Raw genomic sequence first — 72,089 nt, 5'->3', positions numbered from 1 at the left:
TTAAAATGTGTTTGGATCAGATTTTTAAAATGATTCATGATCATGCAGGAGGGATAGGTTCACAACAAATCCATTTTAAACAAGAAGCAGGCTATTTGCAGTTAGGAAAGTGACAGGAAAATGCATTGAAAAGCGTGGGGTGAACGAATGACTAACAGGAAGATGTTTCACCACCCCAAAAGAAAATCTGAATGAATGTGGGATGGATGTTCATTGTTATACAACAGTCCCACAAATAAATCAGAATAAATGCTCAATAAAACCAGGTGTAATCTAACCTCAATATAAACATTGTGCAAACCAATCAGGATGAATGCCCAAAGGCTTCATTTAAATATGAGATAAAACCAAGGGGCTAAGCCCAGTGGTCACCAACCTTTTGAGTCTGGGGGCACATTTGGATTTTTGAGAAAGCGCTAAAGAAAAAGTTATCATTTCCTAACACTGTTAATTCTTGGCTGTTGTATTTCCTGTTGCTGGTGAGCTGTTATAGATGCCAACAATTTCAATGATGAAGGGCCAAAGCAAATAACTTTAGGATCCTTATTCAATCTAACCTGGGAGAAATTCCTTCCTGGCCCCAAGTAAGGGAAAGAGTCAGGACTTTTTACACTAACAATACCTATCCAATTGGGTTTTCTTCACGGCACAAAATGGAGGCCATCTTGTGAATGATACCAGGGCTAGAGATTCAATTGTCTGTCTCTCTTTGTCAATTCTTTTCAGCAATTTCATCCAACCTAAGGATACATCTTTTCTACCCCAAGCTTGCTCTGTCTTCGATTTCTTATAAAATTATAGGTGAATGGCAGTGGAAAGGCACAGATGTTATTTAATAGGTATATATAATAATAGGGAAATAACAGGGGGGGAATAGGAGATGAAATATTTTGCACTTCACAGGCAAAGAGTCTTCAATTCTGAATATCTGACAATGTGAATAGCAAAGCCTTAGATTGTGTGATCAGATGAGAGTGGTTTTTTCCCTGTGCTTCAAAAAAGATAAAGATTTTCATTTTTTAACCAGCTTTTCTTTCTCCCAGTGATTTTTGCAACATGAAACGATGATGATTGGTAGTCATAAAAGCTCTAGAAAAGGTTAAACGTGGCAAGTGGGGGTGATTGACAAGTCCCTCTTATTCAGTTATTAGCTATCTATATGAATGTTGGAGGCTCAGGCAGAAGAGTTGTGGTCTTAGGTAGCTGGTACTACAGAAAGGTTAAAAGCATCTCACTGAGGGCATCTCACACAAGAATATTGAATTTCCTTTTGCATCCTATTTATGTTAGACAAAAAGTATTTATAATGTTAATGAGAACTGTTGACCTATTGTAGACCACACCAACCTAGGACTCAGCTACACAGCTGCAAATAAAACGTTTTAAATGTGTTGTAAAGTGCAACATACAAATGCGACACTAGATGGCGAAAGTTATGCAAAATTCAGTGTATTTTTCAAAACTTTTTCTAAAAAGCATTTTCACAGCATTTTTTTTGTGTGTGTGTAGATTCCAGCCTAGTATCCAGCTATACATTTTTTAACTGACTGACAACCCAAGTATTGAGTTACTTGACTTTATTATTTGAGCTACTTTTTTAATTATTTGAAGTAAAGAGTTATTTGACCAAGACCATTATTTGACCAAGCAGAGCACGTAAAGGCGGGAGGCATGTATTGTACCAATGGTTAACTTTAACCTTGTAATACATTGGCAAGGCTGCTCTTACTCTCTAGGTGCTCCTTTCTCACACACCCCACAACTTCCTTCCACCTTGGGTGGATCTATACACAGGGGGGAAACACTATAAATAAGTCAGAAATTAAAGTATTATAACCAAAGGGGGGGGGTGTTTGTAAAATACTAGAAAGGTTTTGTGCTCTCAGGCACCATCTGGTGTTGCCTGTTTACAACACATTCAAATTGCTATTTTTTGACTAATGCAGACTAATGTTTTCTGCCATGTCCCTACCTCTCTCTGATTCACCACTTTCACTGCAGCTATTTCAAATTCTCCTTTAGACTGTACTTTCACAGCTATCTTTTTTTTTTTTTTTTTTTTTTTTTTTTTTTTTTTTTTTTTTGGTGCCAGAGGCTTGCTCTTTGGAAAACTCTGGATATCCAGAAGTCTGTGCTTCTCTTTATGACAGGGTTGGTTATCCTGTGGTCCTCCGGACATAGCTGTACTACCATTCCATTACCCTTAACCACTGGCCATGTTGGCTGGGGTGATGGAGTCCAACGACATCTGGAGGACCACAGGTTTGTCACACCTGCTCTATAAACATTATTTTTTTTAGCTTACTGTGGATATTGAGACCTCTGGTGACCAAACTAAACTTATCAAAGAAATATGCATAACACAGAAAATATAAAATATTCAAATATTTCTGAGCTTGGGAGGACTCTTGTCTATCTCTTATGCAGTATTTGAACCTCAATGGCAGCTGTTATGCAAGTATTTGAGAAGTAAAATATTTACTTATATTTTAAAATATAGCATCTGCTTTTTTTGAAATATGCTCCTTACCTCTGCCTTTCCCTAACTTTTGTTTCCAGAAAGTGGCAATGTTATATTATATATGAACTTGCAGAGGCTGTGGCATCCCTGAATTGCAGATACCAGCATAAATAAACTACTTAAACTCCCTAACGCACCCCAGTGGACTTCAGTAGGGTAACTTCTATAAGTAAATGGGGTGTAGGTTGCAAATTGGCAAGCACCACACTTCCAGTGGGCTGATATTGACTTGTACAGGATAATAAATTGAGGAATTAAGAGAGTCTCAATAGATCATTCCCACTCCTTCATGCTTAATCTAAATCTGCTTCCTCACATTTGAGCTCTATTGCTTCATAGGAAACTGCCTTATACCGAGTCAGACCCATTCATTTACCTAACTCAATGTTATCTACATAACAGGTTGTTGTAACTCTCCAGAATTTCAGGCAGGGGCCATTTCCAGCCCTGTCGGAACTAAACCTGGTACCTTTTGCATGCCCAAACATGTCTGCCCTGAGCTTTCCTCCTTCTTTCCCCAGCCCTGGAAGAGAAGCTGAATATTGGTTCCCACTCGTCTTTCTACAATACTTTAAAACTGGGTGGTCCACAGGGACATTCTGAATGAGAAATTCACATCTTTGAACTTCAGTGATGCAATGAAAGGATGCACTCAACCTCTGCAAACAGTTCAAAGGCTGTCATGGGTTCATTTCTAAAGAGGACATCAACTCAAACAAATTGGCAGATCTTCCAATGCCACCAGCAGGCATGTCAACAGGTCAAACCAAGCAGAAGATTCGTTTTTGGATAATGCCCTCATCGCTGCTCACTCAGCTAGGGATCCGTTACCAACTTGTCAAGTTCTTTTGGAGGACACCAGCCCCTCCCCACCAATAAACATGTAACTCTGAAAGATGAATAGGGGCCACTGGTTGAAAGCATTTAGACAGCCGTTGCTTCCAATAGCTTTTTAAGCTATGCGGTAAGGTAAATGGAAAGTGTCCTCTGCAAAACAGTTCAGCCTTGAGAGGAGACAAACATTTATGCTTTTTATATCCCCAATCTTTCTTTCCCCTCATTTGCTTCTCCAATTCCAGACTTGGCAACAACAGCTTTACAAGGACTCACTCGTCATGCTTGGGTCAATGTTTTCGGAACTGACATTTTCCTTGCAAATTCAAACCAGGCACTTTCTCATGTTTGGCTGTGTGGCTCCGTACTGTAATAACAATTTTAACAAACGCCTCCCAAGGTCTTCGTTCTTCAGGAAGATGTTTTTCAGTGGATATTTGCTCAGTGCTTTTGAACAAGTCCACGACTGAAAAAATGGTGGCAAATGCTTAAATCCCTGTGAAATTTATTATTAAAACCTAGAGGGGGAAATCTGGCAGCAAGGGATCTGGGGGATCCCTGTCCCTCCACTAACCCATAGCAGTATATTAACATGAGCCTTGAATCTGGCCTGGTAGCACATGGGCAGCCAATGTAGCATTTAGGCCTTTAAAAGTTAAAACCAGCACCTTAGATTAAGCGTGGAAGCAAATGAGTAACCAAAGTAAATCAAACTTGGTCAGAGTAACATGGTATGCTACCATGATATCATGACGGTAAATGCAAAAGCAAGCCATGTTGCTTTTGACATCACCACAAATGAGTTGAGAGGAACGGGTCAGGGCCATTTGCATGCTTAGTCTTCAAGAGTCCTTTTGCATATAGATGGACACAATGTGATTTCATGAAAGCAAATACAGTGGTACCTCGGAAGTCAAACAGAATCCATTCCGGAAGTCCATTCGACTTCCAAAACATTCGGAAACCCCGTCAGACGTTCGGGTTCCAAAGACCGTTCGCAAACCAGAACACTCACTTCTGGGTTTGCGGCATTCGGGAGCCAAAATGTTCAACTTGGAAGGTGTTCAGGATCCAAGGTACGACTGTACCTTGATGGAACAGGTGAGTAGTACTGTTTGTTAATCAAGAGTGAAATCTGCAATTTGAAAAGATCAAGGGGCCCACTGCAGAAACAAAACAAAAAAATGGACTCGTTGGCAGGATTTAAAAAGACATTTACAACTTTATTTACAGAAAACAAGAAATGTAACAGGTGACAACAGAACATTATGTATAAACAGCAGAATTTAACATTTGGTGTAACAAACCAGAAATGGAAGTTGGGGGAAGTCAACAGGGAGGGGGGAAACTAGAAAATAAATGTTAAGTGATGATATTGAATATTTGTTATGAGAAAAGAAAAACAATACAAATTATTTTGAAAAGAAAAGAAAAACAATACAAATTATTTTGAAAAGAAAAGAAAAGAAAAGATCCAGGGGCCCTAATGGATCACAAACCATCCTTTCCAAGGACTGTGAACTCAAGAGAGGCAATTGACCAAATGTGTAAAAAAAAAAAAAAAACAAGAAGTAGGATGTGAATGTGCTTGTGTGTTTTTTTTTTCCCTTGGACTTCTGCTTTATGCACCTCACCCATTCTGCCTCTCAACCGTTACAAGTGCCTGATCGGAACTTTGCTTCCTGACCTTTCCAGTAATTACCCAACACTCTTGCAGAACATATCAGAAAAGCCAGCCTTGCTTTGAAGCCATGATCTTTATCGGAAGAAAGAGAAAGAGAATAAAACACAACAAGCTAAGAAACATCTTGCTTTGGAGAATGAAAAGATGTTCTGGATTAAAAATTCATTAATCAACATTGCCCTGGCACTTTACAAATGTCTGTGCCAGCTCAGCCTGCCAGCCAGCATATACCTTAAAGGGCAGAGAAGATCAAAGGCACAGCAGGCTCCGGCTCGGCTGCAACCTCCTGAAAAATGAACTCAGCTTAACTTTTATGGCGTTCATAATTATGTAACTCATTTCTAGGTGTAAATAATTCAGCGCGAATGAAAGGCGCAACGCGGGAGTGGGGTAGCTGTCCCCTTGCTCATCCTAACGATAAGATATGAGTCCATTAACCTTTGCAAACAATTTTAGAGGGGAGAAATCCCTCTCCCAGGCGAGCTAAGCTAACCCTTCATTTCCAGCTGACATTTGTTTTATTTTTAATCTAGGCGTTTGTCTAATTAAGGAGATAGATTGGCAGCTTAATTTTCATATAAACTCTTTAACATCAATGGGGTTGCGTTCTGCAAACCAAACTAGGATTTATTAAGGCAATAAAGGAGGCACTTCATAAAAATTTAAATGCCCGCTTCGTGGTATCTTTTACATGGTGCGGGGGGGGGGGTGTGAAAAGCAGCGAAGGAAATCTCTTAAACTGAAGAAAGGTATCTGTAGGACACTTAAAGCCTTTGCAAGCTTTGCATCTTTGTGAGTGTGCGTTTGTGCGCGTGTTTCCACATTTAACTGAGTTTCCCCTCTTTCCCCTGAGAACTCAGCAAGAGTCTGGATATCTGCCGGCTTTGCACCTTTTCATGCAAAAGGGTGCACTGGTTCAAATTAATTGACTCATTTGCAACAGCCTCGAAGATGACGATGGGAAGAAAGCAGATTAGATTCTCTCTCTTGTGCTGCATCATCTGTTTACAGCAATATAGTAAATCAAAACAAGAGGAGCCGAGGCACATTTTCTGCCTGTGCCGCAGGAAGCGATGGGGGAAACTTTAATTGACCCCTCAGGAGACAGAAGCAAAAGACTCTCCGGGGAAGGCTGCATCTTTAACACAGGGATATGGCTTTTCCCTTCAAACCGGAGGAAAGGATTAAAGCAGCACTCTGCAGGATGGTGCTAGGTGTCCTGGAAACAGAATCCTCACCTGAATGGTTCGAGGGAAGCCATTTGTGAGTATTATTCTACCTGGCTGATGACACCAATCCTTGCAGTCCCAGATGTTTCATTGCCACCAACAGCTTCTGTGTCCAAGAAAGCTTTCATGAGATCACACTGATTTATTCCAGGTTCCTTTGTTTAGGTTAAATACCATCTGCTGGTTATGACCTTACAACCACAAAAAAAACGTATTAACCATTGCCCTTTCACATTGTGAAAAGCATTCTTAAAACCCCTTATATAATTTGGCATCCCTTAATGCATTTTGTCCATCGTTTTATGCATATCATACGATTAGGAGCGCTAGAGATTGAGCAAAGAGCGGGTTTCAACACACATTCTCCTGTAGGAATTAGTAGACAGGTTTCATTTTGAATGAACCTGGGATGTTATCTTATAACCACCAACAAAAATTCTGTCACCATTCCAGACAGGAGGGATTAACTTATCCTTGTGCCACTGTGCCATATACCTGCATTCCAAACCCATTGGAGAGATGGAGGATTGAGAGACAGAAGCAGGAGGGCTCAGGAGGGATTTAGCATTCCAGTACATTCAAGAAAGGGAATGCTGGATATTTACCGCAGAAAGGGTACTCTAGAATCTCCATGCTCACCTGTACAACCATGCAGTCTATTGGGGGAGCCTTCAATGAAGCAAGTACCCCTAGCCTTATGAATATCTTCCTCCAAAAAAGGAAGCACCAGTGCAGCATTTGGCCACATGGGTAGTGATGATTACCATACCAATTTGTTGTGAGGCTGATTCTTCGGGGAATGTTTTTTCTGCAAGGGTAAGGTATTGATTATATCTAGTTAAACCCCTACAGAATTCTGAAGGATTTCTCTGCAAAGAGTTGTTCTGAATTTTCTTTTTAAAATGAAGCACTTTCCATTACATCATAATGATTTGCTATAAACGTTAAGAAAGAAAAGGTCACGGAGCTTTACTGTTTTAGGCAGAAATCCTAGAATCTTCTTCAGCTTTATGGGCGATGTGGTTTTTCCCCCTTCTTCTTCTGTGTCATGCAATTTATGCCCTTAAAAACACAGAGAATACCATTAGGTGTTCCAACAGCAGATGAATCAATTCTCCTATCCTTTAAGTTCAATCATCTTTTATCCCACAGACAGCTGTGGTTATCTCTAAAAACCCACATTTCTCCACACTTATCTCCATCAGCGCGTACCTGCCTTCAGTCAGCAAAAGACTGTAACGAAGCTATTAAAAGCCGATGCAGAATGGTGACAACGCTGCCACTAAGGTCACAGAAGATAAAAGAATAAGGGGTGCCAAGGCAACGTCAAAGGTTTGCTGAGATATAAAAACTCATAATTGTCACCCAAGAGGCAACCAAAGGAAAGCGCCAGAGCCAAGACCAGACATTGTAGCAGAGCCACACCGTGGGATTGACAGACCTCCTCAGGATTTCTTGGTTGCCTCTCAGCATATTGATTCATAAGGATGATCTGGATGTTTTTGGAACACGTGGTTCTCAAATTTAAGAGAGCGATTTACCTACAGTTGCAAAAGCTAAAGAGGGGGTCCCTTCTTCCTGATTCAGAACCCGCAGTCTGCAAGCAGGATATAGCCCCCAACCAGATTTCATCTGGCTCTTTGGATCTCTCCTTCCTATTAGCTGTTCAGCAGACAACAGCAAAGAGGCACAAGGACTTTGCTGTTGTGTCAAGTAAGCACATGTAGTTCATTTCTCTGCAGAGGGTGAAATGGCTCAGGTAGACTTGGGTTCCTTTCAGATATGCCCGAAATTCTTCATGCATTTTGCAATTGCATGCATGCAATTTTCAGGATGCAAGTGAAATTTGAAGTTTGAGGTTTTATGAGAAGTAATTCAGGGCTTGCAGTTCATCCGGGCATTGATATTGTTTGCATTCTTTCTTCTGGGATTACAGAATTCTTTGTGCCTGTATTACAGTCAGGATAGGTCAAGGTGTTGGAGAGCATCTTCATTCTTTTTTTACAGTCTGTGAAGAAAATGGAAGGAGAATGAGGTTTTTCAGGACTAAGTATCTGCCTCTGTTTTTTGTGGAAGATATGCATATGCTTGTGGGGCAGAACGGTCCAATCCCACTTTACATTGGGCTGAGTGGGGGCAGAGGTTGGATTAGGCAGAAGTGCATCCCTGCCCAGCTCTCCTGGAGGAACCAGCTTCCCATTGGCTTGTGCTGATAAAAGGACACAAGCATCACTCCAGAGCCAATGCCCTCCCCGTCGTGCCCACCAAATGTACAAGCAGGAGGGAAGCCCACTGGAGCATCTTCACTGGTGAGAGGAAATCTCCAGAACAATCCCACAGGCATTGCATGATAGCATTGGATTCTCCCCTCCCCTCCCAACACACACACACACACCTTCCACTGCAGCTGCTGTGAGCAGCAAGGTTGAAGATGCAGTGGTGGCCCCACAAAATCCCATCAGCATGGGGAAGGTTAGGATTGCACCTTAAACTGGTCCCATCCAGTTTCTAACCAATCCCAGGTCAGTTGGAGTTGGGCTTTGATGTGACTGCAGTATCATGTGATGACTGTATGAACTGGCCATCACAGACCACAAGTGACTGAAATGTAGCATTCATGTCACCTGAAACATAATACTTAAGTAGAACTAGCAGAATTTCCCCCGTTTTCTTCAAAAACTTATTACTTTCAGCTCCGTGCTGTGGTTTGAGTCTTTGGAGTGGAATTTCCCTTCCAGTGAAACTTCGTGAGGCATTTGTCATGCCTGTTTTTCAGCATGCATGTGGTGTTTTGCCGCAGATCTGACAGAAACTTAAGTTCCTAGAGAAGAAGACATAAATCAGTTCATACACATGGTCAAGCCATTAATCCGCTTTCAGAGTAAGTATAAAACCAGTTTCCCAGACAGAGTCTTCCATAGCTTCCTTTCCTGATTTGCAACAAGTTCCATTTCCTGACACTCTCTTCTGGGGGAAGCAAATGGCACATGGCACACTTGGAAAAGATAAACAGGTCTTCACAATGGGGCCAGGATGGTAGGTAAATGCCAGCAGAATATTGCTGCTCTTGATTGATATTTCTATTTATAGAACTGATTCTCATAGGATGTGAGGTATAAGTACATAGCAGAAAGGATTGATTACTCTACAGAACTTGTTCCCCTAATGTAGCCATTCCCAATCATTTTTATAAGGGCATCAGTCCACAGAAATTGTCTTTATCTGAAATGCACCAATTGATTCCCATTCCAGCAACTTCTGACCCAGAAGAAAAATCTTTCCTTTCATTTTCTCATATGACCACAACCTCTTTCCAATAGGCTACAAATTCCCCCATGAAGCTGTCTTAGTGTCTTAGCCTTCTGGTGGTTTCTGAATTTGAGAAACACTGACTTAAAAAGGTTTGAAATTACTTGAGATGGAGCTATGCATTGCATATAGTCCCAGGATTGATTTTTACATAATCCACGCGTCTTAGAAAAGGAGGCTACTGCTGCTGAAATCTGAGGAGGATTTCTCCTCATGCCAGTTTCCTACCAAAAATTGCTACCCCCAAAACTATGCATACAGGCAGAGCAGAGGACAGAGCAAACAACTGGGGAGAAGGGAGCTTCGAAAAGGAAGTTCTGCTGGTGCATATTAAGGTATTCTAGCCTTGTGTGGTCTTAGGATTTCAACTGATGGAATGGTTCCTATCAGCAGTTTTGCATCAGCTATGTGTTGTGCTGTGCATTGGGTTGTGAGTTGGATGCAAGGTGAACTTATTGCACAATTCACCTTGTGCCACATTCTGCACATTCACTCTACTCAGATCTCCAGTACGCTCATTAGTTTGTGTTAACCGAGACTCAGCTATATTGGCAAAGCAAAAGCGCTTTATACACATTGTATGTGCATTATAACACTGTGACACCAGATGGCGCTGTGGAGTTTCATTTTTGCTAACCCGGTTCCTCATACAAAGTTTACAACTGAAACGCTTCTTTGATGTGTCTAGATCCAGCCCTGGACTCCCTGGAAAAAAAAACCAACTTCTTGATCAGTCAATAAGTTTATTGGTCTAGGTGAAGGCCAGCACAAATTCATAACTATAATATCAATAAAATAATATAGAGCATGCATCCATAATACACCCAACTTCTTTCATTTAATATGCTTAAAACTCAGATATTATTTCTTATGTGCACTATAAGTTAAAAATAAGGCTTCTTTCTCCTCTTCCTTTTTCTTCTTCTTCTTTTTTTAAAGTTGCCCACCTCAGTGAAGGTAGCAGAGGCTCCAGGGTCATCCCACAAAAGTCTTCTTAGCCTCCGTCATCATTATAGGAAGTGAGCTGTTCTAGGTTGCCTGAATCATACATATTCACGGCAAACTCGAAAGAGACCTTATTGTGAAGCTTTAACATATTGTGGGGAGGAATTTGAGGTTATTCTTGACTCAATCGCTTGTGTTCTTTAAGCAGATGCACAAAGTGTCATAGCAGCCAATCCTCCGACAGACTGCAATTTTCAGTGATGTAAAATGCTGATGGGAAGTTCAAGCTGTGTCGACAAATCAAACTTTAACGTGTTTTGTAGCTGATGGAAATAGTTCAAAACACAGCTAGAAGGCAATCTGAGTGGGGAGAGCATACCTTCTTTTTTAAAGATTTCAACATGAAGGATTTGAGGGGGTTATAGTTGTTGTTGTTTTTTTGAAAGAGTTCAGCATTGCGTGAGTCATTTTATGGTTTGTTCACCCATTATATTTAGGACTCGTAATATGCGACCCACTTCTGGACAAAATGAGTGTGTAGAATTTGACAGTCAAACGTGATGGTGAACCCCCTTTTGTTCAGTACATTTTGATACCGAAGCTACCTACCTATCAATTCAAAACTGAGTCAGATAACCATGCTGGACTGGTTACATCCCTGGAAGAAGCAACAGCGCCCAGGGAGCTACCTCAGATTCATCATTCTTGTGGTTACAGTATATTTCGTTTCAGATCAATAAGGCAATATGCTTCTGAAAACCAGTTGCGTGAAACTGCAGGAGAGGAGAGAGGACACTGAACTAGATGGGCAACTGGCCGGTTCCAGCAGGTTCTTCTTATGTTGAATTAGGTGGTAGTAATTAAGAAATGCCTTGTACCTTTCAGAATTAATACACCAAATGGCAGGGCTAGCTTCAAAACTAACTTCTCCATTGGCTGGTCCTGAGTCCAGCCCTCAGGCTCTAATTGGCCAAAAGGTCCAAAATAAAATTAAACTTCCCAAAATTACTTCTGAGAAAGTGATGGTATGGGATCAGCATCGCCTAACTAGTGGCGCGGGGAAATATGTCCATGGATGTTGATTCTTACCCTTTATAGCCTTTAGGACTAGCTCAGCAAATGACCATTAACGTAGAGCCAAATGAAAACAATTTATATTTTGGCTTATTTCCTAAATTCCCCAACTTCATTGGTGTCTTACATTTTACAAGAAAAATACCTGCAGTTGGGAGTTAAAATCTCTAGACTGGTATAGCTCTGCAAATTTAAATATAACCCCATGCCCCTGAAGAGAGTGGGTCCTGAAAGATGTTGAAAGGCCGAATATGCAGAGAATGGGAGGCGAGCAAAGCAAGGGCTCCTTCCTTGGGGGAGAAATAGTCATTTAACAGTCTGGTGGTAGCTCTATCTTCTATATTTTAGTTGGAACTAACACTAGAATAAAGGAGGGGTGCTCAATCGCCATTTGAGCAGGTTCATGATGTTTTGCATATTCCCCATGTACAGAGCTGTGGAAATTTGTCTTGACAAACTATCACCATGCTAAGAGATAACAGCTTTTAAGGCATGAACGGGGTAGTTGCTATTACCATATGGGATTCAGCATGCTGTGATTTTCGTACCATATGGATAAGACATTTCTCTAGGCCCTCAGGTGGCTATATTTAAAGAATGGGAGGGTTCCTTTTTTCTTTAAGCTGAAGATAGATGGGAATTGTTAATGGCATATTTATACCAGACACTTCCATTGCTTCTTAGTTGAAATTCACCTGCTTAAATGGTTTCAAAGGGAGATGAGGCAAATTCACAGAGAACAAGGTTATCAGTGGCTTGACTGGCCATGATCAGTGGAGGGAGGTTCCTCTGCTGGACAAAGTGGGGCATAGACCTTCCAAGATTCTGAAACTTCCAAACTCTCCCCATGACCAGCTATTCTGTTGAACCAATTAAAGCATGCGAGCCAGGTTTCCTTTCATGGCATTCATGATTCCCCTCTTCCACATCTGAGCCTCATAACCTGAGACATAGGCTGACAGTGAATAGCCCACGGTGAGCCAGGGGGCTTCACAGATGAGTGCTGATATTAACCCTTGTCTCCTACATCCTAATCCATTTAATATCTCTCTGCATTCTGGAACAAAGGCAAAGAAAGAAATAACATGGGGGCTGTAATCTTTTTCCGTAGAGCTTAACAAGAAGTTTAACAAGAATCTTGTTGTCAGTTCTGTGTGGCACCTTGAAGACTAATCAGCTTAGCCTCTGGTCCTACCTGGGAGCCATTCTCATGGAATTAAGTAGGGCTTACTTCTAAGTAATGAGTGGTTATTGTGACATTAATCCACACTAGAAATTGTGACAGTAGGGACCCCATCAAAAACCAGGTTAGACACTTTTCAGTTTAGTTAAGCACAAAGCACTTGTGCAACTGCAACGTCCACACCTTTACAAAGGAGGAGGATGGGAAGAAAACCAGAACAACATGGCCTCAAATATGTGACTTCCCTTGTGACCTTATAGGCTCCACCTACATGACCTTCTTGGCTATAGGCTGTCCCACCAGGTCCAGGGGCTACCAGCCACCACTGGTCATGATGGGTATATATTACCTCCAGGATCAAGATATTACCTCTGAATATTCGCTGCTAAGGAATAACAGGAGGAGAGGATTGTTACCCTCATGACCTGCTTGTGGGCACAGCTAGAGATGCGCTTGTGCAAAGACGGCTCTAGGGAAATTAACATGGTGAGCCACCATTTTAATTTCCCTAGAGTCATCTATACATCTGTTTTAAAAAGAAAGAAAGAAAGAGAAAAGAAATGTTACTTTTTCTTTTTCCTTTTTTTAATGAGAGGGAATGGTACAAGAGAGCTTGGCACAAAAGGGAGCTCCCTGGGCTACCAACTAACAATACCTTTGTTTTCAGGCTTTCTATAGGCATCTGGTTGGCCGCTGTAAGAAACAGGATGCTGGAATACATAAACCATTGGACTGATCCTGCAGGATTCGACTTATGTTCACTTTCCCCAGGGAACTCTGGAAATTGCAGCAAGGGATTTCAAATACACCTTCACCAAGTTGCAGCAATCTTTGTGGGTAGCCATGATCGTTTAAATAGGTACTGCAAACTTTTAGCACAGGTATAGTCTAAGAATCCTGAATAGTCTTGAGATCCTGAAGTTGAGGCTCCAGTACTTTGGCCACCTCATGAGAAGGGAAGACTCCCTGGAAAAGACCCTGATGTTGGGAAAGATGGAGGGCACAAGGAGAAGGGGACGACAGAGGATGAGTTGGTTGGACAGTGTTCTCGGAGCTACTAACATGAGTTTGGCCAAACTGCGAGAGGCAGTGAAGGATAGGGGTGCCTGGCGTGCTCTGGTCCATGGGGTCATGAAGAGTCGGACAAGACTGAACAATTGAACAACAACAACAATAGTCTAAGAGGGTCAAACGTGTAACAGTGGTTCTGTTGCACTTTTGTCTCACTTTCACCTCTGTTCAAAAAGGCTTTGCATGTTTCTGAAACTTGCAAATGCCGTTTACTGGAGTCACTGGTGTGTTGAATGTACACACTTCTGGCGAGAATTCCTCATATTATGTTTAATTGTCTTGGGGGGGGCATGATTGACTGTTTCCATGATTAATAATTATGTGGAGAAGGAGTTTTAGCAGATCAGATTCTGAAGCACAACCGAGAAAAGCTGCACTTGCCAAAATTCCCTTTACAGGCATAGCTACTTGAGATTTAGTTTCTCCTTTGTTTCTGGTTAACCTTATTATAGCTTTTCATTGCATCAGTGAAACACACGGAAACCCAGTATAAACTGCTGGTATAAGATTCAGATGTAATCATGTTAGGGAGGGGAAACACATCTGCAGACTACACTCGGCAAGGCAAGTGGCAGTGAAGATAAAGTAAAAATGGTGAAACATTTTGCAGAAATGGCAAGGCTCTGCTCCAAAATTTGCTAACATAAATGGAAAACATTTCCATTGACTTGGAAGTTTGAAGTTGATGGGGAAATAATCTTCAAATTCAGTCCCATTCTCACACTTTCATGCTTATAAATCCAGTTTTGTAAGAAGTACTTGGGCAGGCAGTTTCTTGGACATGATGCCAGCTTGCTTGCCTGAGCAATTGCCTTTCTTTTCCATCTAGTAATTTATTGTTACCTTCACCAGGTAAACGTCTCAGGGTTTCTGTACAAAGCCGTTTGGATAAATTTCTAATCATCACCCGCACATACACACTGCGGGGGGTACAAGGGTGTTTTAAAGTTAGCAAGAGCATGTGCATACACAGGACCCTAACAGAGGGAGGAGGGAAGGGTGTACATGGAGCTCTGAAAAAATAGAAGCAGCCATGTCTTTTGAGATGAAGCAGCCTGCCCCACAGCTGGTGGGAGTGTTTGAATGCAGCCTCCTGCTGAGCAAGCCAGCAGATTTTGAAATATATTTGGCTGCCATTGTGTGCAATGTTGTAGGGGCAAGCACTGAGTTTAAAGCAAAGTGATGAAATGAGTGGTGAATTTTATCTTTGCTCCTGCTTTAAAGAGAGACAGAAAAGAATTATTATGGTAGCTGTTTTGTGTGTGTGTGTGTGTGTTTTCAGTGCTGTCTTTGATTAAAGCACTTTCACAGGAACCTCATTTAGCAAGAGATTTGTTACAGAAACATCAGCAAACAATTAACTTGATAAGATCTATCAAATGTAGGGATAGGCTAAATTTATTCAGGTTAAATCTAGCCAGTCTCAAACTTCGTTCTTCCTACTGAAATGACACCAGCTGTTACACATATACTTATCTTTTCTCAAGAAAGAGGAAAGAGTATACTATCAAAACTTCATTAACATTCATAATCACAATCATCATTAATGTTGTCCTGTTTTTCAAGACCTTCTGACAGCTTTGGCAGGAAGTGGCTAATAACAACAAAGGATGCTTACAGGTCATTCGATTCATTAGATCACCAGTGGCCATTTAGATGGGCACCTTAGGGTGGGCGTATGAAGGTGAGATGTAGCCTGAGGTATCTAGAGAAGAAAGCAGTTTATTTTTTGAAACCACCTGAATAGTTTCCAAGAAGATTCCTGCCAGCTTAAATTGCTTGTGGTACTTCAAAGTGTTGATGAAGTGCTTCTGCACCCACAAAATACATGCTCAACATGTAAATCTCTCTCTCACACCCCCACACACTGACCCAGTAAAGTTGCCCTGGGATCAGGGCTGTCTTTAGCATATGTGCCACCGGGATGCAAAAATCCGCCCAAAATTTTTAGGGGGGGCGAACTCAAAGTTGTTGAGCTTTTTGAGGGGAGGAAAATCGCTCACATGTTATGACGCAGCAGAAATAACTGGTAAAGTCGGCCCTGCCTAGGATTCTTGCTGCTCAGGAAAATCAGAAATGTAAGAACATGGCTATGCATGTTTCTAGGAGAAAGGGAAAAGGCAGGCGAGCAGGTTATCAGGCATCTGTGGACATCTCTTTATACAGGTGGCCCATTTTTAAGGTCATGCCTTTGTTCTCCATCTTGGAGGTGGAGCTGGAAGATTCAGTGTTGTAGTGGAAGAAGGAGTATGAAGCAAGCAGTCACCTCAGGAGGCTGATCCAGCTTTCTTTGTGCTCACCCACTTGCCATTGGGCCCATCTCCTCCACCCATGGCTATGTAGGTAGCAGTGGGTGGCAGCACAGGAGGGGACCAGGCACAGGAGGAGGCAGCTACTGCCATGGTCAGGTGCAGAGGAGGTGGCCATGAGTCCATGACTGCAGTGGGCAGTAACTTCTGGGCTTGGAAGCAGAGACGGCAGGGGAGCCATATTTTCTGTTGTGCCTGAAGCATCAAAACATCCCAGGGCAGCCCTGCTCAGTGACTTTCACCAGAGCTGGTGTAATGATGTCATCTGCTGGAGTGCCAGGGAAATTTGATATTCCTTCCTTCCTCCAGCAAGTGAATGAGGTGCTGGGGAGGCTTTCCTTTTCTGACAGACTGGCATAGAGGAAGTTAGAAAATGAGGGAATTATTCAAGCAGAGGTTGGATACTTTCTCTCTTTTTTTGGTGGGGTTCCTACTTCATCCTACCAGTTTAAACGACAACACTTCTTTCTTAAGATTCTTTGCAACTTCTAATGGAAAGCTAAAGGTTGCATTTCAGCTGACTGAAGATCTTTTGTTGAAGCTCAATATGTTTCCTTCAAGTTGAACTTATGCAGTCAGAAGTGAGCACTATTGAGTTCAATGATACTTATGCTACGTGTTGCAGTCATGCTGATCGTAACATGGAATTGTTGGGCATTATGCTTTGTACAGCTGCTTTGTGGTATATATCAGTGGATCCACACAGCTGCCTGCATTGCTGCAGGACAAGGTCATTGCTTTGCCTGGGGTCCTTTGTGCCAAATCCTGCATCTCCTGACCCTTCTTCTTCCCTTTACAGTGTGGCCAGATGCACTCCTGGCGAGGCCCAGCCACCCACATATTCATTTGCCCAGAGCCAGTGGTGCATATAAATCAGCATGTGCTTTTTTCCAGATTTGTGCCAAAGGATAAAGCAATGCCCCTGCTGCTGGGACCTGTCATGATGAGCTCCTGCACTTCATAATTTCCCACCACACCACTGGAGAGAATAAATGGATTTGGAGCAAATTGTCTGCATGTGAAAGATTGAAGGGAATAGCTCCTCTTGGAAGAGAGAAGACTGCAGGAGACAATGCTGGTGCTGGTTTTCTTTTTCTTTTAGTGAGAAAGCACATAAAAAACGTAAGGAAAGCCCTGCTGGATCAGGCCAAAGGCCCATCTGGTCTAACATCCTGTTCTCATAGTGGCTAATCAGTTGCCGATGGGAAGACTACAAAGCCTCTTCTTCATCTTCTGAAGGTGCTTCACATCTTAAGACATGAGTGAGTAAAGGCAAGGTTGGGAAATGGCCTTCAGTGCCCTCCTAAGTATGGGGGAGAGAACATTGGATAAGCTCAGCAGCTCACTAGAATTTAGGCCGTCTGCTGTTGATATAGCTTCGCTGCAAGGAGAAAGAAAACATTGCTTTTTGTCATGGTGAGCAAGAGCCATCTATATGTTTGCAATCAACGGAGTATTACCAATCCACTCTTTGGCAAATGTTACACTGGGCCACTAATAAACTGAGACTAGGTTTGCCCAGAGTAAACTATTTCAATTAATGAACACGGCAATGTTAGGTCCATTAACTTCAATAGATCTACTCTGAGCGAAAGTTAGGTGATCACTGCTCATAATCTAACCTGAGTGTAAGCTTTTTGTACAAGTGAATCAGGATGAATGCTCAATAAACAGATTGCCTGGACATATCCATAGACACTCCTAATTTTCTCTTGCTTTTTGGCCCATAAATCAACCCTTATACCTATGCATTAGGAGGAGATGGTCTCTCCAGCAAATGGCCTTTCTCATTTTCCTACCAGAATCATTTCTCAAGTATCATTCAAGCTACCAGTACTTGAAGGAATCAGGAATAGGTGGCATTCTGTTGTGCTTCACCCACAACCTTACCAGAGGTCCTTGGTGACCTTGGCTTTCAGCTCTGTTCTTTGCTTTTGCCTAGACAGGTAGCTGCTGTCTGGCATACCAGCCTACTCCAACCCTGCAAACCTCTCTGTCCTGTTCCACTTGCCCTATCACCAACTCCCACCCTTTCTGCACCCTCCATATTCTTAAGCATTGGCCTCTTTGGCACTTGTGGACATGTTTGTCCTATACACAGTAATCCTATTATATACAATTCCTGAGTACTTCCTCAAAAAGTCCCAACATTGACAGAGAACTGTAGTTGCATGTTTAGACCTTTTACCTTTCCCAAAATAAATTCACACGAGAGTCAGATATTTGGTTTGGTTTTTGGCAGAAATTTAGGCCACAACTTTATTTAGGCCACAACTTTATTGATTACAATCAAGTGAGTGGTTGCATAGGTTCTGTTTTGCATAGGTTCTCCCTGCACCCGGATGAACATCAGGGACAGCTGATGGAAGGTTCACCAAACAGCCATTCTGATGTCCCCGGGACTCGGCCACTGGCTGGACCCCTTTCGGGGGCCGACAAACCATTGAGTCCCTGGATTCCTGTACCAGAATATCCTGCATTTCCATAGGCGTGGCCACATCACGTGCCACACCTATCACCTGAACCAGAGCCTATCCGCAACTTACAAGTTGTGACTAGTTGCTACACGGCAGGCGAAACCCAAATGGCATCAGCCAAGTGGGAGAAATTCCTGCCGTGCCCCTGTCCCAATGGCAGATGACACACGACGGAATAGCAAGGTCAAGCGCAAGCCCTAAATATAGGGAGAGGTGGGCAGGTGTTCCGATGCGAAAGCCCCAAAGAGGAAGCTCAGTAACCTCGCATGGGCTTAAATAGGTCCCGCGTTGCTGCTTTTTGCGACACCCCATTGGTCAGATTGCACCCCAGCAACACGGGACCGACCTATCAAGGGTTGTGGCAGCTTCCAGATTACCCCCCCACAACTCTGGGTCAGGTGGCCAGGTCGCACCGCAACACGTGCCCTCTTTTATGGAGGACACCCTTTGGCATATGCTAAAAGTCTTGATTCTTGAGTTCCCGTCACAGCTCAAGACACACTTGCAACACTGTTTTGACAAGTCTGTTCTTTACTTGGGTGTAGACAGTGTGATAAGGGCTTGATTCATTGACATCTCTGATACTTGTATTTTTCTTCTTCGTTAGGTGGGCTAATAAATTAATATGGGGAAATAGCATGGCAAGAAAGGTGAAGCTTGCCCTATCCCAGAACAGCTGCTGCAGTTGAATTTTGGGCTACACCTTATTTCAGGGCGCAGCCAAATGTCACGTAATCTGATCACAGACCCTCCTATATGAGGTAAGGTTTGGGCCACAGTGAGAAGCATGAAGCCCTGCCTCAGCATGTTTTAAACTCAGCTGAGCAAGGAGGGAAACTCACATGAACAGAGTACTAATCAGGGCAAGCATTTGTTTTGCATGTCTGATCTTCAAAATATTTTAAAATCTATCTGGGAAAATATACACCCTTGACGTTCAAGGAGGGCAGGGAAATCTGAAAGGAGAGAGAAATATTTACATGAGATTTGTGCAACTTGGCGAGTACCGTGAACATGCTAGCCACCTTGAGCCTATGGGCAGAGGGAGCGAGGATATAAACTGAAATAAATAAATAAAACACATCCCTTATATCTTCAAGCAGCGTACACAAAGGCCACAGTTAAAAAGACTCCCATGGAATATTGATGGGCTGGAACAAGCAAGTCTCTGGTAGAAGAAGGACCCCTTGTGGTGTGAAAGAAAAACGGAATGAATTGAATACATGCTGGAAAGCAGCTTCTGGCCTGATTTGCTCATGGGGTGAAGATTAAACACTTTGAGAGGTAAATACAGCAGAACGTCCCCTCACACTGTTAACATGATGCTTATGTTGGAGGTGGCCAAGAGTACAATGTACATAGTTACTTGGAAGTCCCACTGTGCTCAGTGGTGCCGACTCTCAGGTAAGTGTAAACAGACTTGCAACCTTAGAAAGGATATGCAAGCAGGAATATGAAATGTCAGGAGGTTCACTTTGCTTACTCTACTGAGACAGCTGTCGAGCATTTGAGGCTTATTGTGTATGTGGTACAAAGTGTTTGCATGTGTCTGTATGTGTGGTAAGGCTCACTATATCTTTAAGGAGAGAGTTGAGACCTATTTACTCCTTTGCTTAATGAAACACGTGTAACTTGAATATTTGATTTCACTGACAATAATGGGTTAGATGTAAGTCTAAGGACATACACTTGGAAATCAAACTACACTGTCTAATAGCAGTTGATTGATATTTTGTGCATGCTGTATAAAATATTAATCAAGCGATGAATAGTAAATACTGTCTTATTTGCTAACAAGCAAAAAAGGAAAGCACAAACAACCATTGTAGCGTGGATAATTAATCAAAAGATGGATCTCAGTAGCCATACTCTTGAAACTCTCCCATTTACCGGTAGGATGTATGTTAGCTCAGGCCTTTCATACAACTGAGGTACATTTTGAAACAAGAGTATTTTATTTAAAACTACAATGGTACCTTGGAAGTCGGACTCCATTCCAGAAGTCCGTTCGGCTTCCAAAATGTTCAGAAACCAAGGCGAGGCTTTCGATTGGCTGCAGGAAGTTCCTGCAGCCAATCGGAAGCCACGTCTTGACGTTTGGGTTCCAAAGAACGTTTGCAAACCAGAACAGTCACTTCTGGGTTTGCAACGTTCGGGAGCCAAAACGTTTGACTTGCAAGGCATTTGTGATCCAAGGTACGACTGTAATGGCAAACAATTGATGGTCTATCATCTCCTTGATACTCAATGGGTTTTCAGCAGGGTGGTACACCAGACTGAATCCTAATCCAAACTGGTCCAAGGATCAGGGCAGGATCTGGGCCTCAGTTCAGTTGGGTTGAAACAGCCCTGGATCACTACTTGTTGAGTAGGCCTGGGTCATCCAGGGCTGTCAGAGAGCAGGGCATCAGGAAGGAATGGGAAGGCATGAGCAAGTAAAAAGGAGAAACCATGAAAAGTAGAGACCTACTGAATCAGTCTGATCCGGAGATGACGGGGTGGATCAGGGTGGCCCTAATTTTCAGGTGCCTCCATGGTGGGGAGCTAGATGCAGTATATCTATTGAATGTCCAAAAAGACGAATTCTTTCATTAGGCTTTGCACCTGTTTTGCCAGCTTTCACTGCATATTCTTTGTCTTTAAGACATATTATACAATTTCTTCACTTCTTGTAATTAAAATCTTTCTCGCTTTCTCGCACTCTCTCACACCGAGAGAAAGGTCAGAAACACTTCACTGGAGATGGGTTTTCCATTTTATTGTCTACGAGGTCGCTAGTCATGGTGTATATAAATAAAATATATACGTAGGGTCTGCTAGCTGCCTTGTTGATTTGGTTGCATTTAGGGCCTGTTTATTTCTTCCTCTCATTCTACACTGGGGAGAGAAAGAAGGGGAAGGGAAGGACTGGAACATTAAAAATAAAAAAGAAGCTGCTATTTGATACACTTCCTTTGCATTAAAACTGCATCAGGCTTCCGACTTGCTTTTAACAGTATCCACGCCCTGCTTCTGGGAGTGAGGCGTTGGCATCTCTTGTGAGCCATTAGATTTACACTTGCCGACGTTGTTCTTTGAAAATTTGAGAGTTCTGCTTGGTGAGCAGGGTCTCAGGTGGCTTGCAAGAAATAAGGCTGGCTCCCATGTTTCCATTTGGGAGTCAGTGTTCCTGTGGGGATTAGACTCCCCTGTAGATGACCAGCTTGGCATGTGCAAGCAGCAAATCACCACCAATTACTCTGTTCTTGCTGCAGAAGCGTAACAGCCTTCCACATATTGTGATGTTGATAGTCAGAGACACGCAGGTGACCACACATTTCACATTCCTGTCAGAGAAAATCTACTATAAACTATCCCTGTCACCCCCATAGGGACATGTCATTGTTATTTCCCCCCTATGACTCAAGGCACACACTTAAGATCACCTAACGCAAGCTTGTTTACTCCGCTTAATACTCTTTAATGGATTGCATTCACTGTTTTGAAAAGGTATACTTTTTCTACTCTTTTCAGGGCTCATTCACACCATGCACAGAAAGCACGGGTCTGGGCAGTTTTTTTTATTCTGCCCTGCTCCTTTCCAAGGGAAAAACCCCTCTTTAGTGACAGATCAAAACAAATGGCAATCCGGAGAAAAACTGAATTTCCGTTTGCTCGTATTAAGCACTAAAAAGCAGTTTTCCCCAGGGGAAAGTAGCGGAACAAGAGGAAGTGTAGATAAGCCCTCAGTGCACACCTAGGGACGAAAGTGGGGGGGTTCATATTCACTTTAGCAATTGCAGTGGGAAAAAGATTAGTTCTTTCAAATGAATGCATGCGAGCAGCAATAGAAGTTTGGCATAGAGAAACCTCAAGGTGTCTCCCAGTTGAATGGAATATGGAAGTGCCACAGCTTCTAGCACAACCTGGTCTGCACTCATTTTCTAGCCAGAAATCCAGTGAGAGGGACTTCCGGCGAGAACGCCATCGCGGGCGGTCGTGGGTCGCTTCAGCAGCGAAGCGACTCAGGCCGGCCCGGGGGTAGGAGCCCCGCTACCGCAAAGCGGGGATCCGTTAAACCGCGGGTCGAGCGTCCCGCGGCATGGGCTCTCCAGCGAGCCCACTATGGCTCCGAACCCTTCTCCCGTTCCCCCTGTAAAGGGGGAGTGGGGGTGAAGGGACCACGGAGCCGGGCTGTGGAGGCATGCCCCAACCGGGCCGGCGAAGCGGCGGCCGCCGCTCGCGATGAGCGAGATCGTTCTACCTGTCAGAAGGAAAACAGAAGAAGCCCGTTGGCCGTGAGTACGTTAACAATTGGACTTATTTTTGACATTTGGCGCTCCGGGAGCTACGATGGAAAGGAAGCCCGTTCTTTTCCCTTTGGTGGAGAGAAAGTAACTGCTTTGATGGCGACTGCTGTTGCAGTGATGGATATAATGTTTCGAATTTGACAAGTGAGGCTGGTTAGACCCCTTTTGGGGGACCTAAGTTGGTGGAAATATTTCTTCTTGACGTGGATAGAATGTAATCTTTTCGCCCTGACTCCAGGGAAAATGGCTGCGGAGACTGGTGTCTGAGCTGGAAAAATACTGTGACTAAGATGGAAAAATACTGAAACCTGATACCCTATGCCCACTTCTACCATGTTGGGTTTCGTTTTCAAGCTGGTTTTAGACTCTGGACTGACTCACGAACAAAGGATTATTTTTTTGAACTTAGAATTGCTGTACCAGAAATTAACTTTGCTGAATCAGGATGACAATTTATATCCCACAAGAAAGACTATTCAGAATATTGTTAAAATGGAAGAAAACCTTGGCAGGGAGCTTAAGGGAATTATTGAAGTACAAAGTACAACGCATTTGCAACTCCGAGAAGATGAAAAGTCCTGCTGGGGTGAGAGACCCAGGATCAGAAGACAATTTATATCCAATTTCTGGGGTGAGAGCCCAGGAATGATGCGGAAAAGATTTATATATCTACAATTAGAAGATGAACGGAATTTTGAAGCGGAGATGCTGGAAGGTGATGATTTGTGTACCCTGATGCTCCCTGCAAGGACTGTTATAGACTGTGTCTGGAACTGTGGACTTATAAGGTTTTGGTGTAAGATGGAGAAATGTCTGGGGGGAGACCCCGAGATGGCGAAAGAAAATGGTTAGAAAAGGGATAGGGTGAAATACATTAAGAAAAAAATAGGATGGTTTATTATGGTACCCTGAAGCCGGTGTGTTAAGATTTTAAGTTTTTGAACTAGAGAAGAGATATTTGAATTTCTTTATTAGCAGCAGTCTAAGTGAAAAAAGATGTATGATCTGATACAAAAAGTAATATGTTGTGGTATGTAGTTATATTATTAATTATTTTGAAGTTATATTTGGAACAGATTTGATTTAAGCTAAGAAGTTTTATTATTTATTATTTTGGAGCAAAAATTAGATTTTAAGAAGTATGTATAGTTTTGATTTTTGAATGATTTATTTTAGAGATGAGAAGTTACTAAAGTAAAATTAGAATTGGAACCAAAGGAGGGAAAACGGGGGAAGTCACCTAGTATTGATTCGAACAAGAAAAGTTTTTTTTTTGTGCAAACAAGAAAAAGAATTATTGGTGTGATTTGTATTTGTTTTTATTATGGTTTGATTGTTGGGTTTGTGTTTGGGTTTGGGTTGGGGTTGTGTTATGTTGTTCTTTGTGTTGCAAAAGCCAATAAATTCTTTATTAAAAAAGAAAAGAAATCCAGTGAGAGGTATTGAGCCCTTGATTGCAAAACAGTGAAACTGCCTGTTCCTTAACACGCTTGTAGACTTCATTTGGCCAGATATGTAGCAATGTGCTATTATCATGAGTGTGTGAGGTGTTCAGACATTGGTAACCACAAGTACTTTCTTAGACTGCTACCCTAACCTCTACTTTATGTACAGCAGGGAGGGGGAACATGTGGCCATGCAGATATTTGGGGCTATGCCACTGCCACCCATGATCCCCAAGCGTTGGCCATGCTGGTGGAAGTTGGAATCCAGTAAGATTTGGAGGACCGCAAGTCTCCCGTCACTGCTGTACAGAGTGCCTTACCACTGGCCACTTTGACTTGGCTTTAGTTTGTACCCAAATTTAGCCTGTCCCCTGCCTAGTTTGGCTGCAACTGCTTTCCTCAGACAGGACTCTAGACACTAGATGCAACGTGACCATGCATTTGATGATACACGTCCCAGTAATTTATATTTTCTTGTTTTGGCTCACTGACAATACTCAGAGCATCTGTTCTCGATTCCATATATAGTAGAGTACCTGATCAAAGGAAGTTGTTTTATTTCTTCCCTTCCTTAGAAAGTGCAATATTAAGACTCTTGATGATCAATGAGATCAATGAGAACAAACTCCTAAGGAAAGCCAGTGCTATAAAGTGTGGAATGGATGCTATATCAGTAGGAGAAGGTATTTTTGCAACAAAAACAAACAAACAATGTGGTGGAAAGTAGCTCCCTCATGTCAGACCTCTGAGGTATAATGGAGTCCTTATTGAAAGCAATACAAAACAGCTTTCCTGACAATTGTTGCCAAGCCAATTGCTTCTGAATGCCAACGCAGCCACTTTTAACACCAGCAATGAAACACACAGCCTTGTCAACAGGAGTGCAGCACTTAAAAACCAGACCTAAAAGACACCAATTTTCCCTCCCTTTATCAATTATGTCCACAATGGAGGGTTGAACCTGCTGCCAGTGCAAAAGGAGAGCTAATAGCTTGGTCAGGGACAGGCCAATGTTCTTCCTAGTGGAAGGAGCTGTTTGGAACTCAGTGCAGTCCTAACCGTGTTTTCTCAGAAATTAGTCTTGCTGATTACTGTGTGACTAACTTCCCTGAAAGTGGCTTTAGGATCACAGCTGTAAAGCCAGTTTGTTGTGTGGACATCAGAAAAGTCTGGCAGGTCTCAGAAGAGCAGTGCATACCCTCTAAACATTAGGCTATCCCCCAATTTAAGAAATATTAGTCAATCACATGGGTTAATCAATCTGCATAATTTGGAAGTTAATAGAAACAAGTAGTTAGCAGCACCCACAAAATTTGCCTTGTGTCTGCAATACTTGGAAGCAGCCTGATAAGGTTTTAGATCTGCTTATGTCATTCTGATTCAGTTTGTTATCCAGGACCCAAATTTGACCTGTTTAATCAGAAACTCTATTTTTCCCCATTGACAATGATGGGAAAAATAAATATGGCTCTCTTTTTTTACAGAAGCGGCTGGAATTTGCAGTTAAGAGTCCCTCCAGAATGGCTTGAACCTGCCAAATTGCAGATGTTGTACAGAGAAACTTTATTTAAAAAAAAAGTATCTGAGTTTTTAAATTTTTGCCATAAATACATGCAAATTCCAGACGTTTCCCTGTTCTGAGGCAATTAAGCCTGCCAAATTCCAGAAAGATGAGAGCAGTGTTTCTCCCGCAAGGGCATACTTTATCAGTTTTTGGTGGGGAAATGGAAATCACATTTCCTCCTAGTTCTTTGTGCGCAATCTGCTTGAAAACTCTTTGCATTACTCTTCTGTTGCTGAAGGGAATTAAAGACGGGTGTCCAATCCTGGCATCCAATGAAATGTGAGCGTGTCCAAGGGGCTGTGGTTTAACGTAGTTCAACCAATGCAAACAGGAACTGAGTTTGGATATTTATTGAGACCTTTTGGAAGTGCCATAGGAGGTACTGGTGAGCACCTTGACACCTCCCTGGCACCACATTTGTGACCCCTGCCATAACAAAAACTCTTTTGGAAACCCCTTTCCATTTCAAAAGCAGTTTGCAGTGAAGTGAAGTTTTGTTTTGTTTTTTAATGAAAACAAGGCTAGGGCTGTGATCCCATACATAGCTATATGGGAGTCAGACACATTGAACACAGTGGACCTTACTTCCAAGTAAACATGCTTAAGATGGTGCTGAAACATCCTCTTGGCATCATACAACTAACTATAGTTTTTTTGTACCTTGATTATTAGGTATCTTTGCAAAACAAAACAAAAACAAAAAAACCAGGCTTATTATTATTCATCTTTGAAATTTGTTGTTCAACAGGATTAGGAATGACTCTAAAAGCAGATTTACTTTTACTTTGTGAAATCCCAGTGGTGAAGCTTCTTCTACATTTCTCTCCTTGATCCTTAGTTCTCTGACATCATACAATATGTGACATGTCTGTAGAAGTTCTCTCAGAAAAAGCCTTGGCAGATGCAAGAAGTAAAGTTCTTGTCTCAGTACCCAGGGAAGTTATGCAAGTTAAGCTGATGGCACTGAGATGAGGAAAAAACACCCTGGAGAAATGAATCATTGATAGAAGATCCTAAATATTAATAAGATACAAGAGGATGCTTCATTCAACTTTGCACTTAGCCTGGGTAGACTTGCTCGCTCGCCTGCTGGATCAACTATTCTAAGCCATGCAAAGATACCTTAGGCGCGCCGAACAAATGCCAGGTCTTTCTGACTGCTGAATGGATTATTTATTCAAATCTGAAATGCAGCAGAAACTCTTTAGCCTAAACAAGGTTTCAAATGAAAATTTCAGTTCTAAATATACTGTCCTTCTGAGGCCCACTAAAGAAAGGGGCCTCTATGAGAAAGGGGAAAGGGTTATCAGAAAATTGCAAAGCATCTTCAAATGCATCTAGGTTAGACTGCACTGATGCATTATAAACCTGGGGCTGCCTTTGAAGACAGTTCGGAAACTACAGTTGGTAAAGAATGCAGCAGCCAGATTACTGTATTGATTATTGACCAGAAAATCTGAACATATCACATATTTGTGTCATATGAGCACAAGCCATCAGCCTTAGTTTTCAGTTTCCCAGCTTTTGGGAACTTGAGCCAATATGAGTTAGTCTTAAATCTGATATTCAATTGGCAGGCTTTTAAATGATAATAATTGAATTGAATGTATAAATCGTTAGGATAACATGGCAAGGGTAAATGATAAACAGTATTAGGGTCAGGAAGGTCCTTTCCTGTTACTACTTTGTGGTCAGAAAGGAAACAAGTGAGTCAGTACCGCCTCTAATTGACCCAATATCTGTCAGAACCCACCCATGAGTGAGGAATGGAGGTGGTGACCCTGTATTTACAGAAGGTTCTAGAAGGTTCTTTCTAACTGGACAGATGCATCCCTAAAGATTCAGAATTAGAATTTCTTCTGAGCTAAGGTTATGCGTGGCACACTCATTCTTGCAGTTAAAAGATATATAAGCCAATATTGTTCATGGCACTGATTTCCTTTCGAGTATGAATCCATATAAAAAATTGGCAGAGAAAGTTCCTTTTTCTCAGAACTTCTCCCCACTCCACCATCTTATTATATCAGTATGCATCTGTTGCAGCAACCCACATTTTGGAGAAAAAAATTAATGAGAAAAGCAAAGTGGGTCCCCCCCTCCCTGTCTGAGAAGCTTCCACTGCCTCTGGAAATCCCCAGAGGACACAGAACAGCGAGGAGATAGGCCCCGGCTTTAATTGTTGTATTAAAATTCTTCCAAGCTAGTACACAAGCATTAAAAAGGCGAGCTAATTAAAATGCCAACACGGTGCCTTTCATAGCCTGTGAAGTTCTTATTATGTGCTTTTCTTATTGCTGCCGTAACTTCAGCTAGACCCAAAAGCCTCCCTAAAAGTATCTGCTTATATAAAAAAGTAGAATTATGGCAGTTTTCTCCCTCTCTCGCAGTACTAGAAACTGAGGTCATGCAAGTGAAGCTGAATGCTCTTAAGATTCGGGGCAGACAAAAAAAAATACATAGCAGCACATCATTAAAACATTGGAATTTGATGCTTCAAGGCCTAGTGATCACCACCAACTTAAGACGGCTTTAAAAGGGGATCTGACACACTGAGGGGAAAGAAAACTAGCCATGGCTACCAGTCATGAGATCACCTCTAGCATCAGTGGCAGTGTGCTTCTGAATCCGCTTCTGGGGAACATACTGGTAAACAGGAGGGTGCTATAGTGCTCATGTCTTGCTTGTGGGCTTCCTATCAACACCTGGTTGACCACTGTGAGAACAGAATGGTGGACTAGATGGGTCTCTGGGTCAGGATCCAATGGGGTTCTTTTTGTCCTTGAATCCTTTCCTTCTCCCATACACACAAATGGCTCCCATTAGTCTCTGCAGCATAAAGAGGCTGCAATGTCTGGTATCACTGCAATGGAAACCACAGCAGCCCCTTCCTTCCACTAGGTTATTGTAGGGGGAGAGTTCACATCTCCTACATGGAAGCAAATGACTCTAATCTGTGGGGGAATGTAGAGGAAGTACAGTAGAGGACAACTTAAGGTAGGGGGGAAATCCTGCCCCCATCCCGTGGTTATCCCAGTATGGAAAGGCACATTTTGCCCCTTTTTCAATAGTACCCTTGGTTTGATTCCGGTGCTGGTTCTTCACCCTGTGTTTCCCCCCACCCCCCAAAAAATATTGCTTTTTTATCTTCACCTCTGCACTTGAGAGTGCTGCAAATTTATACTAGGCCTATCTGCCTTTGAGTGTCTTGTCTCATCCTGATGGGCCCGTTTCTTCGCACAAAATGACTGAGCCCTTCTTAATAAGAATTCTTTTAATCGTGTGGCACCTTTGTGTTCATACTGCAAAACCCAGTCTAATTCCATCAAACTCCTGCCTCGGAGAGTGAAGTGTTTTAATATTAGTAGGAACCAATTTGGGCCTATGGCAGCCGCGCTAGCAAATTGCCACCGTGAGGGACAATTAAGAGGATTTGCATGAACAGAAATGAGACGAATACAACAAGAGACAGGTCGCTGTTAACTTCTTAAGGACTGCGAGAGCCTGTTCCATTTTTTATTAATGACACTGAACCTTAACAAAGATTAAGAGTGTTTGTCTGGAATGCCATTATTTTAGGAGCATCTTTTCATTATTTAGTTCCCATGCAGCAAATCCTCCTGTTAAGATTCAGACTGGGCTCAATAATATAGAAAGTGCATGGTCTGGAGTACAAAAAGACCCCAGGTGATACAGTGGTTAAAATGCCTAACTAGGATGAGGGAGGCCCGAGTTCAAATCCCCATACAGCAATGGCCCTATTTGCTTGGATGACCTTGGACCTGTCCTCCTCTCCCAGCCTATCCAACCTCTCAAGTGTTGTTGTGAAGATAAAATGGAAGGAAAAGAACCTTGTATTTTGCAGCATGTTGTTTCCCGTTTACGTGTGTGTGTGTGTGTGTGTGCGCGCACTCTCTGTCCTGGCACACCTGGTTGCTGGAGTGGAGTAGAGTTTTGATGTTGAATATTTGTTCAGTGGCCCAATGCAAGAGCAATTCAGCACCAACTTCCCAGTTCAATCACTTTTTTGCAGAAATATTAAGAGCTACCTGGTTTATCTTTGGATTGAAGGGTGGACTTGACAGAACCCCCAGAGCTATTTGGAGAACAGTAAGTTAACACTGTTAACAAATAAACAAAATCGATCTAACTTTTATGTGTCTACTCTAATCCGTGAGTGAAAGAGTGGACAGCCCACATTCAGGTCTCTGATCCTAAGGAAGACTAAAACCCTTACTCTCGCCTCCAAAGCTTCTCAAATTGTTCAATCAGACTGCATTAAATTAAGAAAAAATGCCTAAGAGTCCACAGCCTGCTCCCATTGCAGAAATTTGGGGTGCATTTGAAGGATTTTAGAAATCTGTGAAATTGGACACAGCAGTAAAGAAGTATATGATGTTTATTGGCACTTCCAGATTTTGCTTGTGGGTAGAGCAAAGACATGTTCCTAGCCGTGTAAAAGGTTCATTCAAAACAATCAAGGCTGCTTTTGAATATTCTCCAACCTCAACACTAAATGTCTGCTTAATGGTCACACCCAGGAGCCCACACCCTCAGAGCTGGGGGGAAACAAAGACCCAAGTGGCTACCATTGCATTATACTGCATGCTTAAACACCGCAGATGTCCAAAACAATTTTCATCACAAGAAGCAACTTACAGGCGCTGCAAGTCGGGGCTGGTTTGCAGAAGAAGGTACCTTTTCCCATCACTTATTGCTCAATGAAAATTGAAAAATAATTTTGCTCAAGGTAAGCCATCTGGACATTCTCTTCTGTGGCAGCAAATCTTTGTGCATTTACCTGGGAATAAGACCCACTGAGCAAAGTGGAACTTGCTTCAGAATAGAAATGCACAGGATTGAGCTGGGGGGGGGCACTTCACAGCAGCCAAGAGATAACACGATGCTGCAGTCGCTGTGTACATGTGAACTTGCTCTGAGCTGCATTTCTGGGAGGTGCAAAATGCAGAAAAGCAAGGCTTTGGAAGTTTTCAGTACAGGGTCCTTGGGAACACCTGTCCTCAGGCCCCTACAGGAGACCCATTTTACTACGCATGTCCACCTGATGCATAGCCCTGTTCTCTGTAGTGCTTTGGCAGGACATCGCAACAATTAACTTGCATCACGCTGCACACTTCCCAGGTAGTTTTCAGCCAGCTGCACAAACAACAGAATCCGGTGAGTCAGCAAGTTTTCAGTGACCTCGTGTTGCTCTCCACTGACCCATCTTCTCCGTAAGATACAGTCTCCATAGCTCCCACTTTATTTTTGCTCATTATCAAGAAAATAATAATAAAAGAATCATGAGGAAAGAAATCCCCTCCCCCCCAAAAAAGAAAAAAATCCACTCCCCCCCCCCCCGCCCTGGCACCAAGTTCTCTCCTGATCAATATGAAAGGGTTTTCACATTCCCCACACACACACTTCACTCTTCCTCCCCAGGCATTGTATATTGTAAAGCTGAACCAATACTGCACTTGCAATTGTAAAAAGGAGTGACTTTCTCGCAGAAATGCACATAGACACAAAGAGAACGTGTGCTGCTGTTAGTGCATCTTGGAGATGGGCTCCGTTTCTCTGATGAGCCACTGGAGAGCTTCTTGCCGTCCTTGTCTCTCCAGCTCTGCCCCGACCACCTCTCGGCATTTTCTGTGGTACTCGTTCACCCAGTTGCACTAAAGAGAAAGGAGCCATTATGAATGCCACTTGCAAGGGGGAAAGGGATTGTATGTCTAAAAAGCTCAAATAGTTGAAGTGAAGAGCAGCTGGATACAATAGCCCCTTGTGCATCACTTTTGGAGGGATGGGGGTCAACGGCAATTGTGAGGGCAAGCTGAACCCGCAACAAAATGTTGCAGCGTGGAAGGTTCAGTGTTTCAGCTAGCCATGCACTCTACTGTGATGTGCAGAGAAAAGCTGTGCAGGAAGAGTACCAGCAAGCATGTTTCCGTTTTGTCTTTAAATTTCAGCTCTTGATTTCATGGCAAGTATAAGATACCTATGACAGTGTTTTTCAACCTTTTTTGGGCAAGGGCACACTTGTTTTATGAAAAAAATCACAAGGCACACCACCATTAGAAAATGTTAAAAAAATTAACTCTGTGCCTATATTGACTATATATAAAGTAATTCTCTTGAATAGGAATCAAATAAACACAATTTTTCCCACAGCACACCAGGCAACATCTCGCGGCACACTAGTGTGCCGCGGAACAGTGGTTGAAAAACACTGACCTATGAATGCATCACTACAGGACAACCTCAATGGCAAAATGCCCCAGAATTTCACCTGATATATACTCAGTTCCTGAAATATTTGCAAATCTGGGAGTTCCCCTTCCCACCTTCTGTCCCCAAAATAACAACGGTGCCACTTGTACTAGCATCCTGTCAAGTTTGGCAATAGACCACAACAGGTTTGGCTGTAAACACTAAGACAGCTAAGTACTAAGATGGAGGTTTTCACCAAGACCTGGCCTGTCTGGAAATGAGGGGGAAGAAAACCAAGCATTTCAAGTCCTCACAGTAAAAGCCTCAAGTTTTACAACACAGTTATTATTTTCCTTACCTCTTTTGGAGTTAGCAAATCAACGTCTATCATTTTGGGCTGAATAGGAACCAGGGTCAAAGGCTCAAACGTCAAACTCCCTCTGTTGCTGAAGTTATACTACGGAGGTAAAATATCTTGGTCATTGGAGAAAGCTTCTAGCTGAGTAAAAGTGCCCCTCTCACCATCACAGATTTCCCATAATGCAGCCTTCCCCATTCTGGTGTCCTCCAACTCCCATGAGATGACAGAAAACTGGAGAAAGGTGGCATTAAGAGTATATTCTGAGAGAGTTTAACTAAGCAAATCCAGACATGTCATCCATCCCTCTGGAGAACAGACCCTGGTGCATAAAACTGACTTTAGATTTGCTCTCACCACCTTTATAAAAATGTTTTCGGTCGAGTAACCTAATGTGAAGGTTGGCCATCTTGTGCCAAACACCATGTTTCAACCCAATGTTCTCTTATGTTTCTCATTCCAACATAAAAACTCCCTTTCATCAGCAACTAGGAAAGCTAATAGAAGATTAAGGATACTTTCCAAAGTTATGTTTCAGCTTCAAGGGAGGCAGAAACAACCATGCACTGCAAGGATGGAAAAGCTGTGGCTTTTAAATCATTGGTGGGGAACCTGTAGCCCTTGAGATGCTGGAGGACTCCAACTGCCATCAGCCCAAGCCAGCATGGCCAGTTGTAAGGGATGATGGACCACGATGCCCAACATCATTTGGAAGAAGGCAGGTTCACTCCCCATTGGAAAGACATAGTGCTCACAAGTCACAGCAAGGAGGCATTGCTCCTCTCAGGCATGCAAAGGAACCTCTCACCTTGGTTTTAACAGGAACAACAATGACAACGTTTTCTATTCGGATCCCAAAAGCATCAGCCTCATAATAACCAGGCTCTGCAGAGACAAAGTTAGCCAGGAACACTGTTAGAAAAAAATTTCCCCCAAAGCGCAAACCCCCTAACAACCTTGGGAGTAAGGCCCAGCTTTTCTGTTCAAGCAACCTGAAGTTTCTGGAGTTCAAAGAATCTTCCATCTCCCACCCAAAGACACATCTACACCTTTCATAGAGAAAGGCAGTAACGGCTTCTTCTATGGCTTGATCACAGAAGCTGCATTGGTGAAGCAGCATTGGGGGGTGAAAATACCAGCACCGTAAGAAAGGAAACCAGGATGGGTGGGTTTTTGTTTTTTTTAATGCAGTGGCAGAACCAAAGACCTTGAACAGCATTATTGCCTGAAAGCCCCACAAAATTCATATGGCAGACAAGAGATAATGTGCACCAAATCTACTGAACGCTTGTGCCAGCAAAATCAGGCCTTAATGCATACATACTGGGCTGACAAATTGCTGCCATAACAGCTAAGGGACATGCCTGCCTCAAATCTCACTCACTGCTAGGTGAGGCCAGGCACCATTTCTCAGGCTCTCATCTATAATATGAAGCAAGAGTGGCTCACCTGCTAGTTCAAACAATAGCTTCCTGGAGATGGAGTTACTATATTATTATTATTATTATTATTATTATTATTATTATTATTATTATTATCTTTTTATTACAACACATAAACACACGGCACTTAACAAACTAAAAAGAAAACACAAAACAAATGACAAACATATAACCATGAATCTGAAAGGTCTTACACACGGACTTATGTTACCCTATTTTCTTTTTTCGATTGTTATTCTATTCTAATAGACTTCCTTCCCCCTCAAATTGAGTATAATTTATTGTTTGTTAAACTGTTTCTTTCTCATTTCATCATGGAGTTACTGATGCTTCCAGGAAGGGGGGGTGGCTGGCTAGGAGGTGTTAAAAGCCTTTTTGATGCCCCACTGGGCAACCTGCTCCTGATATGATGATAATACTGAGCTACCATATAGGAGTGTAAGTGTTATTGAGATCAATGCATGCAAACTGATAGCTCAGTCAGTACAGCATGAGACTCTTGATGTGAGGGACATGAGTTTGAGCCCCACATTGGGCAAATAATTCCTGCATTGCAAGAGGTTGGGCCACATGACTTTTGTGGTCCCTTCCAAATCTACAATTCTATGAATCTGTGATTCAAATATATGTGGACACTTGCAAGCACTATATAAATGCTAATATAATCAATGTTGATGTTTAAGTACTGGAGAGGTGTCATCCTCCCATTCTTTCCCAGAAACAACAACATAGAGAGCCAAGAGGATCACATGAAATTCTTATATTAAAAGCCAGAGGCAGAAGACACTGTATTTCATGTAACAAGAGTCATGAGTCCCATTGCAGTCAATGGGAATAAATTAATTACCATCAGAAACAATCATCCCGGCTTCCAGAGGTTCATCTGCAAAGGTTTTGTAGCTAATGCCACATGGACCTTCATGGACATTTAGGAAAGCCCCAACTCCGTGTCCTGTGCCATGCAGGTAATCTAAGCCTTGGTCCCACAGTGCAGAGCGTGCAAAGGAGTCCAGGAGGTGGCCTACAAGTCACAAAAGGAAGTTGTGGGTCCACAATATATTAACAAACTGAGCAGAAAGTGAGCAGCATTATTTCTGGCAGTCATATCCTGAACTTGCAGGTTGAAAAAGATGTACATACAATTTTAAACTGTTCTTTATATACTATGATCATATACTATGGAAACAGATGTAAACATGACCATAATATTATCCAAACAATTACCGGTAGTTTCCTACTGCCCCAGAACAAAAACTAATTCATACAACGAATTTCCCCACAAATCTATATATGCATATCTATAGTGGATGCTAGTCATCAGAGAGTTCATTTGGATCACTTTATAAAGGGATGCCGTATTTCAGCAAAATCATCCGCATCAGTCGCATCATTGGGGCATGTACTCTCTTAGTTAGTTTCTCAGATAAAGCAATTGACCACATGTTCTGTTTCCATTGTGTGATGTGTAGAATTTATCTTGCAGAATGTATTCATTTTTTAAAAGGAATAATGTTGTGTCTTGCCTGAGCAATTCGGAATTGTAAATTGAGGGGGAAGAGGCCATAGCTCAGTGCTTGAGTATTGGCATTACGTGCCAAGCCCCCCCTTCCCCCCCCCCCATCCTCTGGTGGGGCTGGGAGAAAATTCTGCCTGGAATCCTAGACAGCTGCCAGCCAGTCAGCGCAGACAATACTGAACTGAATGGACCAATGGTCTGACTCCATAGAAAGGCGGCGGCTGCCTATGTTCCTAAGTTTCTTAACACTGTTTCATTAAGGTTCCATATAATTTTATTCAGGCTTAAATTTCAGGTGTCAGTTTTATTTTACTTAACGTGTTAAAACAGGAACCCCATTCTTAAAGGGGAACTGTTGTGATTTGCTAGGGAAATATTAAATTTTAGTTTTAAGTTTCTTGAGATTGTATATATACTTTATCTGGGTCTGTGGCATTTCTATTCATCCTAAGTTACTTTTATACAGGTATGCAGCTCCACATCGTTAAACCCTTCCCTCATAATGACTAGATAACAAAGAAAACACAAATCTGATTCCGAGTGCCACTCCAGCTGAAGAAGAGGAAAGTGAAACTGACCAACCTTTGGTCCCATTGGGGAATATGGCTGCGCTGACAGCTATGTGACCCTTCAGCACATAGGTAAAACACTCCTGGAAGGAAAGGGAAGACGATGAACAAAACAGAGCCGGGCATTGGAAGACCTGGCCCACGAGTCACTTGCAACCTAGAACAAGTGCATATAGAATTCTGGACTGGGATCTGCCAATATATTTGAAGCAGCAGCTCAGTTTGATAGTAAAAGCGACCAGTGTATATCTCATCTCCCTAAGATGTGTATGTGTGCAGGGAGGGAGGGATGAAATAAAGAGCCATTTCTAGCAGTGGTCAGAGCTTGGATGTTCAGCTTACATGTGGACTATACCCCAGATGTTTTAATTGGCTCTTATACATATTGGCATCCAGAACATCTCTCCCACCCCCACTTTGGAGAAAACGCTGCTTCTATATTCAGGTGGTTTTGATTATGAAAAAATAATGCCACAAAACTGAATTTCCAAAAGGTTCCCGATGGATAGATGCAATGGGGTGGGGGGATGAAACCAGGACCCACAAAGAGAGAGAGTTGCTGCAGGTGCCCAGGGTCAATAAGGCCAGCCACGACTTTCAGGGGGAGTTTGGTGACAAGCAGAGCTACTTGATCATCTCACAGTCCATTGTAGTAAGTGAAATCTGCACACATACGAACCTACAGTGCTTATTGCCTAAGGCAACCCGTTTGGGGCAATCAACAATGAAAACTGAATTCTTGCATACCTTTTCATAAGCTGTTGGGGTGCCAAAATGCATTGTCCTTGTCACATCTGTAGTTCCATCCCTTCCAAAAAGAGAAAGAGAAAAACATATTCTAACTAACAAAAGGGAAAGGTGGAGGCATAGGCTGTTGCGTTATACCAAGTCTGAGCATTGGTCCATCTAGTTCAGTAATGTCTACACTGACTGGCAACAACTCCCAAGGGTTTCAGGCAGGGGTCTCTCCCTGTGCTGCCTGGATATCCTGGGGATTGAAGCTGGGATCTTCTGCAGGCAAAGCAGATGCTCTAACACTGAGCTATGGCCCTTCCCGGAAAAGGCAAGAATATACTTTAAGCTATAGCCAGCCTAATGCAAAATGTTGTGAGCTTCTTCCAAGTGTTCTGCAGTGGGTAAGGCTCAGCTATAACAAGAATGGGCATTGCTGGTCTTGCTGGGTTGCATTGAAATGGGCTATGAAACAGGTCAAGATTTCCTCATGGAAACACCAGGAGACCATTGCCCACCAATCGGCTCACACAGGAAGGGCCTCGTCCTTCTTACTGGAATCTAAAGTGCAGAAATAGCAATCAACTGGCAGACTGGCAGACGTTCACTGGGCAGGGGAAGCACTAGGTGTGCCTGCAGAGAGTGGGATAACAAGACGGGTAATTGGTCGTGGCAGCTGTGACCTTCCAAACCTGTTAGCAAGAAATCTCCCAATTAGAGACCCCCAAAGCAAATGGTTTGTCCTGCCCTCCCAAGATAAGGTATCAGGTAGCCAATGGACATCCAGGTGTCTTCTGCCACAACTCAAAGTATAATCTATTTAGTTATGCTATTTTTTAAAGGGAGCAGCTTCTAGATGCTGGCTCCAGCCCTATCCCAACTTTGCTCTAGTTAATGCACGCTCAAGTAAGCTTTCACAGACTGCAAAGCCACTGGAGAGATGTCAAGTGGAATCTGTAACTGTAGCTCAGAGGAAATGAACTCTCTTCCAACAAATGTATTCTGTTATCCCTCCAGCTATCCCGGCGCTGGTGTCCGTTGGTTCCTCCTGCTCTCTGCTTATGGAACATTCCAATCTGGATAGCCATCTGCATTGTTGTCTCTGCACAGGGCAAGCTGTTCGGAAAGCTGAGGTACAAAGGATTTGGCTCCAGCACAAGAGATTGTACTAAACGACCTCTGCCCCCCTCCCCCCCCACCGTGCGCTAGCTCTGCCAGCGTACAAACTGAAGTCACTGGATGCAACTCAAGGCTCTGGGGTGCTATGTTTCATAAATGATACATAATTTGGTACTGTGGGGCATGTTTCAGAGGATGAGAAAAACAGGACACACTTCCTTACGTCAAACCAACAAAAACAGGGGAAATAAATCCTGCCAATCCAGTAAAAATCAGGGCAAAATGTGCATCCTGCAGCTCTGTGCATGCAGCACAGAGGAACAAAAATCAACCTTCCGAGGATAGCATTAGGGAAAGCGAGTTGGAGAGCATGTGAGCAATGCTTGGGGAAGTATTCAAAGCCAGTCAAGCAGGATTTCTATTGATCCATGGGGGTTGGAAGCTATCAGGACACCTGCATAACTCCTCTACCGTGTCCCAAAAGGAGTGAGCAATATTTCAAGTTCTCCAGAACTTCTTCTGCAGGCTGGGTGTTAAGCAACACTTTTTTAAAAATGGGGAAGAAAAGAAAAGGGCTGGTACAGTGGAAAATCCTTAAGAGTCTGAAAGATGGGGAGTTCATAAAGTGCAATGCACACTTAATTTCATTAGACTGCCCCGGTGCAAAGTAGGTTTTCAAGTTCATCAAGAAATTCTATCTAATGTGTTGGGATCGTTGATCAAGGAAGCCTCCTTCATCTCTATGGTCCTACGGGTCATGGAGCTTTGTTCAAGCATCTAATTTAGCTATATGTACCGTGTTGAAAAAAAAAGTCAAGGAATATGTATCTCTCTGAGAATTCCCAAATTATCCATACTTTTGAAAATAAACAGCACAATCCACTCATAACTTCTCTTCCACAACGTCTGTTGACATTAACAGGAGTTAAGCAGGATCCTGAGAACTTCCCGGGGGGGAGAGATTTGTGCAAAGTCTCTCTACAGGCACTCTGCCCTAGCACAGTGTTTTTCAACCACTGTTCCGTGGCACACTAGTGTGCCGCGAGATGTTGCCTGGTGTGCCGTGGGAAAATTACTTTATATATAGTCAATATAGGCACAGGGTTAAATTTTTTAACATTTTCTAATGGTGGTGTGCCTCGTGATTTTTTTCATGAAACAAGTGTGCCTTTGCCCAAAAAAGGTTGAAAAACACTGCCCTAGCACATGACTTTTAAAACACTCAAGTTAACTTTGCAACATCAGCCAGTTCAGCCCGGAGAATGTCATGGATGCATAACTCATTATATTCAAGTGGCTGCTTCACATTGTGGCACCGAGGAAGCCAATAATTAGGCTGCCTGAGAAGAAGGCTCTCATTGTACAAGTTTTATCCACATAGTTCCCATTCAGGGGCCCATTAAAATTTCAAAAAAACAAACAAACCAAAAATGGCAAACCTCTAAAGCCAGGAAGGGAAAACCTGTGACCCTTCAGGTGCTATGGGACTGCAGTTCCCATCAGCCAGCACGGCTAGTGGTCAAGGATAATGGGAGTTGTAGTCCAACAACATCTGGAGGGCCACAAGTTCCCCATCCAAGTTCTAAAGTGGATGGAAATTGCTTCTTTAGAACATTGGTGAACCTACAATAAATCAAATCCCACCTCAGATACATATTTGGTATATATGCTGCTGTGGCTAAGAGATGATGCGATTCGGCAAGTCCCCAGCTTTTGAATCTCACCTCTGCAAGCACACTAGGTTGCCTTAAGCAAGCCACTCACTCTAAGCCTAAACGGCCTTGGTCCAGTATACCTGAAGGAGCGTCTCTACCCCCATCGTTCTGCCCGGACACTGAGGTCCAGTGCCGAGGGCCTTCTGGCGGTTCCCTCGCTACAAGAAGCCAAGTTACAGGGAACCAGGCAGAGGGCCTTCTCAGTAGTGGCACCCGCCCTGTGGAACTCCCTCCCACCAGATGTCAAAGAGGAAACAAACTACCAGACTTTTAGGAGACATCTGAAAGCAGCCCTGTTTAGGGAAGCTTTTAATGTTTAATAGATTATTGTATTTTAACATTCTGTTGGAAGCCGCCCAGAGTGGCTGGGGAAACCCAGCCAGAGGGGTGGGGTATAAATAAATTGTTGTTGTTGTTGTTGTTGTTGTTATGCCTAAATAAAAAATGATACTGTATGTGCTATAATACTATTTCAAAGCAAAAGGCAACTGCACGGCCCCCAACTTGCCAGAATAATACTGCTATGACTCATATTTTCTCCATGGTGTTTATCTGAAACAAGCATAAAGCTGTGTCTTTTTCCATACCAAATATATATCTGAGGTGGGATTTGATTTAGTGTAGGTTCACCAATGTGAAGTAGCATATAAGCTTCATTTACCTGTACTGAGCCCCAGAATCCAGGAGGTAGATTTCATTCATGGATAAAGTCCTATTTGTCTCAGGTGTAGGCCTATTAAATAAAACAAAAATGATTTGTCTCAACGTTGTACCACCTTTTCATTGAAACCAGCAAGTGAAAACGGACTGCATTACAAGTTATTCCTTCAATTATACAATTAAATTATGAACTTTGGGCTGAGTGTATTTGTCCTTGGATAGTTAGATCAAATCAGCTGCCCAGTTAGATCAGCAGCATGTGTCTGAGGGCATCTTTGGCATTACGCAGCATGTGTTTACTACTCTAAATTATATGAGAGGCTGTACAGCATCACAATATTTGATGACGGAAGCACATTCACAACGACGATCAGAAGGCTGGAAGAGCTTGTTTTTCTACAGCTACAGAAATCTTTAGTAAAAGGCGAAAGATTTATATGATCTGAAGAGAAATCAGAGTATATCTACATCTACTTGTTGATCACATGAGTCTCTACTGAAAATTCTACAGGAGACAGGTCTATGAGCCACCAAGAAATATTCCAACACTTCAAATAATTTTTTTATAGATAAAATAAGGTATTTGCATGTATCAGCACTTCATTCAACCATTATTTCAAGTAGGGTTGTGCTAAATTCTCAGTTTTTGCACTGAAAGCTGCACTTTGGGACAAGGTTGAATTTTTCACTAAATCGGTGAAAGTAAAAAAAATGTCTTTTTTTAAAAAAAAAAAACCGCTTCCAGCCTCAACATCACGCAATCCCTGAGCAACTTGTAAAGAAGGACAAACCAAAATCCTCTAGTCTCTGCATTCTGCAGCAGCAAATAGCCTCAGCCCTCCACAATGACTCCACCCCTCAAACTCTCTCATTAGTAACTTGGGGGGGGGGGGGGACAGGAAGCTAGCCAAGCAGGGACAATCAATCTTCATGAAGCCAACCGCATGAAAACAATTTGGACATCCACAGTAGATGTTTATCGAACAAGATACATTGTTCTGCTGCTTCAACCACAAACTCTCTTTATATCACTAGACAGAAAATAACATCAACTGACGTGATTCCCTGAAGTTCTATTAAGCCTCAGATAGCATGGGGACCACACCAGGTGCAATGGGATCCTGGAGAAAAGATTTGGTCACAGAAACCAACTTGAGGGTTAACAGTAGCAAACATTTCCTAATCTGAACTAAGCTGCGATACACTAGCATGATGGTGCTCTAGGTTCTTCCAGTGTCCAGTGCAAGGACTCTGTTGTTGTTCTTACTTACTTGTAGTGAATTATAGCACCGTTTGGGCCTGTACTTGAAATTGTAGCAAAGCTCAAGTCGACAAAGTTCTCTTGCTGGCTGGAAAAAAAGAGAAATTTCATGAGCAAAGGTGCATTTGGAACTTCTAAAGCAAGGAGACATCCTGCCTCTCATCTTCTGCCATTGCTCTTCACTGAGATTTCATCACTCATGATCAGCCTGGGGAGTCCACCCACCTTGCAATTTGTCTCAATTAACCATTTGGGCCAAAACTTGCTCAAGTTGTTCTAGCAAGACAATGAACACCAAACCTAAAGTATGGGGAAGGGCTGTAGCTCAGTGGTAGAGCATATGCTCTTCATGCAGGAGGTCCCAGGTTCAATCCCCAGCATCTGCAGGTAAGGTTGGGAATGCCCTCTAAAAACTTGGAGACGCACTGCAGTTCTGTATAGACAATATTGCACTAGAAGGACCAATGGTGTGATGATGTGTTATAAAGGAGCATCCTATTTTACCACCCAAAAAAGAAGGTTGGGAACTGGACTAGTGATGATCTCAAACCAGAGCTTGCTCTATACTCTGTGCTTAGTTCGTCCAAAAAAGTATCAGCTGGAGTACTGAAATATACTGAGTTGGTGGACTTTCCCCACATCATGCACAGCAGACTCCCTAGCCAAGTTTACCAATCTGGTTTTAGATAAAGGATTGACTTTGTTTGGCCAAAATGACATGCACAGTATTCTATGTGATGAATAAGCCTGAAGGTCAAGAACTGCATAATCTTGTTCTGAGCTTGTTTAAGAGAGTTAAGAAACCAGGCAAGACAAACAAGCAGACAGGGCAACAGTTTGATCATAAAATTATGCAGGGCAAGGACCCTCTCTTGTAACAATTTGTGGACATCCAATCAAGCCGAATGTTGGAAGATTCAGGACAGGCAAATGAAAGTATTTCTTCATGCAGCACATAGTTAAACTATGGAACTCAGTCCCACAGGAGGCAGTAGCAGCCACTGACTTGGACGGCTTTAAAAGAGGGCTGGGCAAATTCATGAAGGTTAAGTCTATCCATGGCTCCTAGCCATGATGGCTATGCTCTGCCTCCAGGAGGGAGCCACACCTGTCAATGCCAGGTGCTGGGAACTGCAGGAGAAGAGAGTATCTTATGCTCAGGTCTGGCTTGTGGCTTTCCTCAAAGTTGTCTAGCTAGTCACTCTGAGGTCGAGCCAGCAGGCTCCTCCGATGATCTTATGTTCATAAAGGTTTGCTCTCTTCTTTAAACTGCCTGGCTTGGAAGTCAGAACCCTCCTTTCCGCAGCCTCCCAATGAAACAAATGGACCCTGTTTCCTATATAAAACTTCAGTGACTATAATGACCCAGAGATTGCCCACATCTGTCTTTCTTCTTACCTACGGAACTCCTCTGCTTTGTCTGCTGCTGTTATTTCAGTAATATTCCCTTTGGGAACCTAATAGAAAAGATTGCAGCCTGGTAAACAACAATGGAAACACAGCATGTTGCATAGCTGTCAACCCTCCCTGCTGTTTCCCAATGCTATAATAAGGGAATTTCCCGCAAAAAAGGGAAAGGTTGACAGCTATGCATGTTGTAGCCTTCATGGGATCTTGCCCAGTCACCCTCTCTTTTCCCTTTGAGGCCACTGTTGACTCCCCATCCCTCCTTGCTATCCTTGGGCATCAAGACCAGGGCTCACCAACATTAGCAGTGGCTAAACCAACAGAACATGCTCCTCAGTAGACAACAGCTGTTGAACATTAGCATTACCTTGGAAATTTAAAACTGTGGCTAATCTTAACTATGCTATATTGAAACCAGCTTTACAGATTGATTTCCAAAGTTGGCTTCTTTCAATAAACCATGGTTAAGACTAGACACAGTTTGCTTGAGTTTGGACATTACACTAAGCTGTGATTGGTGGCAAACTGCAGCAAAAGCTTCTGATCCCCTCCATGTGGCTGCACTGGAAAAGCAGAGCGAGGAGGAAGTGTTTGAATCCAAGGCTAACGCAAGCCCATTTATGTAGTGCTAAGCACCATAGTTTAGTGTGATATCTGAACATGGCCATTGTGAGAAAACTAATACAGCATATTAAAAAAAAGAGAGAGAGAGAATTTGGTGCTTTCCAATAACATTCACTATGACGATCTCTGCCATGATTTTTTTTTCTCCTGTGTGCAAGCCAATAGTTCACCATTCCTCTTTCGATCGCATAAGGCAAGCAAGAACAGTCTCCAAAAGTCATCGTTCCCTCTCAAGGTGGAAACATGAACAGCCCTCACAGCCCCTACAAGTCAAAGTGGCTTTCTCCCTCCCTCTAGGCCATAGTAATCAGTAGTTAGCATGAGCACAACTAAAGCTTATATTCATGCAATCTTCTATTCTCTCAGTAAAAATCTATAAAACCATACCTCCTTCTCCAGCCAGTTAAATAACTCACACAAGGCCACAGCATCCTTAATCTGTTAATAAAAGGAGAAGAAACAAGGTAAAGGGATTAATGAAATACACCTGTATGGAATAACCCACTGAAAACTTGGCCCCAAACATTTTAATGGAAGAAATATATTAGTAGGCAGTAGCAAAAGGACGACATTTCTACTTCCAACCAAAAACTTCTGCACTTCACAAAAACTATTGCAGAGTTCAGTAGAATTAATAATTTGCAGCTTTGAAACAGAATGGAGCCACTCAACTGGGCAGGTCACTTACGTGAGCTCTCCTCATGCCTTCTGACTCTGCTGCATTCTTCACAGCTTTTGCAATGCATACGGGAGTGTAGGGGGTGAGGTAACGGTGATCCTAAGACCAAAAAGAAAAAAGAAAAGATATAATTTGGCAAGGAGCCCAGATTGCCTGCTGGCCTTGGAGTTGTCTGGCCACTAGGACTAAGCTGAAGTGGGTTAGCTACATCTTCATATCCTTCCAAGCCTCAGGGATGAGACAGAAAGGATGCATGCAAGCCAAGAGCATAATTTATAATCTTCTGTCTGCATGAAAGGCAAAGTGTAGCCTTTCCTTACAAAGGACCACCAGATCATTTTGCATGCCCTTTCCTGCACCTTTTCCAGTCATTTCCCCCCAATTCTGCTCGGACTGTTCTAAGCCCTTCAGGAGATGGTCAATCTGAGGTCTACAGTTCCATGGATCTATTTAGAGATGAATTCTGCATTGCAGGGGGACGGGCTAGATGATCTGCGCGGTCCCTCTACAATTCTATGATTCTATGAAGCGGACACACCTCTGCATATAGTTCTCTCTGGAAAGTCTCCAGCTCTGTTGCAAGCCACTTTATGAGCAGGAAGCAGGGCAAAGTCTGGTCTCAAAGAACATTGCAGACTGTGCCAAAACATTGCCGTATACATGTGACACTGAACTAAAAGTACCTTAGAATCTTCTTGCACTCTGAGTCCATACATTAAGGTACCTAACACAGCACAGAAAGCAAAAAAAAGGGGGGGAGCCCATTTCAAACAGAAGGCATGCTCCTGCAGCCCAGGGTAGCCAGTGGACTTCTACGTGTGGTTGGACTCCAACTCCCATGAGCCCCCACCACCATGGCCAATGGCCAGGGATGAGGGGAGTTGGAGTCCAACGCCATCTGAAGGCACCACAAGAGCTACCACTGCTCTAGCTAACCGAGGTTTCTATATTCATGTTCTACATACAGGTGAAGAAGAAAAATGCCTCACATGGGATAACAGTAAGTCTAATAGTGCGTTTTGTCACAGCCTCTCCACAGAAAGCCAGAAGAAACTGTTGTGTCGTCCCCCATCCCCCACAAAACAATGAGAACAAAACCTCTTTATGCCTCTCTACTAGAATGTTTTCCAGCCCAATCTGCAAAAAGTAGTTGTTTTGCTGCAGGGCCAGTTTTTTCCCAAATCCCTGCCTTATTCTAATCTGACACTCTTTCAGATAAATTCTTTTAATGAGTTAGTCATTTCCTCCTGCCACAGGGGTTGTAAGCAACCCATGGAGAGCTTGGCTTGGGTTTCAAAGCCACGTTGCAGCAGAGGACAAGAGGCCTGCAACAGCCCCACATGGAAGGAAGCTTGGAAGCATCCGCCCCGAGTGGAAGCGCACAGCGGCAGACCTGAGCTGGGAATTTGCTGCCTTGCCAAAGCCTACGGACCTTGGGGATGGCCTGGGTCAGGGCATAGCTGGCTTTGTCACTGAGCCAAACTTTCTCGTGGGGAGAAAGGGTGTCGCAGATGGACTTCAGAACCGTCAGGATGGAGTCGTACGGCAGCACTTGGATGCTGAACTCAGGGTCCTGGGCAGAGTCCAGCAACAGATGCTCTCTCACGCCTGGGTCGGACATGCGATCGCCATCAATGAACAACCTAGAGGAATACATTGGAGAGAGAAAGAAAATCAGCCTGAGCCTTGCGGGACACACAATTGTAAAGAGTGAGTGACAGAACAACGTTTTATTTATTGCATTTGCATCTCACCTTTTCGCCAAAGAGATTTAGGTGTCATATGTGGTTTTCAGCCTCCTCATTCAATCGCCACAACAATCCTTGAGTGACTAGCCTTCATGGCCAAGTGGGGATTTGAACCCCAGTCTCCCAGGCCTTAGTCCAACACTTTAACCACTACACCACGCTGGCTCTCCATGTCTCAGTAGCAGAGTACTGGTAATTTGGGCACAGACTTTCTTATAGGTGAAAAACATATGGTAGTGCTACCATAGGAAGGAGCAGAGTGAGGTGGCACCGAGGTCAGGGGAGATCTAGATGGACAGTAATGTCTCTGCAGGTACACCTGCCTTGTGGGGCTGCTGCCTACTCAAAAGTTCCCCAGACTTCACTGCTGCCTTACCCTATTTCTTTCCCAGTGAGTGCAGTGCCGCCCCTAGGAGAGCACCACTGGCATTGCTTCCCCTTCACAGGCTGCGGCCTATTGCTTTTAAAGGCCTGCTGTCCCTGCCCACTCAGCCAATCAGTTTCTTGAAGGAAAATATATACACATGTTGACCGTCAGAGTAATTGTGAGCAAAATAAATGAGAAAGCCTCCGTTTCCATTACCTGATTGTATTGGCTCCTATGATGGCGTAAGCAAAAAAGACCGGGTTGTACTCAACATCCGAGCCTCTGAGATTAAAGAGCCCTAAAAAAAAAATAAGGAGGGAGAAGACGGTGTCACAAACCTGGTTAAAATTCAACATTACTTTCTTTTTTTAAGAAAGCAGTGGGGAAGCACCATCCATAGTGAGATGCAACACAACCACTTAAATGAACAATAAGGGGCTTTGCCACAAGATGGCATTAGAAGTCCAGACTACGCACAAGGAAGATCTTTTGGTAACATGAAAATAAGACAAACAAAGTACAAAGGAAGCCAAGTTGCACCCCAAGGAAAAAGTGGAAAATCCACAGTGGGGCCCTATATTTATTAGGACCATGCACAAAATAGTGAACAAACTTTCAAGGTCTCCAGATCACTTTATCAGGCTGGAGGATGAGGGAAGCAAAGCAGGAGGAGTGGGATGGTGGAGAGGGAACATGGCTGGTATTAAAGCCATAAAGTCTGCATTGGTTTCAGTCTTGTGACCAAGTGCAGGAAGAGATAAGAAACGTAATCCAGGTGCTGTGCAGGTTGCAGGTTACACCTGGGAATATAAACGAAAACAAAAAGAACATCCAGTGGTTCAGCGGCTCACTCATTATTGAAAATGTAAAATCCAGTAATTACTCAGATCTGTCTCTAGAGACTGAGACCTGTCTCACACATCACCCTAAGCCAAGCCAGGCTCCCAGAGAGGAGATCACAAGCATTTTGCTACACCACCAGCCCCGGCAGTCATTCTGATGATGGGCAGGTTGTTCAACTCTGCTTGGTGAGGGTGTGCAAGTATGTTAGCCACTGTGAACTCACTTGTGCAGCAAAGCCCTGCAGAAAGCAGCCCACTAGACAAGCCCACAGCCTACCGAGCAGTTCCCCCAGATCAAATCCAACGCGTTATCCTTTGGGCCCCCATTGCCTCCCAATAGGCAAACATGCCACTTCCTGTTTTGCACTTTACTGTACTCCTGACTGCTCCTCAGCTGTGCTTGGTGGGTATTTGGGAACTAAGTGGTAGCAGACTGTAAGCAGGCAGCGGCTACCCACAAGTGCAGGACAAGGTGGTTTTTCCAATCATTCATGGTAATTAGTAATATTGAGCCCAGCAGCCCTCCTGGAAATGGCACAAGGTTCCTTGCCATTGGCCAGTGAACAGCCAGCAACTTAAATCTCTACGTTCCAAAGATGACACCGGGACAGACTTCTATTGTCCAAATTGCACCACAGTCCTACTGACCCCTGGGGATACTGCAGGGTTTCTCATTTCCAGCTGCATAGAGATTTCTGAGTAGATAACGAACATGGAATTGAACAATGCTAAAGGAAACAGGATACTTGTACTCACAAGCCACTTCATCCAAGGCGGTCACCACAAACCACGGAGCCTTCCTCTCAGCCATTTTCCCCCGCAGGGCTGTGATCTTGTCCTTCCAGCTGATCCCTGCACCGTGCAATGAAAGCGAGAACTTAATCCAACCAAATTCTCTAGGGTTAATGTAACAAAGCAGTTCTTTTATCTACACACAGGTGCCGTTTGTGCCCAATGCCCAATTCATCTCAGATGCTTTTAGGGACGTTAAATGATGGTTGCGGCCGGACTAGTCTCATCCTTTCCACACACACACAGTACCTCTGCCCAATATGCAATTCAATGGGGAGCCTGTCGAGATTGTCATTTCATTATTGACAACATTCTTACGGACGTGACTGGGATCCTGCTGACCTGTGTAGTTCAAGCCTAGAGTCATCAAGGGTTTGCAAGGCCGTGGTGGTCGATCCGTCCATATGACATCAATTAGGTTGTCTTTGATGGGCACAAGAGTATGGCCAGCACTATTCAGAACTTTGGACATCCTCTTCCACTGATCTGAGACAGACAGAAAGAGCGACGTAAGAAGGATGCTGCTGTTGAGATCCCCAACCTGCTAGCTTTCCCTGTGAAGTGACACTGTGTAAGCAGAAAGGTGGGGAATACAGTACACATCTAAACACATGGGCTGGTAACAGAATCACTGATCCACTGCATTAATTTAAAAGTATATTATTAAGAACCTCACCATTTGCATTCATGAAATACAGAATCAATAAAAAAAACTGAACAAAATTGTGTGTTCATGTCTTGTACATTATGAGAATTAGGGAATGAGAACTTCTCCTGTTAGGTTCAACTAAACCCTAGACTTTCAACAGAAAACTTTGGACCAGAAACGTGTCGCATTTCTGACAATTTATCGCTCTCCATTTTTAAAGAAACAAAAGTTTTTATGTCTTATGGTTTTGAAGAAGAAACTGGAGACGAATGGTTAGCTTACAAACCACTGTGGGATTGTAGAGGAAAAGTAGTAAAAAATATTGCCATTAACCAGATTTGGGGGAAACAGATTGCTGTGACCTTCTTCAAATTCCCAACTGAAAAGTTTGCTAGATTCATTTGCAGTTGAAACTGGATAGGGCAACCAATCCACCTCCTTCTTGAATAATCAGGATATCACACTGCCTCCTTGGAAAAAACATCAGCCTTCCTACCCCCCAACTACCTTGCTGCAGAGAAAGGGTTTAAGGACAAGTTCAACTACCCTAGAAAGATCCAACCCCTTGATGCTGTGTGGTGAAGCAGCACAGGTCAGGAGAATCTAACCATTTACACAAATCAGAAGGTATTTAAGGGCAAACTAACCTGCTGGAATGATGAAAGGATCTACTCCAACTTTGGAACCCTCGGGGAGAACACTCACAAGCCAGTCCTCCTGCGCGGGAGTGTTCTTCAGACCTGAAGCCAAGAAAGAATTCAAGAGAGATTGCAGTTTAAAGAAAAGGAACACAAGCACGGAGACCTGGATCACAAGACAGAGACAGGGAGCAGCAAACCTCAACACAGTGGTTTATATCCAAATTTAAGTGCAGAAATGCATACCCAAACCCCAAGTAAGACTGCAGTGCCAGAGATGGAATTAGCACCAGCAGTGGGGAACCCCCAGCCCACCAAGCCTCCCTATTTGGCCTTAATGCAATTTTGGCCAAGCCAAACCCATCTGGGGCAGCTAAAGTCTAAGAAAGGATTTCTTTTCTTCACTTCTCACTTCCCTCTGTGGCCCCCTAGCCTCGTGCTGCAGCTCCACATTTACGTGGTTTTCACCTGTGGCCCCCTTGGAATATCCTGGACCCCCCAGAGTGCCATATGGCACCCAGTTGGAAACACCGCAATAGAGCCCTGTCCGTGGCTTTTTGAAAGCCTTGCCAATCGGCTGATGAGCTGTGATAGCACAGAGCTGTGCAAGGCTCTTTGAAGTTGCAGTGATTGGCTAATTGTCAGGACTTCAAAGTGCTGCGCACATAATTGCAACACAGGTTACCGACAAGTGGATAGGGCCCTCTCCCCTGTCAAACTTGCCCTTTGAGGGAGATAAGGACCCAGCACACACGTCAGGTCCACTTCCCCACGCCTGGAATACCCAATAGTACAAACCATGTGTAAATCCCTAGGAACAGATACTCCAAAACCATGACCCCACACCAACCTATATCATAGAAGCCCTCTGCTCCCAAAACAAACCCCATTTATGGATTCCTCTTCACACACCTAAAAACACTGCAGAGATCCAGCAAAATTAATGACTTGGAGCTTGGAGCACTGTGATACAGTGCAGTGTGGTCCAGAATGTTGCCCCTTTAATAACTCAGTTTGCTCCCTACTATTTGCCTTGGGAAATGATATGAGCAATCAGCTTCTGAGCACAATTGAGGCAGACCCCTGGGCTAGATGGACCAGTGTTGCGTACTCCAACTAGGAGATGTCAGAGCTTTTCCATTTCTGCCAACCGGTACCCTTGAACCTGAAGCCTTCTGCACACAAACCATGCGCTCCTCACATTGAAGCATGGTTACTTTTGGCTATAGCTACTGCTAGCCCCAAGAGCAAAGCACCTGGGAGGTGGCCGAACAGAGCACCCTTCCTTTCTCTGCCTGCCTCCGCTGATTTGAGTACCACTGAAAAGAGAAGTGGTGCCCATGCCAGCTCTATCCTTCTCCTATCTCCTTTCCCTAATCAACCTTTGTTCTCACTAAGGTCAGAAAGCACTGCAGTTGCTAAGCAACCAAGGGATGGGTGGAGGAACAACAAGTTGCAAGTACGGGCAGCAAGTTCAGCGATAAAGGAGGAACTGGTGTGTTCAGGGAGCCCAATGGTGAAAGCGGGGTCAGCGCAAGGAAGAGAATGGGGAATGCTGGACTAGTCAGAAATTCTGATGCCTTGTCTTGGGGAAGCTGAAACCATCTCTGTGGTTCAGGGTGCCCTGAACGATGCAACTTTTTCATGTCATGCCTCTCACACACACAGTTTCTGTTCCTCAATCTTTCTCCTAAACACCCATATAAATGACAGCAATTTGGCACAATTTCCATAGCTAGAATTATGCCCCCAAAAAAATTACAAAAGTTTTCTTAATTTTGAGTTACATGTCCAGATATTAAATGCGGACTTTCTGCAAGCACAGCACGGCTCTTTACTGTGGCATGTGGAAAGCTGGGTGCACAATTCACAGGCCTCAGCTGCACCTTCAAGTGAGCCTGGAAGTGATCAGACCTAACACAAAATGAAGAGGTCGCTATGGGGCAAGGTCACATCACCTTTATCACCTTTGCTCAGCAGCTGTCAATCGCTCAGGCTGCATTCAAGCAAACTCCATTATATTCTTCGCATAGGGTCGGTACAGGAAGCTGCAACTCGCTTTTATACATTCACACAAGAAATGCTATTGTATTTTTCCAGAGAACACTCACACTTGGTGAAGGGTACAGCCTAACAACTAGGATTTGCTTGCTTTCTGCCTGCAAATAACCGCTGACTTTGGGCAGATATACTAGGGAGGGAAAGCAAGAGGACCTGCTCCTGTAATATGTTCAAGAAAACGTTCTTTTCTCCATTTAACAATAGGAACAAGGGAACGTTAATGGGTTAAGAAGCACAACTGAGTTACTAAAGGAACCGTGGAAGAGAGCTAAAGCAAAGCACTAGTTTGGACTCTCACACACCCATCATCATGAGTGTCCAGTTGGTATCCATTTGCTCAGCAGCTTGGAGAAAGTAGCGTCCGTCGGTCCACATGGCAGCCTCTTGTGCTGTTATTATGGCGGTTCCTGTGAAAGAGTGAAGAAGGGAGAGGTGGTCATATATTGTACACACACACACACATGGCCAGTGGTGCCAATTGAATAAATGAAGGGAAATAAAATGATCGAACTTGAATTAAGTTTGTTCCAAAGCATCTGAAAGTCAGGCCAGAACAGTAGAGTTTACCTTGAGAAGGCCTGAGCTAAAATACTCACTTCCTGGGACATAAACTATAGTTAGGGTGCTGACACCTGGACTTGACTGTTTTACAGTAAGGGGTAAACAAAGCCCCACAGAATGGCTGACTTGACAATGCTTGCAATGCATATATATCACGCACGCAGCTTGAAATGAAACCTACATCTCATAGCTGTAGTTTAATGTGTGTAATCACAGGACATGCTGCTAAACAGAACACACTGTCCCTATGAAAGATAAACAAGGCTTTTCCCACCCATTAGCCGAATTTCAATGTCCAGCGATTTCAGATGCAGAAAAAAATGTTTTTTAAGAAGATTGAACTTGGCTAACCAACACTGTTTACCGCTTAATCCCCCAATCTGCCAAACTGCAAGCAAATCTGTTTCCACTGGCTTTGCAGAGGAGGGGGGAAAGGCGAGCTGCGATCACTGTATGAAACAGTTAACAGGATTTTTCACTTTATTGAAGGGTCATCTGGGGGTCGGCAAAAGCTCATTACTACACAGGTATTACGTCACCATTCCAGCTGGTGTAGATGCTGAAAGGGGAAGGGACAAGTCAAACTTTTCCTTCGTGTTTTTCTTTCAACCCAGCACGCAAACTGCAAAGCACAACAGTTTTTCCAGAAGTGAGCTGAGCCAACTCTCTCCACCCCACCCCAACGCACATACCAAAGTTCGACAGCAACATTGCTATAGACTTATCTGCCCAGAGCAGGTAATATGGAATATATACAAAGTCTGCCTTAAATGTGGTTGAGAGAACTGTTTATGGTGCATGCTAAGAACTGACTTCTTCACTTTAAAAAGTTACACACAATAGCAGCCAGGTTTGGACCAGTACCTACTCCTCCCTAGTATATAAAACCATGAGGAAACAGACACTGACATCACCTTCCCCAAGGCTGCAATCCTACACACCAGGGGTAGAGAACATAAAGCCTGTGTCTCTGTCTTGCTTCTGGGACCCTCCTCAGACCACACCCCATATCCCCATGCCACGCCTTTCACTGCTCCCGATTCACCCCACAAGTGTTGTATTTGTGTGTTGTATTTCGTGAGTCGAGGTGTGCTTTGGTAAAGGGAAGGAAGAAGAGAGAATGGATCGTTGACTCTAACAGTGTTTCAAAATGAGCTGCTATGTTGTTGTTGTTTTTAGGAATGCTATTGTTTTATTGCATTGTATTATATTGTAGTTTTGCAGTTTCGGTGTTGGGTTACCTATACATATTAAATGCCTTTTGTAAACCACTTAGAGATTGTCTTAAGCGGTGGGTGGGTTGGTGTATCAAGACATTTTGCAAATTACATGGAGGTTATTAAACAGCCATATCCAGACTGGATGTAAAATAACAGCAACAACTGTACAGAACTTTAGCTTTAGAGGGAGTTGGAGAGATTCATGTTCTGGCCCGTGATCCTCAGAGGAGGAGCTTGGCATTCAAAGCTTAAGAACTGTCAAATGTGATGGGGTCAAGCACAGTTCTGGGAACATACCTGCTGAGCCATCAAACCCGCAGATGAACTGTCTTCGGCAATCACAAGGCGCACTGTACTCACTCTAGAAATGAATGGTGAAAAGAAAAAGGGGAAAGTGAGCCTAATGATGCACAACAGCACCAAGAGCAGCAGAACATGCTTCCTGGAATTAGCTGTGCTCTCCTATCAGGTGTTCTTCCAGATGCAAAGAAATACTTAAAAATCTGAACAAGCTCTTCCTCTGCAAAGCTGTGCCAGCTGCGGCTGGTGAGAATCCCAAACATCTCGCGGGCACCAGGCTGGGGAAGGCTGCCTTCATTTAATTATTCCGCTGAGACATTTAAACCTCCATGTTTATCCTTCATTTGTTTATTTCAGATCCGCAGTACTTTTTCCTCCAACATTTCTCCCAGCGCTCATGTTTATTTCACTCTTGACCACACCACTGTCCAGCCAAACAAGTCAGGCCTTTGATGTGGCAACACAAGCTGAAGAAATGCCCCCAGTTATCTTCTGATCCTGGAAGCTGTAATAGACGATATGCCTCAAATCTGTAACCTTTGCTTTATTTTACTGGCATCCTCTAACTGGATTTTATGAGAAGTACTCGAAAATGGGTTTCTGCCTAAAATCTCCCCGTTAAGGGGAGCTGTTCTGGCCTTTTCTATAAGCTCGAAGCAAAGAAGCCTACACATCTCCACTGTTGGCATGTACCCCATGCAATTCAGAACCTAATTTGCTAAGGCAGAATCTACTTTTTTCTAAAACAGGTAGCTTTTCAGCTCTGATGTTCACAGACTAATGCAGTCACAATACCGGCTCCACACAGTGGTTTGCAAACTGAGGCAACCTCGGGAATGCATCCTTCCTATTCTTCCTATTTTCCATTTTCTTATTGGCCTGAATCATGGTTTACAGTGATATTTTTATCAACGCTAATCATGCTTCAACCTAGCCAGGTACCCTTCAACCGAGGTCTACAAGTGCATCAAACCCTGATTCCAACAGAACCTCTGGTTAGCATTAACCACGGCTAGCACAGCTAACCACCATCAGCTTCCTTCCAGCCCCACAAATAATTTATGAAATTAAGTATATATGCTTACTTTGTATAAGATAACTTTGAAGCTGTGAAATGGTAGGCAGCCCTATCACCACCACCCCATGTGAAGCCTTGCTAAGGAACACAGGTAGAAAATCAGCCAGGCAGTTCATTCTTCTTCTTCTTTTTCTTAATTCATTATTACGTTTCTATCCCACCTTTCCTTTAAGAAGTTTTAGGGAGACATGCATTGCCAGTCCCACCCTTTTATCCTCCCAACAACTCTGCGAGGTAGGGTAAACTAATAGATTGCAAGCTTTCTCGGTGAGTTTCGTAACCAAGTGGGGTATTGAACCCAGGACTCCTTGGTCACTCTGTCTACTTCAGCACGCATGTCCTGGGAATCAAGGCTTAAACCATGTAAATGTGGGGGACAGACGGACACAGTTTTGCTGAAGTCATGGCATGCAGCAAATCTAGTGGATACAAAATAAGGAGGGGTGGGTTTCTTCCTGTCCATTCAGCTCTCTGAACCGAACAGAACAAACCTGATAAACTTGCCCAGCAGGAAAAGCATAATGCGAGGTCTTTGCATTACTGCATTCCCTAAAGCGACACAAAGAAATAAAGAATCTTGCAGGTCATATTCCAAGATCCACAGGAACATGTTAAAAGTCTCACAAGTGTAACCAGAGCTACAGAGAAGCAGCCTCGGGCAGGAAAAGAAGCACCTGTAGCAGCTGCAAAAAAATAAAAACAAAACCCCCTTGCCTGTAGCAACTTGAGAGCAGAATAGCTGTGTGCGTGTTTGGTTTGCTTGCTTTATTAGATGAAGAACACTGTGCACTGGCAGCTGGAGGCACTGTTCTCTGCATACAGCACAAAACGTGGACAATGGAGTAGCCATTAATCCTGGAGCAGGGCTTTCCACGTGGCTGCCCCCATTTTGTGGAACAGCATTCCTATCAAGACACAACAAGCATCCACTACCTGCACCTTCCGGAAACAACAGAAGATGCTTTTTGTTCCCAGTCAAAGAAATGGGTCTGCTTTCCTAAGGTTTCGGTCTTGTTTTAAATGTATTTGCTGATTTTGTGTCTAATAATCTCCTATGTAAATTGCCTTGAGACGGCTGTTCAGAAGGCGATAAATAGATGATGGTAGCTGCTGGGAGACAGGAATGCTATTGTGTTCCTGGCCTATTTGTGGGCTCCCATAAACATTCCCACTGTGAGAACAGAACTCTGGACCTTTTCACAGTGTGCATCACCTTGATATAGGTTTAGGATATGGTGGCATAGAATAGGGATACCTCTACATATTAAACACGCTCGGTTAAAGAACCTTAATCCTTAGCTCTTGGCGGAGGGAGCACGAGGGAGGGAAGAATTCTACTGACAGAAGACAATTCTGCTGAATCCCATACCTGATGTGCATCTCCGGAGGGTACAATGTAGGCTTGGATTGGCTCTGGAACGTATTTGGAGTTTCTCATTGCTTGTCGAAGCAGATGAAGCAGCTCTGTAGTCTTCTTGGGAGCCATATTCCTATTTGGATTTATATATTTTTTTAAAAAAAAAAAAAGTCTGAGTCCTGTGGATTTCATACCTAAATATTTCAAATCTGTAAAAGAAACCCCATGGTTTCCAACCAGAACCTGCAAGCGAACTCTCTTTCTCCTCCCTCCCTCCCATTCTTCTCCTACAGGCAACTTTACTGCAGTACAGTTTGACCCAACCCGCACTCTGCCAACTTCCAGGACCTTGCATTTGTAATGATGAATCTCTTGGCAGCGGATGCCTCATGAGTGGCAGATTGGAGGAAGTACTGTGTATGGGAAACTTTAGGAAACGAAGCACAACAGATGCTCTGAGGCATGTGAGAAGGGCAAGGACATCGAACAGGAAGGAAGCAATTCACAAGCTGCTGCTGCTGCTCTCAATTGTGGGGAATGTTCCTAGAGCTTCTCACTGCTTCCTATGTGCCATCGTATTATAGTTTACTGCCAAGGACAGTCAGAAGGTTCCACAATCCCTCCTTTCTCAGTAACACATTTCCCAAAGTAAAGAAAACGTTTCATTTTTCCAACTTTGGATCTGGCAGCCCTACCCTTGCAACTTTCCATGTCTCCTTCCCAAAATCCAAGTTAAGTGTGGTATAGTGGTTAGTATCTTGGGCTGCGATGTGGGAAACTGGCAGTTCAAATCCCCAATCGGCCATGAACCTTTGGTCAGCCACTATCTCTCAACCGAACCTCCTTTACAGGATTGTTGCGATGATAAAATGGGAAGGGGGGGGGGAACATGTGTGCTGCCCTGCGGTTCCGTGGAGGAAAGGCAAGATGTAAACAAAATAAATAGAGAAATAAGAAACATGGCTTCTTGGGGGAATGTATTTAGATAAGACAAGCATAATAACAACTTTGGGCAATTCATGTGTCACAGATCACTGAATCCCCAGAGCTACCATTTTATTGGAAGATATGTCTATATTTTTATTAACTTTTATAAAATTCATACCCTGCCTCTCATCATAGATGATCTGGCAGGTGTAAAACCCTTTCTTTCTAGTTATCATCATTTATTTATATGCCACTTAATGCCAAAACAGTATTGGGTCAGTTATCCCAGAAAGCAGCACACATTGATCATCTCTATCCCAGATTGCAATTCAGGATTATAACAACTCTTTTTGGCACCATTTGTGCATTCCCAGAATGACACCATTACACAGAAGACTGAGGTTATTTGGACTATTCCAGTGCTGGTGGAATATTTGCTATACAAAATCGTGCAGGTCCATCCGCAGATTAACCTGGGCTCACATCTACATTATTAATTTGGCACTCACAAATAACAGTGGATGCTCATTCAGATATGTCAATTAACATCTGAAACGGGGGAAATGGGAAACTGGCATATACAATAAGCAACTTCACACTGGAATTGGCCCTGAATCAGCTGCTACTGAGTGACTAATATTCATTCAGCATGACACAGAAGCTACAAGACCATACTTCTAATTAGAAACATACCATCTGGTCAGGCCGGGTAACCATTTTCCAAAAGGGACCGATATTCTATCTTTGGAAGAGCTATTCGGCTGAACAACATTCAGTGAGTGCAGGGTTGTTTTTTATTCCAACGTTGTGATGGGGGCGGGGGGGGGGAACTGTGCCAGTGGAAATTCTTTCTTCTTTACACCACTTAAAGAAACTGGAGCTCTTTTGGAATAAGATCAGCCTCACTGTAGCCCACTACCATATCACCAATTTACAGAATCCCTCCATGGGGATTCTAATGGAACTTGCAGCTTGCCTTGGCATGAGGACATGAAGCCATTGCTGATTGGCAATGGTGGTGCCCATTGGGATCCGTAGGACAGAAAACAGAGAGGCCAGAGTCAATGGCGAGTAGAGCCAACTAATTCTAGTTTTGGCCCCCCTATTTTCCCCTGCTGAGTTCTATAAAGGCAGATTGAGGGGAAGAGGCTGTCATAAGAACAGCCTGCTGGATCAGGCCGATGGTCCATCTAGTCCAGCCTCCTATACTCCGTCCAGATGCCAGCAGGCAGGATCTGAGCAGAAGAGCACTCTCCCCTCCTACAGTTTCCAACCATGGAGGCAGAGCATAGCCATCATGGCCTAGCAGCCCTTGGTAGCCCTATCCTCCATGAATTTGTCCAGTCCTCTTTTAAAGATATCCAGGTGGACGGCCATCACTGCCTCTTAGGGGAGAGTGAGTTGCAAAGTTTAGAATCATAGAGTTGGAAGAGACCACAAGGGCCATCCAGTCCAATGCACTGTGCACTGTGCGAAGTGCTTTCTTTTATCTGTCCTCAACCTTCCAACATTCAGCCTCATTGGATGTCAGCAAGTTCTAGCGTTGTGAGAGAGGGAGGAAAACTTTTCTCTATCCACTTCCTCTATGCCGTGCATAAATGTATGAACATCTATCATGTCTCCTCTTGCTCGCCTTTTCTCTAAACTTAGTAGTCACAAAGGCCGCAACCTTTCCCCATACGAGAGTCGCTTGATCATTTTGGGTGCCTTTCCTTGAACTCTTTCCAACTGCACAATATTATTTTTGTGGTGAAGACAATATTCTTTTTGAGGACAGGGCGTGGTGCCCCCCCCCCACCCAGGGCTGCTTGTAATAAGGAAGGCAAGCAAGTGGGACTTCTGAGGAAACAGCAAGGTTGGATGAGGCAGTGTCTCGTTTGCCCTAATGGACCGGCCTCCTCTGTCGATAGAAATCCAATAACAGATGGCCCTTGCCCGCATGTCACCAGGCCACCATCTTCCATGGCCATTGATTAGCCACTAAAATAGAAACAGCCTTGAGCAGGCCCTGTATTAAAAATGGGGTATGCTTGCTGCATGCTCACTAACCCTCAGCAAGAGTTCGGCACGTGGCCAATAAATGTGACTGAAGTGCAGTTGTGAAAATCAAACCAAGGCATTGAACTTCAATTGTCCAACCAGAAAGGGGGATTTGGGATCGAAAGGCAATGACATACTCCAAAACTGCAATCTGAACACAGCAAGGTCTGAAACAACTTGGGTAACGCATGACAGTAGCTTAAAAAAAAAAGTTCAGGAGTGCACACAAGTTAACAAATTTGCTCTCATTAGCCCACTTTTGTGAGTATTTTTTAAAGCACATCTGCTTTGTGGGGGAAAGGTATCCCATTAAAAATCAAGTGTAAGTACCATGAGGCTGGACCTAATTCCTGTGCTAATGCATTCACAGTTGCAACGCTTCAAAAATGTTACAAGCATTTCTCCAGTGTGGTTCACTTTTGAGGGCCAAACTGCATGTGACATCGGGAGACCTGTAATCAGATCTCCTGTGTTTTTCCCAAAGGTAAAAGTAGCTGCATGGGTGGGGGGGGGGGTTGAACTGGATGGAAAGCAGGACTAGGGGAAGGGGTTAACTCTCCCCCCAAAGACACACATATCTTTTCCAACCTAAACTTCTGTCCTTTTGAAAAGCTATGGTGCAAAAGCTAGTAATAATTAAGCAAGAGCAAATTGTTCATTACACTGTAATGAAAATATTGCCAGGGTAAGTGTGCACATTGTCTCCCACAGGGCAAACAGCAGCTTTAAATGAGGCAGTTCTGATCAGGAAAATTCACTGCCTCGCCAGCACTGTTCTCCCAATCCAATGCTGTCCTCTTCCCACCCTAGCCCCAGCTGCTTTAAACGGTGTGTGCCATGTCATACATTTAGTTTATTCCTGAGTCTCTAGCCCACTTGTCTGTATAATATCTTTATGAGACAGGCCACTGTCTCAGAACTTCCTGAAGAGCCTCTGGTGGCCTGTCTGGCCAATACTGTACTATTATTCATACTGTCCTAAACCAGCTCCTTATATCCTTATTGCCAAGACAAAATTCTACTGCCAAAGGCCCCCCCTTAATACCACTGTTAAAAAAACAAGAACAACACAGCAATGAGGACTAGAAGGTTTATATTTCTAAAACAGTTAGATTCCTCACAGGGTTCCTCACAGCCTCCAAATCACTCTCTCACTTTGGATCTGCCCAGTTCCATAAGTCCTCATTTATGTTTCCCTATATTAGCTTCCCTCTTAAAGAATTCAGTCTTAAGGAAACAAGTCCTTCAGAACTCAAGGGAATGCATCTCACAATATTAAGCTGTTTTGCTCTTTTTTTTCTAAATAAAGAAACTGTTAAGAGAACCAAGCTGTAACCATTTTACTTCTTTCATGGATAGCTAAGTACATTTTGGTTTTGGTTTTTAAAAGAAACTTATTCACTCTCATTTTATTTGTGTTGTGTGCCTCATTCCTGACTTGAGAAGACCAGACCTTCAAGTAAGGTCTTTGGCACAGTGCTATTCAACCTCTAACAAAGAGGGGGGGCTGCTCTTTTTCTTCTCCCTTCCATTTTCCTTCGGTGGTCATTTAGTCCAATTTCACTGGATTCCCAATGGTGCCATTTACCTCCCTCAATTTGACAGCACTAAATTATAGGGAAGGAGTAAGTTTTAATTCTTTCCCTGCTATCATCTGCCCCTGTGGTATTCAAAGACAAACAAAGCTGGATTTGAACGACATTTTCTCATCAGTGTAAAATACCGCCTCAGTTTAAAGAACAGAACCACAGTCTATACATGCCCCCCCCCCCAAAAAAAATTACCTGTCCTGGTTAGTCCTTCCTTGGAATCCTGGGTTCCCCAGCTTTGGACAGCACAAACACTATTCAGCTCCTTCCTTGCTCTTCATTGACTCAGCAGTGCCTGACAAAGCAAAGGGCAAAACTTCAAAGGTACAGAGACTTTTTGCCACAATAACCCTTCTCTTCCCACAGTGGTTAATCTCAAGCAGCGATCCTTGCAGCGATAGGATTGTTCTAGTTGCAGTTTCACAACACCAGAGCATAAAGCATTGTGCCATAGTGGAGAGGAGAGGGCTGGACTTAGATCTGGGCTCAAACCAGTCAGCTGGCTGAAGGCCTCGTGAAACTTGATGGTGATGATGATGATCATCATCATCATTAAACTCCAGCAGGCTCCAGGGTGGGTTACCACAATTTACAATTCGAAACTGAAAACAGATTACAATCAGAGGATATGGGTGGGCCCTTTAATCACAAAAGTCGGGGGTCAAAAGCCAGGGTAAAGAAGTGAAAGTTGTATAGCGAAGAAGCCAGGCACACCTCTGTGGGAAAGGAATTCCACAATTTAGGGGCTGCCACAGAGGATGCCCCCCTCCCAGGCCATCTCTCACACACACACACCCAAACTTTTAAGGGAGGTAAAACTACCAAGAGGGATGCCCCTTCCTCACAAGATACACAAGATGGTTCCATTGATGTTGCTCTGAACTGCTTGATGGAAGGATCCAAATTGTGATAAATGTCAGCAAGGTCCAGGCCATATGTAATCAGTTTAGACTTTAATTCTGGAACAGCTACAGATTAGAAAACATAACGGGGGACGGCAACACTTGCAAGGAGGACAAAGTACATTGTACTAGTTACAGGTAGGTAGCCGTCTTGGTCTGCCATAGTCGAAACAAAATAAAAAAATCCTTCCAGTAGCACCTTAGAGACCAACTAAGTTTGTTCTTGGTATGAGCTTCCGTGTGCATGCACACTTCTTCAGATGCACTGAAACAGAATTCACCAGACCCTTACATATAGTGAGAGAGTGGGGATCGGTATTACTCAGAAGGGTCTTGGGAATGGGTGATTGGCAGATAGGTGTGGAAAACCTGTTGACGACTGTTGATTGGTCTTACACTTCAATCTCCCAGGACAATCTATACAAGATCTCAAAGTAGCTGTCTTATTACAAAAGAATTTCAGAAATAGACTGGAAAGAGAAGTTGCTGAATTGTAACTTATTACCAAACTTTAAACCATGAAGAGACCTGGTCTGAATAGAGACATTGGATTCTTATCTCATTATACATGATATAGCTATTTTTTAGCCATCTCACCCCTTGTTTTTTCCTGTAAGACCATATATTCTTAATTGTTGGGGGTTTCCTGCCTTGGGGGGGGGGTTGGACTAAGTGATCCTCATGGTCCCTTCCAACTCTACAATTCTATTATTCTAACCAACCAAATAGAATAGAATAGTAGCTAAAAGCAGCCCTACACACTAATATTACCGTATTTCTGTATTTTATTTATTTATCTACCTATCTACTGCCTTTGTACACCCACAAAGCAATGCAAAGTGGTTTGAAATGTAACATACTAAATGGGGTGGAAGGGAGGCCTATAAATGAGTAATAACAGAAATAAGGTTCAAAAGACACACACGCCACAAAAAGCAGATTTTTTTCTGGTGGCATCTTCAGAAGCTGGTGAAATGAGCTATCTGTTCATAGCTTCTCCTCTTCCACCTTCCCTCAGGGTGCACTGAGGGTCTTTAAGTAGCCCCTGGGAAAATAAGTTCTCCAAAAAATATGCAGAGTATATAAAATAACTTATTTATGAAACTGTTACTATGGCTGCTACATGGGCATTTAGGAAATGAGTCCCCAGGACTGTACATTAGAGAGTTCTGCCATTAAGACACATTTTGGCCTACATAAGCAACTTACAGTCCAACCATACATGTTTCTTCAGAAATAAATCCCACTAAATTCAATATGTTTCAATAGGCAGGTGTTCACAGGATTTTAGCTTGCGGCATAAAACTTTTCACTGAACAACCTGCCTTTTGCAGGTTCGCTACTTCAGGGAACTCTGTGAAGTACCTGGTGCCCTGAGTTTAGAAGTGCTGACTTCATACAAGCCAAGTGTTGCTTTTTCTTGTTAGAAGACTAGTTAAGGAATACTAAACCAATGCTAGAATACAGTGTGTGGTCAGTATGTCTAAAATTCTGTTTGCTTCTCAGGTGCATACACATCTGAAATCTTGCATTATAACCTTGACAGAATAGGGTTGTTTTTTTTTCTTTATTGTTGCTCATTATTGCAAAAGAAAAGAAAGCGTCTCATCTGGCCGATTAGTCATATTTAAATACAGTTTCACTTTCATTAATAAAGCAATCGTTCTTAAGAGTGAGAGCTCGTATTTTCCTTCTGGTTCCATCAACTGCTTTTTAAAAAAAAAATTCCTAACAAGTAAAAGCACACAGAGCAATGTGGGGGGTTTTGGGGGGGGGAGGTGTTTCAGGAAGTCCCATGCAGCCAATGTTCAGCATGTATCCGTTGAAGGCTGGGATCCTATTGCATATTTACAATGGAATAAGCCCCAGTGAACCAATGGGGAGTTCCTTCTCAAGGAAAATACACTGGATCCGATAGATGCCCACCACGCAACGCTCATACATATGCATGCACACACTTAATAATAGTCTGGTCTGCATCTGGTGAAATGAGCTGTGCTCCAAGGAAGCAAAAACGTGCTGCTCTTTTAAGATGCCACAAGACTCTTCGTTGGGGCTTTGCACAGAGATCAGGGGGGAAATTAAAGCCTAGCCATTTTCTTTACAGCCTGAAATGCTTTATTTTATTAGTTTGTTTCAGATTGCTGGAAAGCCGGGTCCTCTGTTTTACAGAGGTCCCCTGCAATGCATCAAGCTGCAGTTTCCGCGTCCCTTCTTCTCCCCTGCCCTCTTCCCGGACGCGCCACCCCGTTTGTACCCAGCGGCCATCCTGGCCCTTCGCATCGCTCACCTGGCCGCCTCTACTGTTTTGCCTCCCTCACTTCAGCGCTTCCGGGAGGCTGCAATGCATATCTGACGTATCCAAACCCCGTGAGCCACCGAGGCCGGGGAAAGGGAAGGGGCGGAGCAACCTCCGCTTCCGCGCCAGTGACGTCGCGGCGGCGGCGGCGGCTCCCATTCATGCTCGCCGCCCGCAGGAGGGAAGGCGGGAGGGAAGGAAGGAAGGAAGGGCTTCCCTTGGCTCTGGCATTCTGAGCTTATTCAGTTATTAGCTGGTGTGCGAGGTAGAAGGAAAGAAAAGCCGCCCGGGAAAATTATTTTAGCCATTTCATAAGATCTAACACACCCCTTGATATTTAACACCCCTCAAAGCCGCTTACAAAAAAAAAAGATAAATACAATTTTATTATAAATGGATAATTTTAGTTATTTATTACCAGCGCTTTTTTTCTATAAAAAGAAAATGTTTAGGGGTACTCTTTATCTTGACTCAAAAAAAATCACCATTTTATAGTTCAAGTCGGGGGAAACAAGTACAGTAAATGGACAAAAGTACAAAGATTCACAAAATGTTTAGGGGTATGCGTACCCCTGTGTACCCCCAGAAAAAAGCGCTGTTTATATGTAATACATGGGTGTAGCCAGGATTTTTATTAGGCCTTTTGTTAGGGGCAGCAGGACCGCAGTTTGCTATGTATTTTTATTGATTTTTATTTGTTTGGGGGGGCAGCTGCCCCTCCCTTGGCTACGCCCATGATATATTACACCGCTCTTTGTTTGAGGAATGTAGGGAGGTTTGCAGTGTAAAAACACAAAAATACACAAAGGTATCTAGCAGACAATCGCTGCCCCCACAAACACACTGTTGTAAGAATTTTAAGGTATTTTATTTATATATAATAATTGTTATTAATGTACCAAAACAAATAAGGCCACATGTCTGAAAAGCAGCACAGGAGGACAGGCCTCACTCCATTTTGACTCCCAACTGACCAAGTATTTCTTTGTCTCAGGAACAAAGGGGGGGTTGCCCTCCAGCTACTCAGCAGCCCTCTGCCTGAGTGATAATCTCTGGCATCCTGATACCTGTGTCAGACAAAAGGGTGTGATTAACTTGGCTGGGATATAGGGAAATGTAAATATCTTTTGTTTCACCTGATGGGTTTTTGGTGGAGGGCGAGAGGAGACATGGGGGCAGGGTCCAAGATGCTCAGATCACTGTTGCCTACCAGACCCTCCCAATTTGTGATGTAAGTCTAATGTATGGAGGGGTGGTCTTGAGCTGGAGGGGGGGCAATTTCAAAAATCTATATAGGAGCTTGCGCGCCTTTGTTCGAGGTCTTTTGCTTGCAAAAACACCCTGCTGCAGCAGTTCTAATAAAGAGCTACCGCCTTGCTTTGGGAGATTCTGTATCGTCTCTATTTTATTCATAAGTGCTCTTGAGAGGAGGGGAGCCCTACTAAGGCTCTTCCCCGGGTTCGTGGACTCCCTTCTGGGGTTGAACCTAATTTTTATAACAACACACACAGTTTTAGAGGCCATTGATTGTTTAATTAGCTGAAGGCTTGGGAGATTAATGTTTTCAGGTTGTGCCTAAAGATAAGTAATGAAGGCGCCAGGTGAGCCTCCCTGATAATAAAATAAGAAAAAGAATAATTTAAGACTTTTGAAAAGTTGAAACAACCATATGAGGTATACATCTACAAAATAAATTGGAGAATTATATCCAAGTTTTATATATTTAAAAAGGAAGGGGACAAGAGAGATGTTGGGCTCGTTCATTTCCATGCAAAAATGAACTGCTTTTGTTATGGTAGAAACCCTTTCCCCCTTGGCAAGCCCACAAGTGTAATAGGCAGATATCTGAGTGGTGAAGTTTACCCATGATTATCTGCAAAGTTGTAATTTCTGCCTGCCCCGCTGGAACAAAAGATAAGGCCCAGGGCATTTCCGAAGCAGTGGCTTATATTCACTGAAGCTTATATGTACCAGGCAAATGCAGAGAGAAAGAAATGGGCTGCTCAGAATTGGACTGTTTATTGCAACGCAAAGCAATGCAGTCAGCTTATTTGAATTTTTATCCCTTATAAAGATTGCATTTTTCTCTCACCAAGCAGTTCAAATCAGTGTCTGTTTATTTATGTATGAATACACTGCCTCTCGATCCGCAATTCCACAGATGGCTAGCTATATGGTTTCGGTTGTATTTGTAGATGTGTACATACACATGCAATAATGTAACAAAATCAACAGTAAAACAGAACAGGTAAAACAATCTGGTCCATGGGGTCACGAAGAGTCGGACACGACTAAACAACGAAACAACAACAATCAGCCGCATTAAAACCAAAGACTATTTAACAAAAACATCTCTACCTGCTTCTAATACAGTACATAAAAATGGCAGCGGCTGACAGACAAATAAGGAGAGAAGTTCCTAGAGAAAAGGCCCTGCTCCTCCTTGTTCCCCACCATGCCTTAGACGGTAGGGGATTCCTTGAGAAGATCTTGGTAGTCAGGCACCCTGAAAGTTACACTTTTTAGCACTACATGGAGTTCTATTTATTTTACCTTCACAGCACCCCAGCAGAGCAGGTTAGGCTGAGAAAGAACAGGTGAGAGCTAACTAAATAATACTCTTGAGTAGACCCATTGAAATAATGACTTGATTTCAATGGGTCTACCCTGAGTGAAACAAATGTTGGATATCACCCAGTGGTTGGCCATCCTGATCTTCATGATGTAATAGTTTCTCTAGCTAGTCCATATGCAGCACTCAATCCACAACCTTTTTTTAAAAAAACAAAAAAAAACCCTATCATTACTTTATAACCTAAGGCTGCAGTCCTAGCCTTATATATAAGACATTGATGCCGAAATCCAGCATCGCCTGAGCTCTGCAGCTCTCTGCTGATTGAAATGCAGAGTGTTTGAGAACCGAGACTTTTGCAGTGAAACCAAAATGCTTATTTACCAAGCTATCGTACTACCAACTTTACTGTACGCTTGTGAAACACGGACCACTTATAAATGCCATCTCCAGCTCCTTGAAAGATTCCATCAACGGTGTTTCTCCCGAAAAAAGTACACATCACTTGGGAAGACAGGCAAACTAATGCCAGTGTACCGGAAGAAACAAAGATCACCAGTGTCAAAGCAATGATTCTTCCAACATCAACTTTGTTGGACTGGTCATGTTGTTCGGATGCCTGATTATCATTTTCTGAAGCAACTACTCTATTCCCAACTCAAGAATGGAAAGCGAAATACCGGTGGACAACAAAAAAGGTTTACAGATGCTCTCAAGGCAAATCTTAAAAAAAATGTAGCATAAGTACTGATAACTGGGAAACACTGGCCTGCAAGCGCTCCAACTGGAGAACAGCCTTTACCAAAGGTGTCATAGACTTTGAAGAAGCACGGATTCAGGGCAAAAAGGAGAAATGAGCTAAGAGGAAGACACGTTTGGCAAACCCTCACTGTGATCAACTCCCACCTGGAAACCCATGTCCCCACTGTGGAAGGATATGTGGATCCAGAATTGGCCTCTACAGTCACTTATTGACTCACTGTTAAGACCATGCTCATGGAAGACAACCTTACTCAGCTACAAGTGATTGCCAAAGAAGAAGAAGATAAGACTAAGCCCTTAAAGAACTGGATGAAACTTGTTTCTGAGTAGACATGCGTAGGATTAATGTTGCAGCCTGGACATAGTGATGTTTTGTTACCCATCATTTCTGTAAGTTACAGTTGTGGCTGTGTTGGTCTGAAGCAAATGAAAAATAGACCTGATTGCTTCTTTGAATTTGTAGAGGTGGGATTCCCCCCCCCACACACACACACACAGTGCACAGGGGGGCACTGAATGTGACTCTGCTCCCCCACCCCCATGACTGGCATTGCCTGGTTTATAAATAGCCAAATAGGCCTAAGGAAGCCAAAACCAATCACAGCTCCTCTGTGTGTTTCCCCATGTGTCTGCTCCTCATAATTTGCAGCAAATGGACATATTTGTGGGGCAGTGCAAAGCAGGAAGCAGGTCTTGCTGCTAGTTCAAAATCAAGTAAGCAAAGTTCTTAACCTGAAGCGTTATTTCTGGGTTAGCGGAGTATGTAACCTGAAGCGTATGTAACCCGAGGTACCACTGTATGTTGCCTTTCCACAAAATGATTTATGCTCAAAGCAGCAGCAAAGAAGGCAAAGATACATCTCTAAAGCAACCATTGCAAAACCAATTCCCACACGGGACAAAACAGAAACATAATTGAAACATTGGGGGGGGGCAATTTTCAGCACTATAAATATAACAAGATTACATTAACAGCATGGAAGTAGTAACAAATAACAAAGGAGCTTGACAGTTTCAACTTGAACCCAGAAACACCCCTCCTATTATGTCTCTCTCCTGCAGTCAGTCTCTTTCCTGCAACAGCTTCTTATAAGACCCAAAGGCAGTGGGTAGGATAAAGCAGCCTCAAACATCCCTCTCATTTTGTTGTTTACAGGCCCTCTCCTGCATCAACTTGTAAGGCACAATCTTGCTCCTAGTTATTGATGCCCCACAAGGACCTATAATGCTACCTGATCTAATGTTTGCATGTTGTTGTTTATTCAATTATTGTTATTTTATTTTTCTAATAAAAGTATAGAAGCCTTAGGGATGTGTCCAGCATTCTCTGCCCACTAGTGCAAGGACTCTTGCACTAGCAGACTGGGAAGTTTTAATTTTACACTACAGAGATATCCAATGCAACAGTTGCGCAGGCAGAAATGTGTGCAACAGGTTGCGCCATCTCACCTGCAACAAAGCTACCGGCAACCTGTTTGTGCGTTATCTTGCTCAACAACATTCTGCTGGCGTAAAAAAACTTTGGCAGCAGAATAAGTATACGTACTTAGTGCTACATTGGATACACTGTTTTCCTTGCATCTCAGCAGATACCAGTTTTTCAGTTTCAGTCCTCTCCTCCCATCCAAATCCATATAACCTCAAAATGACAGGCGTAATTACTGCAAAATCTGATATATTTTCCCTGATTGCTCCCTCAAGTGTAACAGCTTGCCAGTTTATTTAGCCTCAAGCACATTTTCACAGGTGGCTTTTTGCTTAGCCCCCTTTAGAAAAGGGAGTTTGTTACAGATGACCACTGCTATAGGATTGCAAAGGGAACTGCTATGACTGAAGGCAAAAGGATTTGTGGTGCAGGATTTTTTTGATAATTGCTTCCAGGTTAGAGCGTGTTTGCTGCAGTCTGGGGTTACCCACAGGACTTGCAGCATGGCTTGTAGAGTAATATAATCATGTGGCTTGCAGCACCCCCAGTTTATAACTGCCAAGGGAAGGCACAGCAGATCATCTGCTTGGTTTTATTGCTAACAGGCTAAATCTGGGAGGAATTTCCCTTCATCCATCAAGTGAGCAGCAAGTGCAAGAGAATTTTATGGTACTATGATTGTAAAGTTTGATCTATTGATGCCTAGGGGGTGGTTCATTTGGTTTTTGTGTTTTTGTTTTAAAAATTGACTTAACCTGAAGTCACAGCTAAATATTATTAATGAAGTTACATACATTTATGAACTGTGCTTTTCACAAATACTGTGAAAGAATTGTATGGGGCTGCAAAAATATGAGAATATTTGTTACCTTATTAGTTATTAACAATTTCATTGTTAATAATTTCAGTGGATTTGATGGATAGTGTTAATATTGGAGCTGCTTAACAAAGGTTAAAGACAGGGGCTCAATTTCCAGAAAATGCATCACCACAAGACCAGGAAATAATTGATATATATATATATATATGCGCAGTTTTGTATAAAGTTGCTTATTCTAATTTGTATGTCTACATGCAAATATGGAAATTATTACTGTGATTTAAATGGAAATGCAATTCATCTCAACACAATGAGGCAGGTGATCTGTGTACCTGTTCAACCTGCTCTTCAGATGCTAGCTGTTGATGGGCAACTTCAAAGCCCCTGCTCTTTTGTAGTTCTTTTTTGGACTTGGACCAGACAGCCCTTCAAGTGGAAAACACCTTCAAAGAGAATATTCCTTTGTAAAGTAGAACATGTGGCCACCCCAGAAATCAGACATCCCTGCCCCTGTTCTCTGGACTGCTAAATCTAGTCCAGTCAGGAAACAGGACATAGTGAAGTCAAAATGGACCCAGTAAGTCTAAAATGAATAACCAGATTTTGGTCCTCTACAGGCAGAGTTGCATGATAGTGTCAGGACATCATGCTTTCTGATCACTCAAACTCCCAGGAAAGAAGAAGGTAAAATTTCACTACCCTTAAGCAACAACAGGAAGTAAGTAATTCTTGCTCACAAACAGTTGGAAGTGGGGAATATGATCCCCATTCCATGAGCAATACAGCTTTTTGCTTATGAAACACCAGATCTGGAAACAGTGGTAGTTCTGCAGTAAGGAAGAAATCCCAAATCCAGTTTAAGGGCTCCTCCAAATAACCTGTTTATTGAGCATCCATCCTGATTTGTTTGCCCAAAACATATGGAGAGGTAAGATTATCCCCAGCCTTATCTGAGCATTCATTCTGGTTTGTTTGAAAGGTGATTATACAACATTGACCCTGAGGTGCTTATACATCCTCATGTTGCTCATTCATTTGCCCCACAGTTTTCAGTGCATTTCCTCATCACTTTCCTAACTGCAATGAGTTGAATGTTTTGTTTCATTGCCTTAAAAATTGTGGATTAAAGTATTCTTTTGCCCTGGTACAACTAACACACTTTAAGGGCACAAACCTAAATTTCCCCTACATGCTTGAATACTTCCTGCAAAATAGTGACAGCCTAGAAACACCCGGAGAGATGCAGAATTTTTTATCTAGTGGAGTTAATATGCACAAAAACACAATAAACAACTGAGGAAGGGGTTTTGCTGAAGACATTAGTTTTGTACTTCTTACACTTTGTTGTAATCAACCAACTTTTACTCAGAGATGATTCATCGAAATCAATAAGCCTAAGTGAGCCACAGCCATTAATTTCAATGGGTCTGCTCTGAGTCAGAGTTGGCTACAACCTTGTATTCTTAACTTTCATCTTGGCACTACTACTCACCCAGTCTCTAGATGAAGGATGGGGAACTTGTGGTCCTCCAGTCACCATTGGACTATAACTCCCATAATTCCTGACCATTGGCAAGATTTACTGGAGCTAATGGGAGCTGGAGTCCAACACCAACTGTCCCTGTTCTACAACTTTAACAGAATTTACAATAAAAACTAAATGAAATAGATATGGATACAAAAGGCTACTTGCAACATCTATAAGCAGCTTTCAACATGATTCATTTTCTCCATGTACAGCACTTCTGTGCAGCAAATAACATAGTATGCAAGAGCATTTCCTTGGAATACCCAGTGAACCATGTTATGAGTTCATGTTCCCCGGATGGGGTGGGGAACCCAAACAAACATGGAAATATCTTATACATTACTATAAATAATGCAGACAGCAATGTATCTAATGGTCTCATGGACATCCCAAACATTTGGATTCCGAAATCTAACTGCTCATCTAAACGGAAATGCTATTTACGCAAGTCTACAGTTACACTCAGAAGGTCACAAGCTAGGTTTGCACAAGTGGGAGCTGTGGGTCTGAGTTCTTGTAGCAGATGGGAAAGATGGATAGGACAGCTTTCTGTTCCTGGAGGAAACATTCTGTTTTCTCTTCTCCTTCCTTCGGCAATAAAAGGAGCCATGGCTCCCATTGCTGTTTTGTGAAGGGAAGGACCTTAGTTTTAGTTCCTCTCCCACACAGCAGCAAAGGGCAATTGGCATGGTAAGACCCTTGCAGGAAGTGAGATTTCCATAATTGCCTATTAGCTGTTATTTATTTAAGGCATTTAGATGCTGCCCTTTAGCCAAAAAGGCTCTCTGAGTAGCTTATGGATATCAGTTCTAAAGCAGTTCCCTCAAGTCCATAATCTAAAACAGACACAAGACATGAGGAAAAGGTACAGGAGGAAGGAAGGAAAAGCAAGCTAAAGCTCATTCAAGTTACTGCTCTTATTAATGCAGTTATATAGTTCTGTCCATGCATATCCTGGCTGTCTAGAATAGCAGCAGTCCTCTGTGATGCCTGTGGAAGTTCTGTCTTCCCCTTGATAAACAGGAGTGGTTTCCCATGCATGGAAGCCTTCCTCTCTCTGGATCAGATCCAGGAGCACAACACGTGGCAATGGCCAGGCAAGGAGGATGCAACAGTTCCTGTTAAACCTCAGATTCTCAAATTCTGGGGGATAAAGAAGGAAGTTCAAGTTTCTCCTCAATGTATCCTCCAGATCAGTTTTCATGATGGTCAAATCAGGAAGCTGAGAATGTATGGGGAGGCCCTCTTCTGCTCTTGCAATGTTGAAAGCCAAGGAAGAGGTACATGGCAAACACCACCTCTTTCTGGCTAGTTTTACCTTTTCCCCGTGACCCACCATCACGATACATAAAACACCTTGCAGACCGATGTGGTCTTGTCAGATTCGT

General features: G+C 43.1%; 1 protein-coding gene across 2 annotated transcripts; it reads right to left on the bottom strand.

Moving 5' to 3' along the window:
• Positions 1 to 31,378: 31,378 nt before the first annotated feature.
• Positions 31,379 to 63,720, bottom strand: XPNPEP1 (X-prolyl aminopeptidase 1). 2 transcript variants are annotated; one of them, XM_033149718.1, is made up of 21 exons: positions 63,585 to 63,720; positions 60,588 to 60,687; positions 55,849 to 55,969; positions 53,399 to 53,462; positions 51,623 to 51,727; positions 49,269 to 49,361; positions 48,315 to 48,458; positions 47,937 to 48,032; positions 46,555 to 46,636; positions 45,656 to 45,866; positions 44,233 to 44,322; positions 43,932 to 43,982; positions 42,912 to 42,970; positions 41,524 to 41,601; positions 40,254 to 40,325; positions 36,774 to 36,834; positions 36,040 to 36,109; positions 34,789 to 34,962; positions 33,308 to 33,384; positions 32,500 to 32,598; positions 31,380 to 31,606 (listed from the first exon to the last, which is right to left on the bottom strand). In XM_033149718.1, exons 3-21 carry the CDS (start codon positions 55,963 to 55,965, stop codon positions 31,478 to 31,480), a joined length of 1,872 nt encoding a protein of 623 aa, XP_033005609.1. In that variant the 5' UTR covers positions 55,966 to 55,969; positions 60,588 to 60,687; positions 63,585 to 63,720; the 3' UTR covers positions 31,380 to 31,477. The 2 variants fall into 2 exon arrangements, with proteins under 2 accessions (XP_033005610.1, XP_033005609.1); XM_033149719.1 differs by lacking the exons at positions 60,588 to 60,687; positions 63,585 to 63,720 and having other exon boundaries at positions 31,379 to 31,606.
• Between the last annotated feature and the right edge of the window lie 8,369 nt (positions 63,721 to 72,089).

This window comes from Lacerta agilis, chromosome 5, assembly GCF_009819535.1.
Source record: "Lacerta agilis isolate rLacAgi1 chromosome 5, rLacAgi1.pri, whole genome shotgun sequence".
NCBI lineage: Eukaryota > Metazoa > Chordata > Lepidosauria > Squamata > Lacertidae > Lacerta > Lacerta agilis.
Note: the sequence above shows the minus strand (reverse complement) of the source record. Positions and strands in the feature narration are given on the sequence as shown.

Excerpts from the sequence above, each read along its gene's own strand:
- XPNPEP1 (XM_033149718.1), bottom strand. The coding sequence starts at position 55,965 with ATGGCTCCCAAGAAGACTACAGAGCTGCTTCATCTGCTTCGACAAGCA. Across the intron at positions 49,362-51,622 it reads CTGGACACTCATGATGATGG|GTCTGAAGAACACTCCCGCG; the intron begins GTGTGTGAGAGT and ends TCTTGGCTTCAG. Across the intron at positions 42,971-43,931 it reads TTAACTGGCTGGAGAAGGAG|GTTCCCAAAGGGAATATTAC; the intron begins GTATGGTTTTAT and ends CTTTTCTATTAG.